This window comes from Hydra viridissima, unplaced genomic scaffold (assembly GCF_058129835.1).
Source record: "Hydra viridissima isolate aposymbiotic clone 2 unplaced genomic scaffold, HvirCarnegie_v1 scaffold_5, whole genome shotgun sequence".
Taxonomy (NCBI): domain Eukaryota; kingdom Metazoa; phylum Cnidaria; class Hydrozoa; order Anthoathecata; family Hydridae; genus Hydra; species Hydra viridissima.
The window spans coordinates 3,681,325-3,742,272 of NW_028324304.1; the positions used below are offsets into that span (position 1 = coordinate 3,681,325).

General features: G+C 29.4%; 5 protein-coding genes and 2 pseudogenes across 9 annotated transcripts in view; 4 read left to right on the forward strand and 3 right to left on the reverse strand.

Moving 5' to 3' along the window:
* Window positions 1-12,183, forward strand: part of LOC145189598 (2-oxoglutarate dehydrogenase complex component E1-like) — a 12,772-nt gene extending 589 nt beyond the window's left edge. Inside the window, exons 1-24 of the mRNA XM_090087379.1 lie at window positions 1-473; window positions 715-921; window positions 1,336-1,438; window positions 2,539-2,639; window positions 2,819-2,876; window positions 3,039-3,135; window positions 3,824-3,887; window positions 5,485-5,567; window positions 5,677-5,876; window positions 6,189-6,388; window positions 6,754-6,933; window positions 7,868-8,020; window positions 8,119-8,221; window positions 8,648-8,767; window positions 8,967-9,117; window positions 9,955-10,082; window positions 10,219-10,304; window positions 10,505-10,597; window positions 10,745-10,816; window positions 10,935-10,988; window positions 11,116-11,190; window positions 11,320-11,556; window positions 11,708-11,862; window positions 12,010-12,183. The exon at window positions 1-473 is cut by the window's left edge and continues 589 nt beyond it. Coding sequence (XP_089943505.1) covers window positions 249-473; window positions 715-921; window positions 1,336-1,438; window positions 2,539-2,639; window positions 2,819-2,876; window positions 3,039-3,135; window positions 3,824-3,887; window positions 5,485-5,567; window positions 5,677-5,876; window positions 6,189-6,388; window positions 6,754-6,933; window positions 7,868-8,020; window positions 8,119-8,221; window positions 8,648-8,767; window positions 8,967-9,117; window positions 9,955-10,082; window positions 10,219-10,304; window positions 10,505-10,597; window positions 10,745-10,816; window positions 10,935-10,988; window positions 11,116-11,190; window positions 11,320-11,556; window positions 11,708-11,862; window positions 12,010-12,127 — 3,063 coding nt within the window. The 5' untranslated portion in view covers window positions 1-248 and the 3' untranslated portion in view covers window positions 12,128-12,183. The remainder of the gene's footprint in view (window positions 474-714; window positions 922-1,335; window positions 1,439-2,538; window positions 2,640-2,818; window positions 2,877-3,038; window positions 3,136-3,823; window positions 3,888-5,484; window positions 5,568-5,676; window positions 5,877-6,188; window positions 6,389-6,753; window positions 6,934-7,867; window positions 8,021-8,118; window positions 8,222-8,647; window positions 8,768-8,966; window positions 9,118-9,954; window positions 10,083-10,218; window positions 10,305-10,504; window positions 10,598-10,744; window positions 10,817-10,934; window positions 10,989-11,115; window positions 11,191-11,319; window positions 11,557-11,707; window positions 11,863-12,009) is intronic.
* Window positions 12,184-23,334: 11,151 nt separating this feature from the next.
* On the reverse strand, window positions 23,335-28,660 carry LOC149888032 (uncharacterized; annotated as a pseudogene). The gene is made up of 9 exons (XR_016452387.1): window positions 28,510-28,660; window positions 28,094-28,312; window positions 27,529-27,699; window positions 27,286-27,348; window positions 26,866-27,141; window positions 26,543-26,736; window positions 26,300-26,365; window positions 26,190-26,223; window positions 23,335-25,873 (listed from the first exon to the last, which is right to left on the reverse strand). The product of XR_016452387.1 is annotated as an uncharacterized LOC149888032 (transcript).
* A 1,279-nt stretch (window positions 28,661-29,939) lies between these two features.
* LOC149888033 (uncharacterized) lies at window positions 29,940-32,360 on the forward strand. 2 transcript variants are annotated; one of them, XM_090086960.1, is made up of 2 exons: window positions 29,940-30,163; window positions 31,501-32,360. In XM_090086960.1, exon 2 carries the CDS (start codon window positions 31,526-31,528, stop codon window positions 32,273-32,275), a length of 750 nt encoding a protein of 249 aa, XP_089943086.1. In that variant the 5' UTR covers window positions 29,940-30,163; window positions 31,501-31,525; the 3' UTR covers window positions 32,276-32,360. The 2 variants fall into 2 exon arrangements, with proteins under 2 accessions (XP_089943086.1, XP_089943085.1); XM_090086959.1 differs by having other exon boundaries at window positions 29,946-30,163; window positions 31,511-32,355.
* A 2,646-nt stretch (window positions 32,361-35,006) lies between these two features.
* On the forward strand, window positions 35,007-43,132 carry LOC149888034 (uncharacterized). Of its 2 annotated transcripts, none has more exons than XM_090086961.1 (3): window positions 35,007-35,114; window positions 40,408-40,556; window positions 42,255-43,131. In XM_090086961.1, the coding sequence occupies exon 3, from the start codon at window positions 42,270-42,272 to the stop codon at window positions 43,017-43,019; it is 750 nt and encodes a 249-aa protein (XP_089943087.1). In that variant the 5' UTR covers window positions 35,007-35,114; window positions 40,408-40,556; window positions 42,255-42,269; the 3' UTR covers window positions 43,020-43,131. The 2 variants fall into 2 exon arrangements, with proteins under 2 accessions (XP_089943087.1, XP_089943088.1); XM_090086962.1 differs by lacking the exon at window positions 35,007-35,114 and adding an exon at window positions 41,685-41,819 and having other exon boundaries at window positions 40,347-40,556; window positions 42,255-43,132.
* LOC149888035 (uncharacterized) lies at window positions 37,513-39,836 on the reverse strand (annotated as a pseudogene).
* A 998-nt stretch (window positions 43,133-44,130) lies between the features above and the next one.
* On the reverse strand, window positions 44,131-50,251 carry LOC145188778 (uncharacterized). Its single transcript, XM_080065259.2, has 5 exons — window positions 48,844-50,251; window positions 46,963-47,156; window positions 46,314-46,474; window positions 44,770-45,263; window positions 44,131-44,525 (listed from the first exon to the last, which is right to left on the reverse strand). Exons 1-5 carry the CDS (start codon window positions 50,002-50,004, stop codon window positions 44,391-44,393), a joined length of 2,145 nt encoding a protein of 714 aa, XP_079921385.2. The 5' UTR covers window positions 50,005-50,251; the 3' UTR covers window positions 44,131-44,390.
* Window positions 50,252-56,188: 5,937 nt separating this feature from the next.
* On the forward strand, window positions 56,189-58,857 carry LOC149888036 (aquaporin AQPAn.G-like). Of its 2 annotated transcripts, none has more exons than XR_016452391.1 (5): window positions 56,189-56,708; window positions 56,960-57,195; window positions 57,287-57,404; window positions 57,531-57,653; window positions 57,873-58,857. XR_016452391.1 is itself a non-coding variant. In XM_090086963.1 (5 exons), the coding sequence occupies exons 1-5, from the start codon at window positions 56,390-56,392 to the stop codon at window positions 57,963-57,965; spliced, it is 852 nt and encodes a 283-aa protein (XP_089943089.1). In that variant the 5' UTR covers window positions 56,190-56,389; the 3' UTR covers window positions 57,966-58,265. The 2 variants fall into 2 exon arrangements, 1 of the variants encoding a protein (XP_089943089.1); XM_090086963.1 differs by having other exon boundaries at window positions 56,190-56,708; window positions 57,287-57,367; window positions 57,873-58,265.
* Window positions 58,858-60,948: the final 2,091 nt, after the last annotated feature.

The following is a 60,948-nucleotide window of genomic DNA, read 5'->3' on the forward strand; positions in this document are numbered from 1 at the left end:
GTTCACAAAATATGCACTAATCAATAAAGGTAAATTAAAACTGTATTTCTCTGAGAAAAAATGCATGTAAGAAGTTAGAAGTAAGAAAGAGACTAAGTTTAGTTTATGTCCATATACGCTCTTCTCCTTTAAGGTTTTTAATATTAAGTTTGCTGAGTAAAAAAACTATTTGCTTTAATGTTTGTTCTGCAATTTTTGGCTAGCTATAGCATTATATAAAACACAGGCTTCAACTTGCAGAGTTAGCAATGTATTTGGTACGCAGTAAAATGATACCTGCTGTTGTTAAGGGGTGCTTTCTTAATCCTGTTAAGAACTTCAGCAGTCTAAGGAAGTTGCCTCCATGTACAAATACTGCTGCACGATACTATGTTTCAAGTGTAAGTGCTGAGCCTTTTATAAATGGAACAAGTGGTACTTATGTTGAGGAAATGTATGAATCATGGCAAGCTGATCCCAAATCTGTTCACAAGGTTATTAATTTTAATTTTATGAAATGTTTTACTAGCTTATATATATATATATATATATATATATATATATATATATATATATATATATATATATATATATATATATATATATATATATATATATATATATATATATATATGTATATATGTATATATATATATATATATGTATATATATATATATGCATATATGCACACACATTCACACATTTATATTAAATCATAAATTATCTTGTTAAAGTCATGGGATGTCTTTTTCCGAAATACACAAAAAGGCGCACTTCCTGGACAAGCTTACCAATCACCTCCAGAAATTTATGGTCATCCTGTGCGTTATACTACTGAAGTAACTTTACAGCAATCCTCACTGGCTGCTCCAACTTCTGAACAAGTACAAAACTTAATTCAAGACCATCTTGCTGTTTATTCTCTCATTCGTTCATACCAGGTAAAAGTTTGTAATGTTATATAATCTCTAAAGGATGAAAATTATTCTAGTTAATGTTTACAAGATAAGTAAAGTTTTAATGGGGTCTACTTTTGTTGATAATAAAGTCCAGAAAGTTAGTAAAACCTCTAAGAAACACTTAGAAGTAATATTTCGAATCAAAAATTGTTTACTTGTCACATAATGTTAAACTGGTATTTCAAATTTTACTTTTAAATAATTAGTTTTCATGTTATTCTAGTTTTTGTAATATACAACATATGTAAAATATAATATATTTTTGTTAATATATATATATATATATATATATATATATATATATATATATATATATATATATATATATATATATATATATATATGTTTAATACATATTTTTAACTTCTGTTTGTGTACATATTAAATGCTTTTTAGATTCGTGGGCATAATTTAGCTAACCTTGATCCCCTTGGGATTCTTCATGCAGATTTAGACTCAAAAGTCCCTGAAGAACTTATTCTGGAAAATTCTGGCCTCTGTGTGTATTTGATTTTTTTTTTTTTTTTTTTTTGCTATCTGTATTTTAATTTTTTTTGTCCCATACACATCTTTCTTACCCATTTTTGTATAATTTGACTTTTATTGTCCCATACACATGTTTGTACACATGTTTTCTGTGTATTTGATTTCTTTTTGCTATCTTTATTTTGATTTTTTTTGTCCCATACACGTTTCTTGAATGGAACACTACATTAAAAAATGTTACAAAATGTAATGTTCATAATAAATCTTTCTATTTGTTGTCAAAAGTATATTCTAAAAAAAAAGAAAAAAAGTTTTTAAGCAAATGATAATTTTTAATTTTGATTTAAGTTTTATGCAAAGTAACTTTTTAATTTTTATTTCTATTTATATCATTTAGAACAAGAAAGATAAAATTTTTGTATTCTTACTCATACTTAAAAATTTAAGTAGGAGTAAGAATAAAAGAAATAATGTTGACAATGAGTTGTTTCCACTATTTTTATTTATTCAGTTTAAAAATAATCATAAGTTACATATGCCTTGCATTATAAGTGATAAAGAATTGTTTAAATTGAAGAAAATAATTTTTTTTAGAATTTCTGTATTTTTCTAGTTGTGAATTGATAATTTTTTAATAAATTTTCACCTTCTGAAGTGTTTCAAACTTTTTATTAAATATCTCAAATCTGAAACTTTGTGTCAACCATTTTGTTTATGTAAACAATGGAGTAAAATTACTTTATAAAAAATTTTAAATGAATTTTCAATAACATTACAAGAATATTCCATTCTTCTTACATCACCCATTTTCTATTAAAAAAGACTTTTAATTGTTTTTTAATGTTTGTGGACTAAGAGTGTAAAGTACATTAGCGTTTTTACTGTTAAGAGTATAATTACTTGTTTTTTCTTCATTTAGTTTATATGCATTGTAATCAATATTTGTGGCCTAATATACATATTTTTTTCTTTAATTACAATAATAGTTTATTTCTATGTTACATTTTTTAATATATTTTCAAATGCTAGTTCTAGCATTAAATGTAATTTTCTCATAGTTTTACTTGGTCATTGTATTGTTTATGTGCTTTAATAGATTTTTCTTAACTTTAGCGGAAAAGGATCTGGACAAAGAGTTTCAGCTACCAAAAACTACATTCATTGGTCGCCCTGGCCAAACGATGAAGTTAAGGGACATAATTGCATCGCTTGAGGTAGTAAATAGAAGTTTTTTTTAAACTCATGCAATTTTTATATTGTTAAATCAAAAATGATTGAATTTAAATACAAAGAAATTAAATATTAAAAATGCACTTGTCTTTTTTTTGTGATTAAATAAAACCATCATTATTTTTTACTAAGAATTGTGTTTTTATATTGTTACTTGTTACAGAAAGTTTACTGCGGGAGTATTGGTTTGGAGTTTATGTTTCTAACAAGTCAAAGCAAAAGTATTTCACCTTCTTTTGTTTTCTATCTTGTTATTTAATGATGTGGAAAAATTTTGCAATTACTACAGTAACAGAATATTAGCTGAACCTCTAACGTTTCTTCCCTTTATCATTTGAAATGGTTGATTAATCCTCTTTTTCTAATATTTATCATATTTTTAGACTCTTGGATACGCAAGCATTTTGAAACACCTGGTGTAATGAGCTTGACACCTGAAGAAAAACGACGTCTCCTTGCACGGCTGGTACGTTCAACAGAGTAAGTTATTTTATATTTTTTAACTCTTATCCTGATTAGGTGTTTTTTTAAGGTTAGAATCAAAATAAGAAAAAAGTCAATCAAAAATTGATCAATTATTAATTGATTATAACTTAATTAGAATTTGTTGTCTGGGTTATCCTAAAGGTTTTAAAACTAGGGTCAATACTAGTTAATAACAAGTGTTATGTCTAGTCTTTTTATTAGAATAAAGAATTAAAATTTAACATTATGCATTTAAGTTATTGTTGTGTTAAAAGAATTTTTAAGTTTAGAAACAATTTTCCAGATTTAATATTTATTTGATGATAAAAACTTTATTGTATAATGGCAATAATGTCAAATATTCAAATTAGGGCATTATGCTGCATCAGAAGTCAACTCTTTGAGTTAAAGTTAATAGAGAGTTATGGAGGTCATAGTTTGCATAATCATAAGGACACTAAATGAATCAAGTTATATGATTTTTATAAATCACGTAATTAAATCATCAAAATAAAATGCAGCCCAAATTGAATTTAATGTTGATGCATAGATCATTGTATTTATAGAATGGTGTTCTTTGATTAACATTCATAAGGACAATGTGTTTATGTTAAAGATCTTACTCACTACTGTCTGAGACATGTGGTTAGGATCTTTTAATAACCATTAAAGTTCTTGACTCATGAAGTATTAATTGTTATAGGTTTGAGAACTTTTTAGCAAAGAAATGGACATCAGAAAAACGATTTGGATTAGAAGGTTGTGAGGTAAAGCTAATATTTTTTTTTTAATGGGAGTTTTTTTAAAGAGGTATTATAAACTATACAAGAAAAAAAACTAAACTTTTTCAAGCAAATTAATATTATAAATGTAAATCAATGTTTAATGTAAGTATTATATATAGCAGTATGAAGTAAAAATTTAACTGTCTTGTTTATTTACTAAAAATTTCTTATACTTTAAACCCTAACAAACTTTCTCCAAAAAAAAACTTATTTATAGAAAAACATCTGTTGAATTTTATCAGCCAAATTTTGATAGTTATGGAAAAAAGCTCAAAATTGACATAAAATGTTTTTGAAGTGAAGGCCAATTAAATTCCTTCATTAGATTTCCTTCAAAAAAAAAATATCTTAAATGTTCTGCTTACTAGTCCATTTTTCTCATCTGCTGCAACCACTTGATTAGGAGTCAAAACTTTTTTATATTTTTATCCTTCACAAAAAGTTTAATGATCTAAAAATTATTTAACCTTTTCGATACCAGTCACACTTTAAAGTGTCTTCGAAATTTCATATGATCTGACACAAGTGACTATGAATTATTTTTCTCAAAATTCAGATTGTGATATTCCACTGTCTAATACTGTTTCGAACAATATCGCACTTTGAAAGCTTTCTGATGTTCACTTTTTAATATATCTGAGACAAATTCATTTTTAAAAAACTTGTAATTTTTGCTCAAAAACAGTCAGTTATAAAAGGGTTAATCCCAACTCATTTGATGAAATGGTTTATCCATTTAATCTGTCTGCAATAGCAATTGACAACATGACCATAAAATTTTGTACAATCAATCACTCTGTTAAAAAATCCATCAACAGATCTCTTCAAATATAACTGTTCTTAGTTGGAATAGAAATGCTATTGCTATCTCTACCTCAAGGTGTTGTAAACACCTAATAACAACAAAAGCAAAAATACAAATTCAACAAATTTACCTTCAAAAAGGTCAATGGCTATAATATCATAAGATGTTGTTGAAAGGTTAATATTGAAAAGAAAGTAGATTTTAATTCTAATTCAAAGAAGCAGTAGTTAAAAATAGAGTCTTAGCAAAAAAAAACTATACCCTCCATGTCAGTGGTAGTAGCAGTTAACTGGGAGCCTAAAATAGCACTTAAGCTCCCAGTGTGGAGCCAAAATGCACAAAATAAACATGTTTTTGTAAAAGAAAAATTTTAGTAAAGTTCATTAGACTTAATGCTATATTGTAATAATATTACATTCAAGCTTTATTTTGATCAAAGTATTAAATAAACCTCAAAAGTTTTTTTTTTATTATTTATTTACCTGGCTTTACACTGTTTTACCTTTTAATTTACACTATAAAAAAGTTTTCTCCTTCAACAATTATTTGAAGTTAATTGATAACTGTTTAATCGAATTGTTCAAGAAATTATTTTAAAAGAAGAATTTCAAAATTCTACATTTATGAGTCTGCATAGAAAGGAATCTTTTTGTGTATCCTGATTTTAACAATTTATCAACTGTTTAGTTAGTTATATTTTTTACTTAAATATCTCAAAAATACTATTACATGAAATACTATTAATTAAGCTATTCTAATTATTTTTTAATTTAGGTTTTGATTCCTGCACTAAAACATATAATTGACATATCTAATGATAAAGGTGTTGAAAGCATTATTATGGGGATGCCACACAGGTACTATATTTTTAAAAATGCTCCTGTAATAATATTTATGATCATTTTCTATTTTTCAAATTCCGAATTTTAACATTAATTAAAAGTTTGATATATTTTTTTGCTGTAGAGGTCGTTTAAATGTATTAGCTAATGTATGTCGCAAGCCTTTAGAACAAATATTTACTCAATTTAACACTACTCTGGAGCAACAAGATGAAGGATCTGGTGATGTCAAGTATCATCTTGGTATGACTCATGAGCGACTAAATCGCACCACAAACAAAATCATTCAACTTTCGGTTTGTGCAAATCCATCCCATTTAGAAGGTGTTTTATTTTTATTATTATTATTTTTTTGTTTTTATTATTTTAATTCTTTTTATTAAGTTTTAATTCCAAGGACAAATATGTTTTTTTTACCCAAAAGGAAATATACTAGTTTGTTGTAACTACAACAATTCAGACCCAGCAGTTTGAACTTATACACAGTATTATGCATTTTAAACCCTTCTTTTGCAAGTTTACATAGTTTTACACAAATTTTCATAAATATTATGATTTTAAAGGAAAGATAGACAAACTAATATCTTGATTAATGTTGCGTTGTTGTTAAACATATTACAATCCTCATAATTTCAGCGGTTGATCCAGTAGTTCAAGGTAAGACACGAGCAGAGCAATTTTACCGTGGAAGTGTTGATGGAAAACAAGTTATGAGTATTCTTTTGCACGGAGATGCAGCTTTTGCTGGACAAGGTGTAGTCTATGAAACGATGCATTTAAGTGATCTCCCAAACTACACCACGCATGGAACAATTCATGTTGTTGTAAATAATCAGGTAAAATGTTTTCTCTTTTATTCAGAAAAAAAAAGTTGTTTTAGTTTTTTAATCTAAGTCTTAGGCTCCTCCATCTTAATTCAGTGATTAAAATGGTTTTTCAGTTTTCAACCTTTCTTGAGAATATTTCGTAAGATAAATTTTTTTTTGCAAATTATATTCTTCTTTTTAAGTCACTATTAGTTTATCATGTCATTCCAGATACTAATTTTCCAGCATTAAAATTAGTGGTCATTTTCAATTAAAAAATAGAAATTTTAACTTTTTTTTTTTTAATTTTTGTTGGCAGATTTGCATTGAAGAAAGGATTGGTTAATAACTTTATTCCTAATTTAATTTTTAAATTCAATTTTTTTTCTGTTTAGATTGGATTTACAACAGATCCACGTATGTCGCGTTCATCTCCTTACTGTACTGATGTTGCCAAGGTAGTGCAGTGTCCAATATTTCATGTCAATGCAGATGACCCTGAAGCAGTCATGCATGTTTGTAAAGTTGCTGCAGAATATCGTGCAGAATTTCATAAAGATGTTGTTATAGATCTTGTAAGTTTAAAAATGTTTTAGTAAAAGTCTGACTTTTTCAAATCTAAACACTTTGTTTTGTTTTTTTAAAAAAAAAACATGCTTTTTTGTCAAAAAACTAACTTTCATAGCTTTAAAAAGTCAAAAAAATTTTTAAAAGTCAAATTCTCCTCTTTTGAAAAAGTTTGACTAATAGTAGTCAAACTTTTTCACTCACTATTAAAAAAAACTACATTTTTAAAGTGTTCAATGAAATTTTTTTTTCTCAAAAGTCTTATAGTTTTTTGTTTGAATTAAATTTTAACTGTTTTATTACTTATAAACAAAAAAAAAAACATTTAAAATTATATAAAATAAGTAGGGGCTTTTCGATTATCAGTTTTCAACCAATAATAACCAACTTCTATAACAATTATATCTTATAAAAGTTGGTTATTTTTATGTTATTTTATACATTTATAGATTTATATTAAACATGTGTTTTAAAAGATATAAGGAAATGTTTTTAGTGATGAAGTTATAAATAATCATACTTTTTCATCAAGTTACAGTTAGGCTTTTTTAAAAAGATGACTTTTCATCAACAATCAACATATTGAAAAAAACAAAACTTTAAAAAAGTCCAACTTTTGGAAAGTTAAAACTATGAAAAAAATTCAAATTTTTCAAAAAATCCAAAGTCACATTTAGGAAAAACTCGAGCTTTTTCATAGCAATACTTCTCAAAAAAGAAAATAGGTTTTAGAACTTTTCCAACTCTGGAATCCATTAACAGTATTTATTTGATAAGTTCAAGTATTGAAAATTATTTTCTTAAAGCTTTTTTTTACTTTTTTCACTTTGAAGTATTATTTAGCTTTAAGTATTTTAAATGAAAAATAAGTTATATAGTTATGTTTTATGCTATGTAGTCATATCAAATCTTTTATTTATATTATTACAATAATTTTCATAGGTATGTTATCGGAAAAATGGACACAATGAAAGCGATAATCCAGACTTCACACAACCACTTATGTACCAGAAAATTCGCCAACAAGAACCTTGTGTTTTAAAATATGCCAGGAAACTTATCAGTGAAAATGTAGTAACCGAAGAAGAATATCAGGTAGTAATGATTGTATTCAATAAATGTTTTAAAACTTTATTTTTTCCTTTTCAAGTTATTAATTGGTTTTTGTTATAACCATTTTTTTTTTTTTGCAGAGTGAGACACTGAAGTATGGAGTAATTTTGGAAGAAACATTTGAAAATGCAAAACTGAGGCCTCAAATGAAAATTGCAGATTGGCTTGATTCCAAATGGGGAGGTATATATAGAGTATTCAGTTTAGGATAATATGAATTTGCAATAATCAAATTTAGGAAAATTATAAAAAAACAATCTTAAAATAAAAAAAATTAGTTTTTTAACGTTTTTAATATTAATAGCATATTAGCTGGATCAACCAGAAAGGTGGTTAATAACTATTTTGTTGTCAAAGAAAATATCAATAGAAAAAAATGTTTAAAGATACTTATTCAAATATATGGATAAATATACTTTTTTATGAATTTGAAATTTGAAATTGTTTCCTAAGTCAATTCTTTGGCAATCAGAACTTCAACATATAGTTAAAATTTAACTTCAGTTAAAATTTCTCTGAATAATCTTACAAGAAAGTTTCTTCAATATTCCCCAAAATGTTCAAAATGAATTCCTACCATTCTAATATTTAAAAAAAAAATTTAATTAGGATTTTTCAAACCACACAACCTTCTTGGTGAGTTACGATCAACTGGTGCTAGCATGAATACTTTGATGGAAATTGGTTCAAAGTTTTCCACCCCTCCTGATGACTTTAACATTCATCCAGGTTTAACTCTTTTTATCCATTTTTCTATTATTTTTTGTTTGTTTCTTTTTACCAGTTCATAACTGTTTAAAATTGAATCAAATCTTGTTTTTTTAATTAAGTTTAAACTTAAGTTTATTACAATTATGGCAACTAGACATCTATAATAAATAGTTCTCAAAATTTCATGTTTTGTTGGAAGTTTTTGAACTTGTCATAGGTTTAAAGAGAGTATTAAAAAGTCGTGCTGAAATGTTACAAGAAGGTATAGCAGATTGGGCTATTGGAGAAGCACTTGCTATAGGGTCATTACTAAAAGAAAAAATTCATGTTCGCTTAAGTGGACAGGATGTAGAAAGGGGTACTTTTAGGTAATAATCTTTTCAAAATTATCGATTGAATATGTTAGAATAGTTAACTCTTATGAATTTTAATCTAGTATATAAAGCCCAAATCTTGTATGCATTTATATGTGCATGTATGTGGGTGTTTTCTTCATACAAATCCACAGTTTTGTTCCGATCCTCACTAAGTTTTGCAAACAAGTCTAATTTTTCTCAGGAAGGTATTAGGCCAGGTTTGGACCAACCTCGAACTCCATGTTCAGAGTGCTTATGGCTGGAATCAAGTCCCAGCTTCCTCCAACCATTCCTTGCCCCTGGCGAGGAGGTGAAGATGGAGTGTGGCAACTCTGTAGGGATTGGTCAATTGTGCTGAAATTTTCCACCTAGGGGTAATTTCACTTGCTGAATTCAATGATGACATCCCCTCCCTGACCAAGGATATCTCTAAGTGAGTGCACCACTCCTGTAGGACCTAAAATCTTTGAACAGAAAGGAAACATTTAAATAAAAAACTTGCATATCTTCAAAACAAAAAAAGATAAATTTTCTATTAAATAAACCCCCATTAAATGTCCCATTTTACTATTTATAGTTGTATTTTTAAATATTTATCAACTTTTTTAAAGATTGAAAGTTTTTAAAAATTTCCTGCCGAAACTGTTGAATTTGAGTTTGAATCATTGAGTTTCCCACCAAAATACTCATACAAAATTTTTTGACTTTTAATTGTTTTACTATTGTATAGATTTCAATAGACTCAATCATTAATAGCCATATATAACTTTCCCTTTAAGTCTTTTTTTTTTTACTTTTATTTTTCATTACATGTTATATTGGTTAAAGTTAATGTTTTTTTGTTACAAGTCATCGTCATCATGTTTTGCATGATCAAAAGATAGACAAAAAGTGTATTAATGTGCTTGACACCATATCAGATGATTATGCTAAATATATTTGCTGCAACAGCTCTTTATCTGAGTATGCTGTATTGGGTGAGTTTTTAGTTTTAAAGTGCTTGAATATGACAGGATATTAGGATATGTATTTAGGTATTTCTATATGTGTTTTTAGTATACTACAAATTTTTATAGATAGTATAGTCTATTTTAAGTCATTTATCATTCTTAGGATTTGAACTTGGATATAGCATGACTAATCCTTACTCATTAGTAATCTGGGAAGCTCAGTTTGGTGATTTCATGAACACTGCTCAGGTTGTTTTTTTTTTTATTTAAAAAGATAGATCTTAGTAATCTTAAAAGGTATTGCAACTCCCTTCTGATGAATATTGTTAAATTTTGCTGGTATATATATATATATATATATATATATATATATATATATATATATATATATATATATATATATATATATATATATATATATATATATATATATATATATATATATTTAGTGCATTATTGATCAATTTATAAGTAGTGGTCAAGATAAATGGGTGAGACAAAGTGGTTTAGTTATGCTTTTGCCTCATGGTATGGAAGGAATGGTACGTTTTATTTTCTAATACATAACATTTCCAGTGATAAAAAAAAGTTTAAAATAATGTAAACTATTATTGCTTTTTCCATAATGTTCAATTATATATATATATATATTATTTTAGTTGTATATAATATCATATGTTTCTTTCTAGGGTCCTGAGCATTCAAGTGGAAGAGTTGAACGTTTTCTTCAAATGACTAAAGAAGACCCTGATACTTTCCCTGTAAACTTTCATATTTTTCATTTTCCCTGTAAACTTTCATCTTATTCCATTTCATATTACATTGCACTAATCAAAGTTAAATTTTTTTTGTTTCGCATATTTAAAATCTTTATTGCAGGACTATCCTGAAGACAATTTTGAGCTTTGCCAAAACTATCATACCAATTGGTTTGTAAGTATAGCCATGTTTTTGAAAAGGCAGCAGTTTTTTTTTTTTTTTTTTTACATTTACTAGTAGAATAAATTTTAAAAAATTGCGAAACCTTCAAAAATTATTTCTTGTCTGTTTCTGGTTTCAGATTTGTAACGTAACAACTCCTGCTAACTTTTTCCACGTTCTTAGAAGACAAGTCTACCTTAACTTCCGTAAACCTGTAAGTAGTTACTTTTTGGCTGAGAAGTTACTTTCATTTATAAAAACTTGCATGACTGTAAGTGAAGCATTTTGAGTTTATCGCTAAAAATTGTTTAAAGATGATAAAAAATTCGTTTTTTTTTCACAGTTAGTGGTGATGACACCGAAGAGCTTACTCCGTCTAGAAGCAGCTCGATCAAACTTGTCGGAGATGGTTGAAGGAACATTTTTTAAACGTTTGATTCCTGATGATGGACCCTGCATAAATAATCCAAAGAATGTGAAAAAGTTGGTATTTTGTTCAGGTAAAATCTACTACGAGTTAGTTAAAGAACGAAAACAGCGCGGGTTGGATAATGACATCGCTATCACTAGAATCGAACAGGTAATACTTTTTTACAGACTATTCAAAAAGTTTTGTAAAGAAATGTTTCGGATTAATTTTGACTTTTTGTAATGTTTTCGATTCGAATTTTGAATTTGGCGTAATGTTTCGTAATCATTGATTATTTAATTTTGAAATTGTCTTTTCTAAGCTTTCACCGTTCCCATTTGATTTGGTGCGTACCGAGTGTGCTAAATACCCTAACGCCTCTTTACAATGGGTACAAGAAGAGCATAAAAACCATGGAGCATGGCAACATGTGCAACCTCGAATTGAAACATCAACTAGAAATACAAGACGTGCTACGTAAGCTTTTAATAAATTGTAATAATTTAAATAAAGTTTGCGAGGTTCTTCTTTGATATTTAAAGCCCACATTTCATGTTATCTATTAACCCGTCATATTAATGGTATCTACTCAAATCAATTTTTTTTTTTTTTTTCATTGGATAGATATGCTGGTCGATCAACGGCTTCGGCCCCAGCTACTGGCAATAAAAAGCAACACATGGGAGAACAACAGTTTGTAGTGGACAGCGCGCTTAGTCTAAATAATCTAAAAATTTATTAGTGGCTGAAGTAATCAAACTCATTTTCGTTGTTTTGTAAACATAGTAAATGCGAGCCAACTATATACACTCTTTCAATCGGTCAAAAAAAACTTAACTGAAGATGTTATATATATATATATATATATATATATATATATATATATATATATATATATATATATATATATATATATATATATATATATATATATATATATATATATATATATATATATATATATATACATATATGATATTCAAGCTGTAATCAAGCTCTGTATAAATTCTGTTGTTATTATCTTCATTTGGTTTTATATTTATAGCAATTATTCAAGATAAAATCAACATTGTTTTTATTGCCTAATAGGTTTCCAATAAACATAAGTGATGCTTTCATATAATTACAGTTTCATGTAGATATAAACCTTTTTTAATTACTTATAAGCAAGTCAGAACCGAAAAATCATTTACTAAAATCCTCTTCGCAATGTAAATGAGCATCTAGAAATTTATGAAAAAGAAAATTGGGTTTAGAGTTATCTCATAAGGATGGAGATCTCTTAGAGTTAAAATTATACTAAATTAATCTTTGTGCTAATTGTTTTCGACAGAAAAGATGCTAACTTCATTCAGCATTTTCTATAAATTTATTTCAGAAAACAATAGCATGAGGGGTTCACTTGGAATCAAAAAAATTGCTGTAGCAAACGATCAACAGCATAATAAGTGTCTTATGTAATCTTATTTTAAAATGAGAAATGGAAGACCTGATATTGTTTTATTTTGCTTTGGGAGTTTACATTTAAAAATAATGTATGACATTTTATGCCTTAGAGGGCATCTTTTTTTTTGTTTCTTTCTTTTCGAAATACAATTTATACTACTAAAAATAACAACTTTATAACATAACCAGGTTTTCAAAACCAATATAAAGATACAAAAATATACCTTATGTTGTTTTGCTGTTTCTAAAAAAATATTGTAAATTCTATGAACTACATCATCTGAATATCTCCTTTTTCTGATTATAGGAAAATGGAAACAATTATGCCTAATAAAAATTTAACACCAAAAGTTTATGTCATAAAGTCAGTAAAATTTTTAAAAGAAATAAAACTGAAGAGATAAATTGTCCAAATTATGAAAACTATCATAGTGAGCATCAGTTATAAAACTCTTAGGTGCTCATTTCTATACACACTTTTTAACAGAAAATTATTGTGCGCCTTCCTCAGATAACCATGTCATCTAAAACTCCTCCACTTAAATTTTGAATTAAAAAATAAATGTTGGGATGTGGCGAAAATTGTCCTCATGAATGGTGAATCAAGTAAGCGAATTAAACTTCATTTGGAAAATTTAAAATTGTTCAAATGAACTTGATTGTATCCACAAGAACTCAACGAATAAACCTCATTGAGGTGTATAAAACTTTAACAAACTGCGTTGATTAAACATTCATAAAAACTTAAAACAATAAAACAGAAGTCTTGTTTTTAACACATTCTTATTAAATTTCAGCATATATTTGAATTGGTTTTGTTACTTAACTTTGATAAAGGAATTATTTTCCCACAAAAAACAGTTCATATCGAGGCTAAAATAATGAAAACGCTAATATTGATTGAACTATGAGGATAACTTATGTCACGTAACTTCAATTTTTTTAACTTTTCTCAAGCTTACGTTCGTTTTATCCTTCATATACTAATTGAAAAAAAATCCGTGGTATGGTTAGATTAGATACGAGCATAATCTTAAGCTCAAGCCAACAAATTATTTATTTGTTTATTAGCACCTTGGGGATTGTTAAAACATTGACTTCAAAACAATTCTAAAAGATGACAAATTTGATATTAAGACTGTTTGGGTGTGACTTAGCATAATATTTGATTTCTTTTTTTTTTTTTTTTAAATAAGTTGAAATTCAAAGTTCAAATCAAGCTTCAAATCAAAGTTCAATATCAATTGTTCAATCTTCAGCTTAGTTATTGAAGTTTTTTTCTAGTTTGTATTCGCACCGGCCTAACTAGATGTTCAATATAAGATTCCATGAGTTGAGTGGAAAAAACAGCAAAGGCATGACGGCTGATTTGTTGTGATTATCAACGATTCTTAATTTTTATCGATGCTAAATTTTTTGTAATCCATTTTGCATCACAAATTTTTGGTGGCAGTGTAAAAAGCTTCATTTTTTTTTTTTTTTTTTTTTATCATACCAGTGATTCTTTAGTGAACGGAAACTTTCGGCTTCTGCCGAAACCGACACCGATTTCTGCTTCAGTAACTCTTTACTTTTCCGGTTTCGGCCGAAATTTCAGTTCAAACCACGACCGAAAGGAAACGGAACTTTTATAAGATTTTTTTAACTTCAGATCCCTTTTTTTTAAATTTAGAGTGGGATCGCGACGATTTCCTAATTGTAATCATTATTTAGTAAATCAATTTTTAATTAAATAACAATTGTAGAAATTTTAATCGAAATCACGTTATATAATTTAAGTTACTATTCTCGAATCATTCTTTAAGTAAAACAACATTAAAGTGAACCAAAATCAATAATTTCATCAAAAGTTTCTCAGTGCTAAATTTTACAATGGAAAATAATCGAAAGAAAGGCTATTTGTAGAATCATTTTACCGTAACAGACAGTGATTCCATATACGCAACTTGCAATATTTGCAATTTGAAAATATCTCGTGGAACTTTTATTACATTTAAGAAGTCGGCACCCTCAGCTTACTCTAAAAATTTCCTAACTGAAAAAGCAACTCAGTGGGCACCAAGACGTGTATTAGACATCTCAAAAATGTCTCAAACTGGTGTCTAAATATCTAAAAGACATCTCAATATTAACAACTTTTAGACGTCTGAATTCAGATGTTTTTGAGACGTCTCACATCAATAATCTGTGAGACATCTGCATATTAGATGTCTTCGAGAAGCCTCAAGTTAGTATTCATAAAGACAGCTTCTACGTTAACACCTTTTAAACGTCTGAACTAAGATGTATTTGAGGCATCTCAAATTAGTGTGAGACTACTACCTATCAGATGTCTTCGAGACACCTCATACCAGTAATTTTGAAGACGGCAAATTTGCTGTAAAAAGGTTATAAAAATATTAAAATATTTGGACTAAATTAGTGTTATGTAAAATAAATATCAGATGATTACTTTATGTTGTAAAGATGAAGAGTAAATATTTCAAAAGGATGAAATACACATATGTTTGAAGGTACAATACAATAAAAAACTAATTAAAACTTAAATATTTACTTCAATATATTTTTTTTTTTTAGTTAAGCATTCTTGCGTGCTGGAGTATGTTCTGAGTTTCCTTGTAAAACTCAGTTTCCGTTGTTTTCGGAAATTTATGGAGTACAGCGTTATATATAAGGCGGTAGATTTTCGTATTCGCAAACTTAGTTTTTCTACTAATTCTTTTACCAAGGCCCTGCATGTTCAAGTTAGCTACAATAGCTTTCAACACATATGCAGTAGCGGATAAAACAAAAAAAAATACTGATATCACTGATATGCTTAATTCTTTAGAGTTTTTTGGTAATACAAAAATGTTTTCACATTTTGCCAATTTAAAGTTATCACACTGGAAATGATCATCGTCGATCTTTCGTCAAACAATTGCATATTCTCCTTTCTTTCTCAAAAAAAAAAGGGATCTCGTTTTCTTGCTGAAATTTCAGGTCCAGCAATGCGAACCTGATCCGGTTTCTGAAAATCATTTCGCTACTTTTGCAATTTTTACCATTTTTTTTTTTTTTACTGATTTCATAAAGTTTTCAAATGGGAAAAATTTAATTTAGCGGCTAAAAATTTCATTTAGCAACTTTGCTGAAAATTTATCATCTTTATGGAAGTGTACTAGGCCATGTACTAATGTACAATAAAAATGACCTAAACTCAGTTGCTTTTCAACAATCTAAATCAGCTAATGTACGTGGTTGTTGTACAAAATCGGATGGTAAATTCCCATTGAGCTCTATTAATTTACAGTTAATTGTTTGAATTTGCACACTTAACAACCGGACCTTGTTTTAGAAATGTCAACAACCTTTTTACAGCGCTAAGATAAATTGATATTGTAATAGCAATTAATGGAAAGCGACCAGTTTGATGAACACCTACATATGCAAATTGGTTAAAGTCTGCTGTTGTTCGAAGATCTCTTAAATGTGCACAGTTAAAAACAACTCTATATTGAACATATGTGCCAACAATCTTACACCATTCACAAGAATTATAACCTGTGACTTACCATGCACTTCAAGAATGAACGAGCAGGTGCATCAGAAACAAAATTCTTCAAAGAAAGAAAAAAACGTTCTTCATTTATAATAACTCTTCCTGCTGAATTTTGAAATTCCGTAATGAATTCATTTAGAAATTCATGCACGCTATCTGGCTCACTCTTAACAGAAAACAAAGAAATTATAAAAACGTGAAGACAACCATAATATCCCAAAATCGTCCAAAACTGAATTCCAGTGGATTTGAAGCGTAGTTAACCATCTACATTTATGTGTAAATCAATGCTATCGTTATTATTAAAATACTCTGCATTTTCTAGCACACACTTTTCAATATCTCCCTCTTGTATACCAAAATGTATAAAGGTACCTCCATATTTTTCTATTTCATGGATTGTTCTGGGAGTTTTTAGCAAAGTTCTTGAATGTTTAGGCAATGATTGGTATCCATTCTTTCTTAATATACTTAGCAAACCATTTACAAATACACGAGAGCAGTTATTTCCACTGATGAGTAAACTTAATTCCATTTGAAAAGCATGTGCATCCCGCTAAACCGGAACTTGGGAAAATTAGCAAAGTGTAATTGGATGATATTAATAGCAGAGTGAGAAAAGCCACCCTCGTGCACCAATGGCATAACACAAGCGAAGTAATAGAGAGTCCATATCTGGCAAAAAGTTATGTACTTTCTTCAATACCATATTAACGAGTTTTCCCCTTCCATTTCAAAATAACTACTTCAAGATTCTTTAATTCACGCTAAGAAGTTCACCGAAATTCCTGAAGAATCAGTTGAAATCATCTACTATACTAGAAAAACTTTACTTTTTACAAGAAATAATATGTGGATTAAAAAATCAGGCGACCCTGATTTTGATGTCACTATGGGAAGTTTTGACGGACTGCGAGTTAGTAGGCCTATTCATGTTATATACTATTGCCAGAGAATATGGGTTCAACACCACAAGATTATATAAAAAAGATGGCCTCTGTTGCTTCTATAATATTGGCGGCCCTCAATCAGAAAAAATCAAGAAAATTTTTTTTTACATTTTTAAAGATAATTCAACCTTACCATTACTATTAAATCTATTTTAAAAATTGTAAATTTCCTCGATGTCACACTTGATCTTCCTGACAGCGCTTTTCAACCAGGAGATAACCTATGTATAGGTTATCTATCCTACCAACGTCAATTCCAATCACCCACCAAATATCATCAAATAGATACCGAAAATGATTTCTAACCGCATCAGTAATATATCTTCAAACAAAGAAGTTTTTGATTGAGCCGCACCGGCTTATATCAACGCTCTCAATTCTTACTGATTTAAGGCAAACTTTTTTCAATCAAAACACGTCAAAACGTGGTGCAAGATCTCGAAAACGAAACGTTATTTGGTTTAATCCTCCGTTTTCACTGAACGTTAGAACAAACGTAGCAAAGATATTTTTGGGTTCAATTGATAAATGCATTCCTAAAGGCCATTAATTTCACAAGCTTTTTAACCGGAATAACGTAAAAGTTAGTTATAGCTGCCTTCCAAGCATTAAGAAAATTATCATTGCTCATAACAAAAGAATACAATCTAATTATACTCACAATAATAGCCAATCATGGAATTGCCGACAAACCGCTGCATACCCACTAAATGGAAAATGCCTCAAGAAAAAACCTTACATTTGCAATGTAAAACCTCAGCAGCAAGGAAAGGAGCATTATTATATTGGGTTTACTGAGAAAACCTTCAAAGATAGGAATTCTTTTCGTTATGAAAGTAAGGCAAACTCCATTGACCTTTCTAAATTTGTATGGGAGTGTAAAAGTAAAGGTTTAGAACCATTTAAACCTGGTGGCAAACACTGTAACTTGTGCATGACCGAAAAGAACTACATAATCACGTCGAAAGCGAGCTAACTTTAATGCCATCATAGCAGACACTCCATAGCACTTTTTTCTTATTTTTTGTCGTTAATGTGTGGAGAGAGAACTAGATTAAAAAAAAAAAAAAACGATCGGAAAAGACGCACACAAGAAGACTCGTCCACTCTTTATATAAATAAATGATAAAGCAAAAATAATTAAGTTAAAAACAACAACTGAGCAAAGACGTAAACACGAAGACTCACAAACCTGGAGGCGCGGATCTAAGGGGTGGCCATTGTGGCAATGGCCATTCAGTTTAAATTTTAACGGCAGCCACGTTAGTTTTGGGTTTTTTCGCTTAAGGAATATCCCAAAAAATTTAAATTTGTCTGCCGTAATTTACAAATTTTGGCTATAGAGATTCCTGTCATGGCCACAACGGTTCTTATTACACGTTACCGACGTTTTATTCAATCAATAAATGCTGTGAAAAAATATTAAAATATCAATCTTTTATCGAAATTTAAACCGTCAAAATAAAAGTTGGCCACACAGTTACAAATTCCTTGATTCGCGCCTGACCTGCCATATAAATAAATGAAAAGATATAGCAACTGGAAAACAAGCAAAAACAATAAAAGTTCAAAAAAAAAAAAGAATCTAACAGTTAAAAGAGGAGTTTTTAAAAGGAGAAGGAAGACGTAATTTTAAAGAGAAAGTTTTAAGAAGAGTTTTAAAAAGAGAGAGAATTTTGTGATAAGAAGAGTACCTTGATGAACAAGCAGTTTTATAAGCAGTTTTATAAGCAGTTGAATAAAAGAAGAAAAGAAGAAGATTTTAATATTGATTGCTGGAGAATAACCAAAAGATTTAATTAAAGAAGAGATATTTGTAATAAAAAAAGATATAAAAGAAAGAGTAGTAATTGATATAAGCAGTATTGAAGACTGCAAGAAGCGTAAGCTAATATTATTTGTATTATATAAAAGTTAAAAATATAAGAGTGCCAACCATTACACATTAATAGAACATTTGTTGAGTTTTATTATATTATAGAATATACTGAGGATGGCGAATGTAAGTTTTGCCCTTTTAGATTAAACCTTGCCCATTCCTAACCAAACTATCCCCAAACCTCTCTCTTACCTAACCAAGTACTTCCCAGTCCCTCAACTTCGATCCCAACCTCCATATACCTAATCCACACAACCCTAAACCCAAACCTTCCCCTATCCTTTCCTTAAAACACGACGTAAACAAATATTAATTAAAGTAATTAAATATTTAATCATTAAAAAAACGCCACCGTCACATTAGGTTTTTTTTTACAGTTTATAACATCTGGGGCCAATGCTATAAACAATTCGAAATTTTTTTTGAGAAAAAAAATCTTTCGCAAAAACGCAATCTTTTAAGTGAATTATTTTTACGTAAAAAAAGGCGTAAACTCAAAGAATTTATCGCTGTTTGTATTTTTTTCGGCGATTGCTGTCAAGCATAAAACGTATGTCGCTAAAATTTACGCACTTTTTTTTTATCCGTAATCCATTATTGATAACAACAATTTTTTTTTAATTTTTATTAAGTAGGCCTACTTAAAAAATTTTATTAGTTATTAAGTAGGCTGTGCTGTCTAAATATTTTACTAAATATTCTATAATAATAGTATATTACTTTATAATTAGAACCATACCTAAAAAATCTTACCTAGATTTTATATATAAATATATATGTATATATATATATATATGACATATATATAAAATTGATATATACCATACATTACATCATGTTATCATTGTTAATTTTATATATTGTAATATATCTCTGCTGTTGCTACTGTTTTTGAATATAATGATTAAATTGCCATTATTATTACCCTTGCTATATATCATTAGCACTATTAGTAGTTTACTTCACATTAGTTTATAACTATTTGTATATAATTTGAATGTAAAATCTTTATTTAGAAATATATGATTGATTGATTACATACTTATATTATGTTAACATATACTATATATTACATACTTATACTATAACATTTGTAAATACATATATATATATATATATATATATATATATATATATATATATATATATATATATATATATATATATATATATATATATTTATGTATATAAAATGTAATTATACATATTTATATTTAAATAGTTTTGCTAATTAAAACATACTAAGCTTCCCAAGAAGAACCTCTTTGTTTTCTCTGATCTTTATTGCTAATAACATTTTAAGTTCTTTAGACAGCATTTTATTTTGTTGCGTATTTGTGTATTATATGGCATATTTTATTTTGTTGTGTATTTGTGTACTATATGGCATATTTGTCGACTATTTATACTTTTCTTTAGTCAAACATAATGAAAAATTATTTAACCAAAAATACTATCGAAAACCTACATAAATAAGCATGGAGTGTTAAGTACATGCATGCATTATTAACGAAACACAACAAGGAACTGAAAAAACTGAATAAATGCAGATTTTAAGTAATTAGTTTATTACGGAGTTACCAAAATCCTTTTCAGTTTTATCTATAAAATAAATACATAAAAACACAAACAAAGAATGTTCAATGATTTTGAAGCGCTAACGTTGTTCCAAGAATGGCCGCTAAAAATCACGAAGAAATTACCTGAAAAAGAGATCAAAAATCTTTCTGAAGTTTTTTTTTCGAAAAAACGCATTTTTTATCTGAAATAGCGATTTCCTCGTTCGTTTATAGAATTGGATTTAATAACGAAGTTTTTATCTTAAAAACGGAATTTTTTGAATGTTTATAGCGATGGAATTTTTGTTTCTGCGCATTTTACGGTAAAAACTTCGTGTTTTACGGAAAAATCTTCGTTTTTTATGTTTATAGCATTGGCCCCTGATGATCGCTAATGCGTGAAGCTTTGAGTAATATAATATAAACCAAACTAATTATTTAGTTTGTATATATATATATATATATATATATATATATATATATATATATATATATATATATATATATATATATATATATATATATATATATATACATATATATATATATAAACAGATTAGGAAAAAAACTTAACTTAGAACTTAGTATTTTTGTTTTTAAATAATTTTAAATATTTAAGCAATAGTAAAAAAATAAAAAGATAAAAAATTATTCCCTGAATAATTTTTGAAAATGATGTGAAGTTTTTTCTTCTTTTACGTAAATTTCTCTTGTTCAACATCCTCCTATATTTTTCCTTCATAGTTTTTTTATGTAAAAAATGTTAAAAATATATGTAAAACAAAACATATCTTATAATAAAAGTCAAACAACAGTTATAATTGGGTTTTTAAAGAAGATTAATGAGTAACCTTTTGTTAGGAAAAGCTTTTATAGTTGACTTGCGCGGAAGAAATTTCGCAAAGTGGACATAGTTTCCTTGAAATATTGTAAATATAGTTTGAACGGTATTTTTTATGAGCGCTTTTGAGGTAATTTGTAAGTATAAATTGAACGCGAAACTTATGTAAAGGGGAGTTTTTTAGTAGAAGAGAAAATGTAGAGTTTCAACGTTGTGTTCGCTGCGAGAAAGCTTCAGTTTTAAAACGCTTTTTTCATATCTTGAAGTATAATTATGTATAATCCGATGGTCATATGTTCACGACCAAAGAGCTACTTGACTATAATAGTATTTTTATTAAGTTCAATGGTGGAATAAGGTTGAGCTGCCAAAGAGAAGCAAAATATTAATCAAGAAAAATCAGATTTCACTCAGCTTGAGTTTTAATGAAGTTTAATAAACACTTTATTTTTAATAAAAATTTGAAAACACAAGTTTCTTACCATCAAGTGTAATGTAAAATCCGATGGTCACACACACAACACACAAAACCTGCATTAAAACTATTAGCATTAAGTAAAATCAGATCATACACTAATGTTTTATGTAAATGTTTTAAACTATTATCATGAAAAATAATTTAAACGATGTAAAGCGATCCAAATCACAACACTAGTATCGTTGAAAAATGTCGAAAACATAGCATTCAATACTTCCGTAAGAAATCTGGGACGGAAAAATTCCCCATACCTAATATGCGATCGTCTTTAAGGCGTCGTTTAGATGTCTTAATTTTATCTCAGATGTCTCAAGACATCTGAGACAATAAATAGACGTCTCATGGACGTCTTGGTGTTTACTGTTTAATACTCACAACTACCGGCAGTCCAGAAAATATACCAACTTCACATTAACTTGAGCCTATTACAACTAAAAAAAGAACAGTACTCTTATTTGACATCAGATCAAAACGGCAGAGGACTGAAATGTTGCAATTTACAATGCCTGGCTTGGTTGACAATATCTCAAAAAATGATTCAAACTCTGAAGAAGGTCTGAAGTTTCATAGATCTATATTTGAAATGATTATCCTCGACTTACAGCCTTAGTCAATTGTGAATAATCCAGATTTTTGAGTCATCATGCAGTTTTTACGTCACACTTGGACATTGAAAGTGAGAAGTACTACCGTAGCATGCTAAATCCAGCCTATGAAAAGATTAAGCTTGCAACAAAAATTATGCTTAACGAAATAAATGCTGAAACTGTTTCCATCTCTCTAGACGCTTGGTTGTTCTTTCATCATGAGTACATGAGAATGATGGCACACTTCATTTCAGACAAATTGGAGGGGTTCAAACTCTGCATGTGATCTTCTAAGTTTGATGAGAAGCATACTGCTTCAAACATTTTTCAAAGACTTGAGAATGTTGTGAAAGAGTGGGAGCTAAAATACAAGATCACAGTCTGCTTAAGAGACAATGCGGAAAATATAGAAGCAGCTTTCAAAGAACCAAAATGTCCCAGCCAGCATTTCAACGTTGATTTAACGTTGATTCAACGTTGATTTAACGTTGATTCAACGTTGATTCAACGTTGATTTAACGTTGATTCAACGTTGATTTACGGACGTTGATTTAAGCGTTATTTGGAAACAAAATATCGACGTTGAAATATCAACGTTGATTCAACGTTAAAAAATCAACGTTGAACTGACGTTACGTTTTATGAACTTTCGAAAAATAACACTTTAAAACATTTACTAAAATGTATTTGTATTTAAAAATTTACAAGTGGGGGTAATTTTTTTTCTTTTTCACCACTTCGCTTTCGTTTGACTCAACGTCACCCTCTACTTCACAGTCATCGCCATCTTGATTTTCTTTATCACATTCTTCAAGAACTTCTTCATCTTCTACTTTGTGGTTGCAGGATTTCCGTTTACCTCCATTTAAACGATAAGGAGCATATTTCAAGCAGAAGGCTATAAACGTCCGAGTTTCTTTGTCTGTAGCTTTTGCATCACAGCGCTTAAGGTGGTAGTATGGTCAAAAATATCAAAATTTTTCATTTTTTGAAAATAACTTTTCTTGGAACTTTCATTCATGCTGAAAATGATTGAATTATCTATTTTCCAGTATAAATTATATAAAGCCTTCTGTTTTTCATTTTAAAAAAAGTACTATGAAGTATTGCTCCTTAGCAACGGCATAGCAACAAGGTAAACATCATGTATTGATTCTTATTGAACTGCCTTAAGCAAGTACTTTCTATTGTAAGTTTTTAGAAAATACTAAGTAATATTTGGCTTCTTTTTTGCCTTAAAAATTACAAAACCAGCATTTATATATGCTGATATCACTATATTTTTTGTCATGTTTGTAAAGTGACCTTTTACTCTGTTTCAGTTATTGATGTTGAATATCGAGTATAATCATTTATTATTGTTTTTTAGATTATTTAATTTAGATTAATATAGCTATATTATTTCTAATTGTTCAATGTGAAAACATGTTTTGAGGAGAAGAAAAATTGGTGCCTCCAGAGTGTTTAAAAAAAGAAAAAGCACTTCTAGAAAATCAAGTTTACCAATTTTTTCCCAAAATGAAGATACTTTTGTGAGTAAATAATTGCCATAAATTGAGAGAAATGCTTTAAGCATTTAACCTAACTTTACAATACCAACCAGCAATGTTATTGCCAATAATGAACCTAGTCCACAGCCTCAATGTAATAATGAGTCTAGCTATGTTTTAGTTGATCTTGATAATATTGTACAAATTCTTACCTTAGTTGGAACATGATCTGACTATGAGAGCAAGTCTATCAATATGAAAATATTAGGGTTTAAGTTCTTTATTGCTGTTGAGTTGCATTGAGTGTTTATTGAGTACAAAGTTCTATACCAGTAAAAAAGTTTCAAGTAAAATTTCTGAAAAATTTTTTGATATAAATCTACATTCAGTAATTGCAATGCCTGAAATTGGAAAAGGACAGTGCATTAGAAAAACTATATGGTTTTTTAAACTTACCACCTCCACTTCAAAAGTCACATTTAATGATGTTTAAAATAAAATATAGCTGTCATACAAATATATTGCAACAAAATCGATGATCAATGCAGCTCTTGAGTTTAAAGTAAGAGATGATACTGGAATTTAAGATATTACTGTTTCTTGTGATACATGGCAGAAACGAGGAAATAACTCTTTAAATGGTATAGTAACTGTTATTGTAGTCGATACAAGAAGTTTCAATGAAGGATTAGCTGGTATGCTAAACGTTTATTTAGAGCTTGGTATTAATCCTGGTAAAAATTGTTGTACATTTTGCAATCAAAGAGGTCAAAAAGTTAAAAATATAGCATAAAAATCTACTGATGAAGTAAAGCAATGTCGAAAATAAATTAGGACAAAACAAAAAAGTTATAGTGATCAAGATGAAGAAAGAGAAGGAATAGCTTATGGTTCTTAAAGTTTTTAGAGTTTTATTTTATTTCAATCTCCCAGTTGATATACAGCTACTTAATTTTAAAAGTTGAATTTGGTAATCAAAATTTTTGCTTTTAAAAATACTTTTTTTTAATTTAAAATTTTTCTATTTTTCTTAACAAGGATATCAACTTCTGTAAGGTACTTAAAAAAATAAAATAAAACTCATGAAAAACTTAGTTTGCTACTGCTAATACATTGGGGAGTGATTAAAAATCTTTAGAAATTAAATGAGAGCTTATTTGATCTTTTAATTTGTTTTTTTAATGTTAATTGTATTAAATTGCTGATTTCTCAGAATGGGATTTTTTAGCACGGTGCGATAAATAACTTGAGAACTACTTGTTATGATGCTTTAAAATTTTGTACAGTTATAATAACATATATGATGAACTCACTGAAGCAGTATATTTTTTTAACATTGCTTTTTTGCAGAGTTATGGACTCCAAAAGGGGGCTGTTTTAGGGTAAATTTTGACCCATTAGTTGTATATGCTGTATCTCCTTGGTGCTTTAAGCTAACTTTACAATTTTGCTTCCATGAGTTCTTTGATATATTATAAGTAAACAGTAAAAGTTTGAGTTTTATAGCATCTACCTTTGTCTCAATATTTATCGCAGCGCTTTTTGACTTTTTTTAGGTTTTGGGACCCAAAAAATGGGTCCAAATGTGAAATTTTGATTTTTTTTTTTTTTTTTTAAATGTGTTATGCAGTTTTTTAATATTATCTCAAAAAATCAATATTTTTTGGTTGAAATAAACGATTTTAGAATTTTGACCATACTACCACCTTAATCGATTCTAGAAAATAAATGCAAAAATATTCAAATTTGGTGAAGTGAATAAAAATGCAGTGAAAGGAGGAAAGAAAATCTTCCAGTATCATTATTTTTATACAAATACATGAAGTTTTCAATTTTTAGTCGTTTAAACAGATTTTTTTTTTGATGAACTTGTGCATAAAAAGTTTGACATCTAATTTTTGTGAAATCAACTAAATTTATTTATTTTCAACAGGCAGCCAATAAAAAGTAGCATACAAAAAAGTTTTTAATAAAACAATATAGATCTGCGTCTTACCTAATTTTTAACATTTAAAATCTAAATAATATCCTACCAATTACAGAAAGTTTCAACATTTTAAAATCTTTCTAAAAATAAAATATCGGTGCAACTATTTTTCTTTACAAAACTAGTAAGTATTATTGATTAAAGAAATGTTTTAACCTGTTTTACATGTTTTATAATACTTTTCCTTTGATTGTTACCACCAATGGAAGATAGCTGCCTCACCTGATGTAAAAATAGAATACAAAATAATAATTCTATGAACAATGTGGCGATCTTGCACAATAGAAGATCTATATTCTCAATGGACATTTTTGGGAACATCCACCCAATACCCAAGATATAGATAATGTCCACCCAATGACATTAATCAATCGTACATTTTAATGAAAAATAACTTACAAACTTTTTAAGAACTCTTTTGTCAGCTCCCATTTTTCAATCAAATTCATATAGAACATTAACATCATCAAATTGTATTAGTATCTCTCTTTTAGCATCTTTCATCCTGGTGTCATTAATTGCTAACCTTTTAGAAATTTCACTCATTTCCAAGGTTATTTGGGCCAACTTCCATAATATTATATGTTGAAATCCTAAGTTGAAAACAAATAGTACTTATAAATTAGTTAATGTGTTAAATTTTCAAGTATGTCAACCTGGGTCTCAAAAGAAGTGAGATTATATAAAAATTTACAAAAAATAATCATTTTAAATAAACCTACCATTACCTTTAAGATTTTTTGAGCTAATTAACTCGTCCCAAGCACATGCAGAATCTCTTCTATTGTAATTCATGTAGGTTTGAGGAATACCAGCAGAAACATTGGTGATTGAGCTTTCTGATATACTTATAGTGGAATAGTTGTTTAATGTTGGTTTGAGTCCAGAAAAACCTCCACATATAGAAGAGGTAGTAGTTGACTTAAAAGGCATTGGTATGTTGGCTAATAAAGCAGTGAGTCCAAAATAGCCTGGTATAGAAAAGGTTTCAGCATAACCTTTAAAAACCAACTTAACATTAAAAAAGTTTAACAAAAAACTTACTACAGTAAATACCATTAATATGTTATTTTGAAGGTCTAAAAATTAATTTAAATGATTTAAAATAAAAAGTAAAACAATAACATGAAGGGAAAAGGTACCAGATAATATTTTTTGACTTGAATTATTCCTCGTTGCTTTTTATGGAATATCATAAAAGGCTCCTAAGAAAGAAGGAAGGAAAATAACTAATTAGCGTTTCTTTCTTTTCTTTCTTTTTTTTTTTTTTTTTTTTATTGAAAAAGAATAACTTTGGTTATTTTATTTATTGTAAAAGAGAAAAAAATAAATAAAAAAACTTAATTAACAGCAAGAATATTGTTATCAATAATATATTCTTTTACTTGTTTTCATTTTAGGTAGAACTGGCATTGGAATAGACTTTTCTGCTAACTTAATAATTGCATGTCTTTTTTCAGATGAGCTGGTACAAGTCTTAATTGTCATTTGATTGTTATCCAATTCTCCAGCTGTCACATTGTCTCCATACTCCTCACATACTTCTTTGTCATCATCTAGGATGGAAATAATTTACGTTCACAATATGAAAGAGTTATTTTAAGAAACAAAAATAAGGATGACCTCTTAATCTTAAGTAATTTTAACGAGCACTCATTAAATGTATGAAAAGACCTAGAAAAAATTTTAACACAAATCTTTAAGGAATTTATTTTAGAAAGAGATATAGGTGAAGGGCCTTATGAGTATAGTGGACATTTGAGTCATTGCAAATATGAAAATAATTTAGTAGAACTAAAAGAACCCTTAGAAAATAATACTTTTGAGTAAATATTTTGAATGTAAATAAATAGATAGATGTTAAAGTCATTATGTTAAAAGAGTGCATCATTTAATAATAATAAATCCTTAATTACCAGTTATGTTATGTATTTCAGTTTGAATTAATACCAATCATCAGTTGGATTAGACATTTTTTTCAGCGATGACTCCACATTCCTATTAGCCCAAAATACTTTGTCAATTTACCCAGTTTGATGGAAGAATCTGCTTAAATTCCTCTTAGGAACTATCCTTTGCATATTCGAAGCAAACTGCTCTGGCCCAAGACAATTTGTTTGTCACACTCACATAATTTTTCAATATTTAAATTATTGTACATCTGTTTATCTAATTCAAAAGAAAAAATTAATCTATAAAAAATATTTTAGGAAAATATAATAGTAAAATGAATAAATAAAAATATCAAAATAAATGTGTAAAAAATCCATTATTATAGGGCGCTACTGCAGTTTCTCCCCCTTTTTTTTATGATTGATTATGATAGAGAATTTTATGCTGATTCAGAAAAATATAAAAACATAGACCTGAAAATCAACGGAAAGTGCTCTAATTCGAAGTCAAAGTTGTAAAAAACCCCACTAAAAACCCTAATATTCGCCATATTGAGAAAACAAGTTAATGATCTTTTAGCTTACAAAAGCAACACATTATTAGTATGGCTTTTACGTTAGGAAAGTCGTTAAAGTATGTTTATCTAGCGCAATTTTTTGTGGCAATGAAAATAGCCGTTTCTTGATTTATTAGAGAATAAACTATATTGCAAGTAATGTACTTTTGTAATAAATTTTAAAAAAGGTAAATATTTTAGCTGGTAAACATTTTAGCGATTTTCGAAGAAGCCACCAAATTACTCTCTGAAAAGGATGCTTGCATCAGTGCATGCATTCAAATTGTGACAACTATCATAAAGTCATTTGAAGTTCCCTCTGATGACGAAGAAGTAATGGGCATGACAAATGCTATAAAGAAAGCAATTAAGGCACATTTTTTTGACTTAGAAACTATTAATCATTTTGCAATAGCAACGCTTCTTGATCGCAGATTCAAACAACACTTTTTTAGATCCCAAGAAGCCTTTCATACTGCTAAAAAACAAATTTTTTTGGAATTAGACAGTTCCAATTTGAGCCAAAATGGAACTATTCATATGATGAAAACTACGTCGATTGAAAACACTGGAATTTCTTCAATGATGCGAAATATTATTACATAGTCACAAAGTACAAGGTCCAAAAATCCAACTTCCAAATTGGCAAAGGAAGTTTTAAACGAGTACTTTGAAAGTCCAACATCTTCATGCTGCTTAGAGTTTAGGAAAGAATTTGAAGAGAAAACAACATTAAAAGAAAAGTTTGGTTTGGTAAAAGTAACGAAGAGATTCCTTGCACCTCCACCAACATCTACCAAAGTCGAAAGGTTGTTTTCAACTGCTAGAGACATTTTTCAAATGAAAGAAACAGACATCGGCCAGAAAACATGAAAAAGATTTTGTTCTGCAGAGAAAATATTTCGATAATTAACTTTAATTATTAAAAATAATTAAAGTTAATAATCGAAAAATAATTAAAGTTCTCATCTCAGTTGGCGTTTCGATTTTGTAAAGTCGGTATTTTTGAAGCGAGACAATTTGCCTCAAGTTGTCTAAAAATATTCATTTCAGCTCAATCAAAATTTTAAAATCAAAATCTATTTCAGAGCCATATTTCATTGTTACAAAGTTGATTAAAAATTGATTTCATCAAAACAAAAGTTAATTTTACAGACTGTTTAAAAAAAAATAAAAAGGTTTGTTTTTGTTTCATATTCATTTTAAAACAGACTACATTAAACAAAATTGCTCAATAACAAATAATATTTCAACAATTTTTAATAACTTTAAACACCATAGTGTGGTGATTGTTTTGTTTGCGATTTTTTTAGCTTAATGTTGTTTAGGACAGGATTAAATGTTGTTTTAAGTTAATCAAGGGCCTTCAATCATAATTTCGCAATGCCACAGCTAGCAATATACTGCTACTTAGCTAAAAGCAGAAATGATAAACCAGAAATTGTTTTTTTGTAGTTTGATGGTGTTAATCTTTGGTAATCAGAAAAGTTAGTGCTCTTGCGCCATCAACAAAAAGTATCTTTACTATTTTAAAGCAGAGTTTTATTTTTGCTACTGGCCTTAGATCAAAGGTGAGTCTAAATGTAATATCAGTAAATATCATTATTATCAAATACTTATAAATACGCTACCATATACATTTATATGCATATATATATATATATATATATATATATATATATATATATATATATATATATATATATATAAATTTTTGTTTTCATAAATTTGCCACTAATATAGCTGAATACTGGTTTTACAAAATTGTGTTTACAAAGTCTTAATCCAACTTTTGGTCTTACAGTCGCTGCGGAGAGTATTTTGTTTTTATGAGCAAGTTTAAACTGAGCCTTATTCATAATATGTTATATGCTATAGACCAAACTGAATTCCAGTTCCAGTATAGTTTTTTAAACATAATTACAAAATATACATAAAAATGGTCGTTTTGCTATCAACATTTATCACTTTTGATGAAGTCATTCAAAACATTATTTAGCATTAGTGTTTAAACAACTTTAAACCCCAATGCTGTATGATGTTTTTGAACAATTTTTTTTTTTGTTCCTTTTTTCTAAATTCCAGTTTGATGCTGCACGGCTTCCACCGACAATTAGTGCTCTAAAGTACCACATTCCGTAGTTACTTAGTATGTTTAGTGCTTAAACGCTTTGACATGCTCGTACAGTGCCTGACATCGCCTGTAGACTATTAAACAACAGGTCTCTTAACCCCATTATGACTGATAACCTGCCAGTAACAGTAGCACTTAGATATTGAGCGTTTGTCGCTATTAAGAAGACTCTAGCGATGAAACATGCAAATCTTAAAAAAATGAATATTTCTGTACTGATATGTAAAAGTGTATATATTTAGTTGATCAAGTCAACTAAATATTTCCCAAGGGGTTGTATAATTGTCACTCTATGTTTGGAAATATCATTTAATTTACATATACAACTGTTTAAATGTTTGTAAAAAAAAGATTTAATGTATATATACCAGTAAAACTATTTATTTACTTTATTAAAAAAAAAATGTTTTATACAGTTTTAATTTATTTATTTGACCCCCGTTTGAGTAGATCAATAACGCGGAATATCCTTTGAAGTACAAGTTTTTAAAATGTTTTTTTTATGATTTTAAAAGTTTAAGTTATTCACTTTCAATTTAAAAAAAAAAAAAAAAAAAAAAAGACAATTTTAAACAAAATATATTGTTGTTACGGACTAACCAAGTCATATCACAAAAATTGTAACCCATGAGACACTTATTATTTTTGAAATCCTTGTCATTCGAAGGTGATTTATGCTCTTGTTTTAATAAACATAAATAAATTATTATAAACAGATATACAAATGTCTCTCTTATTACAAATGTCTCTCTTATTGTCTCTAAAATTTTTCAGTTTGTTTTAGAGCATAATCAAAATTATGAGCGCCCAAAATTTGTTTAACCATTACAGCAATGTTGGACAATCGTATAATCAATTATTGTTCTCTGATGACGACTATCAGAAATACTTTTACGAATGTCTTTCGAAGTTTCTTTCAGCTGAACCGAATCATAAAGTTGTTGATCTTGGAGCGGGAACTTGTTTCGTGGCATTAGAAATTTCAAAGTTGTGCGGGTTGAAGCATCCTGTAATATGTGTCGAACCCTGTGATAGTATGTTAACTGAAGCCAAAGGAAACCCTCTTCTTGAAGTTTTGAATACAGACGCGATGAGCTTTTCGTCTCTTCATATCAAATATGACCGGATTTTCTGCAGAGAAGCAATACATCACATTCCAGAAAACCAACTTCCTGAGCTTTTTCAAAATCTATCAAATCAGTTGGAATCTGCTGGATTACTAATAATTGAGCGCATGAAAAGACCCGACAACTTCCCTTGGTTTCAGAAGGTAAAGGAAAAGTTTAATCAAAAGTCTACTGATTTTCTCACTACGACGCTATTAAACAACGGCTTTAATGACGTAAAAAGTCACGATGTTATCTTTCCCGTTCGCATGAAGAAATCGAACCTTTACGAAAAGCTCAAGTCTCGTTACATTTCCACACTGAGCGAGTTTTCCGATGAAGAAATTTTGGAAGGAATTAAGGAGTTAGAAAACTTGTATGGCGATGTTGATGAAATTGAATATAACTACGAACGGGAATATATCGTTGCAAAAGTAGTTTGAAAAAACTATTGAGAATAGATTAATACTTAAATATTTTACAAAATAGGTTTTTGTTTAACGTACGTTTTTTAATTAAATAAAAGTGTTTTGTAATAAATACGGATTTTTTCTTTAGCAATAATAGACAGAAGACTATATGAATATAAAACTGCATTTAAATAAAACAAAAAAAAAAAAACAAAAAAAAAAAATCATGGTGAAGGCCATTTAAAAAAAAATTGTAGCCATTTAAAAAAAACAGTGAAAACGCAGTGCGTATAAAAACCACATTAAGTTTACAGCATATCGCAAATATTTGCTAAGTATAAACAAAGTAAATAAAAGACTAGTAACATTATTAATAACAGTTCATATTTATGATTAACATTCGGCAGCGAATAACAAATGAGAAAGCTCAACCCAAATTTCAACTCTCCATCCTTTATCGAGTTTGTACTGTTGAGGGTTTTTGTCCTTTTCAAAAATAAATGCAGCCTATAAATAGTTTTAGGAAAAAATTCAACTAAGCTTTATTTAACACTTAGATGCAAGAATTAAACACAAAAAATATGATACAACTTTGCAAACAACGTAAAACTTCAACTTTTATTTAGATAGTAAATAACTCATTCAGTAGGTGAATGAACAACAATTCAGTAAGTAAACCTTGCTAAAACCGAGAAAAAAAAATATTAAAAAAAAAAATTTTTAAATAACATTTATGAAGAACTTTAAAACCGAAAATGACATTTAGCCTCACTTATTCCACACTTATTACTAATACAAAGGCAAAGTTAGAAGTATTGGCTGATTTTCAGTTGTTGGATTAAAAACCTTAGATAGAATTCTGTTCCTAAGTCTGGGGTTCACATGCATGGAAGAACGACGGTCTGCCGTTACCATGATATTTGTACACAACCACCTCGAAATTCTAAATTGTGATGTTGCAAACATCACTGAATGCGAATGAAGACAATCCAGAAAATTAGGAAGGTATTTTTAGAAACCAAAAAACCAAGAGCTATAATCACTCGCAAAAACATGAAGGAAGGTAAGGTAGTAAAAAATTTATTTGAAAACTTGCAACAAATGATGGACGAAAACCAGGCAAGTTTGTTTGTATCGATAGCTAATGAGTTGAGGTGCAGTGCCAATAGAAACAGATGGTGCATTTCGGAAAACTTGAGGTGTCGATCTTATTAAATGCGGACCGGCCAAATGCTCAATGAGAAGGTCAAAGATCGGAGGCTGCTGAGATGGGTTGGGCCCCTCAACAAACTAAAGCATCCGAAGGAGCCCAACATAATCTGATTTTTCTCTGATGAGAATAATTTTTGTGAATAAAAATTGCTGGATTGCCATGAATCTTCAGGACGTGCCTCGCATAATAAAAAGAAAGTTTCCAGGACCGTCAAGGTGTTTATGTGGTTTCAAGTGTGGATAACGTCATGCCGCCAAACATTTTCGAAAAAAGGCCCATAGGATGAATACCAACGTCTAACTGAAGTTCATGGAGGAAACAGTTCCGCCCTAGATCTAAAAAATTACTGGTAATAAAGCCATGTGTGTGTCAGCAAAACTCTGTCCCCTGCCATATGCCTGACAGATCTTTAAATTGGCAGTCTATGCATTACTACGACTTTGTCAGCAAGGACACCTGACCTCCAAGTAACACTGGCTTAAACCCCATCAACTACTTTGTGTGGGGTTTATCGATCTTGAGGTACAAACAAACCAACGTGCTCATAACGCCAAGTCATCTCTAGTGAACGCCATCAAGGAAAACATAGCCTCAATGCCCAAGGAGTTCATCGTGAAGGCTTGCACCTCCTTCAGGTCTATGGTTGAAGCTGTCATTAAAGCTGAGGAACGCTACAATTAGTAGTTTATTTGTGCATACGATTATGTGTATGGACTAAAAAACCTCAAGAGAGTTGATAAAAAAAACAAGCATGCAAATGTAACTTTCAATTTTGACGTAATGCGCGCCAATTTGGTTTGCAAGCCCTGTATGTCTTCCCTAGACCTAAAAGTAAAACAAAACAGCAATAAAAGCAAATACAAAAATAGCAAAAACTAGAAAATTATTATCGACTTACAAAGTCATTTGTGTTCTTGGTAGAGAATGTCCAGGTCCCGTTCGGGTATAACCCGATAACGTCGATAAAATCGAGTAGTCGAAATTTTTCAAACACGACCCGACTCAATCTTTCGGGTAATTTAAATAATCGGTACCCGAAAGTTATTGATCCTATCGGTTCCCGATTCGGATTACCCGAACCAAACCCGATTAACGGTAAGAACGGTTTTGTCGGAAATTCTGTGATTCTGTCGGGTATTGTGCAATTCTCATAAAAAATAATTGATATTTCTAAAAAAAGTTACCCAAGTGGAATGTAACCATAATAATCGTAATAATTACATTTTCACTTGGCAGTTAAACAAAATTGAATATATTTCCTTATGCTTTTTCACGCCATCCGTTTGGCAAAATTACTTTATCTCAACCTTTATTTAAAATGCTCGATTCTGATGGGTTGTTATAAAAAACCCAAAGTAAGCCAAAACCAGTAAAAGCAATTGTATACATCGTTGTGTGTCAGAGTTGTTTCCTTTTCCATTTCTTGAAATGATGTTAGAAAGATTGTAATTCTAAAATTTTGAATTTAAAATTGAAAGTGCGTAATAGGGAAAAACATTTTGAAACTGTTTGCTAGCCAGTCAAGTGGTCTGTCATCACAAAATCTAGACGATATTGATACTGAAAACGAAGAAGGAAGTGAATGTGAAAAAGAAAATCCAACACTATCTTCAGATACAGATGACCTGCCTCCCTATGAAAGCGAAGCCGAAAAAACGGGTAATACATTGTTTAATATAATTAGTTTAATTTCTTTGCTTAATGGACCCATGTTACACATGTGAGTGAAAAACTATTTTAAAATGTTTTTGGTCATAAGTTGCAATGTAACTGGCTGTAGTCTACTTTTGTGCAAGTTCCCAATCCACCATTAAAGATGCCAATTGTCAAAAGAAACGTTTAAAGTTGCTAATAATAATAAGTGCTGCTAATGATATAAAGTAATGCAATCTAAAGTTGCAAATAGTTAAAAGAAATGAGAAGGAATAGTTTCAAATAATTCCAAAAATGCAAATAGATGCAAATATTTTGATACAGCCTCAGTAAAAATTGGTTAAAGTATGAAAAATTCTGACTATCTACCCTTAAAGTCAGTCTTTTTGCCCATGAAAGTCTAACTTTTTAAATTCTCTTTTATATTTTTCAGAACAATATATCAATAAATTTTGTTTCTTTGAGCTTGGCTTTTACGAACTTGATATATTGGTCTGAAAAATATAAAAAAGAAATTTCAAAGAGTTGTTGTCAAGTTTGTTCAGCAAAAAAGGGGAAGAAGACTCCGAGATTGAAACATTCCTCGTCGACGACAGCCTTCGGCAATCACAATTTGGAAGCTTCTCTTTGAGGTTTACCAAGCCAAAGAAGCAGAAGAGCGCAACTGGATTGAAAGGAGAACTTTTTGCCTATAAAAATGATGTTGAGGCAGTTTTTGCATGGATGGGAAAGCCAATGCAGTTCTGGGTGACAAAACGGAACGTATATACAATACTTTCCAAGTGTGGCTTTGCTATCCTGAGCATTCCTGCAAGTTCAGCATCCTCAGATGATCTTCTAGAATAGAATTTGTTAATTAAATGAAAATGTTAATCTATGAAAATATTAATCTATAATACTAACATAATATAAAAAAAGTTCTTAAATAAACACATTGATAAAATCTGATGTTGCTCCTCGGCAAGCAGGACAATGGTTTCTTGTACTACTTTGACTGGCATCAGCACATTGCTAGCATAGGCATAGGTTGCGGCAAGGGAAAACAACAACCTGAAGACAAACTTTGATCAGGCAAACTTTGGTTGATCAGGCAAACTTTGCTGAGATTTTCGAATGGTCTTTCCACCAAGTCAACTTGTTCGTTTGATTAGAGCTTTTCATAGACAGTTTGTTCCTGAAAAATGAATAAATTTATAAAATATCTTTAGAAGTAGAAGTTTTTTTTAAAAAGTCATTCGTAAGATAATGGACCTCGGCAGGGTATGATAGGTATAAAAAAGTTAAATTTTGGAAAAAGACAGAAGTAACCTATGAATGGGTCCCAACAGGGGATGTCACCACCTTTCAACAGCAGCAACAAGTCCCCCTGCCTGCCACGAATACTAGGTGTATAATTTACTTTTCTTGTTTTAAATTTCTTATATTGTTTTTTTGCAATCTTGACGCAGTTCCCTTCAAGGTTGGAAGCCATTTCGAGTTTAGTACAACTCAACTTCAGTTGGATAGGTGACTTAACAAAAATTTATATTGGGAGTACAAAGTTTGAAGGATTTTTGTTTTTGTAACTTTGAAGTTTTATTTAAAAAAAAAATTGATGCAACACATTTTATTCAAAGTGTTGTACATTTTTAGGATTTTTTCATCTTTCAGCTTCATACAGATTCTTTTTTGAAAAAGTTTTTCAACTTTTGAGGCAATCCAAGAATCAACCGAACCTTTGGCTTCTTTGTAAGAAGTGAAGGGTTGGTCGGCCTGGCCATGAGTCATCTACCGGAACAATGGTAGTCGGAAGGATCAATATCTGTTGAATACGCCGGGTAGGTAGGACATCCGATTGAAGCGCTTCCAAAGTCTCCTTGAAGATTTTTGCAACATGTGGCCGAGCGTTGTCCTGGTGTCAAAACTGCTACTTTTAACTCCGAAGCTAGTTTTATTGATGGAACTTGTTCTCCATTGCTTCACACAGCAATCGATGTCAATCAGCTTCAATTTTCTTCAAATTTAAACAAAAATGCAGCGCATACTGTAAATTGTGTTCTGTTTGCGCAAAGTTGATGTGTTTAGCGTACAAAAGTTTGTTGCTTAGACTTCAGCGACATGATGCTATAATTCGTAGTTACAAGAATGATGGTATTTGGGCTGACCACATGGGAGCTAGGCCGTACTTTTCATTACGTAATAATTTTTCCGTGCTACAAACGTGGTGTGTTAGTAACACATGCGGGTGGCTTTAGGTAATCAACATGCAAAAGATAAAGTTCCTCCTTTAAAATTGGACATAAGAAGATCTAAACTGCTGCTTTTTCAATCAGAACAAAAAAGTAATATTATGTAATGAATTTATATTTCGTTGAAGCTCGTCCAAAAAAATGCCAAATCCCAGAATTTTCTGTCATAGAGCTATTCATTTTTGAGTGTAATGATTCGGGCACATAGTTAGAACGATGACGAAGGCTATGAGCAGAAAACATCTCCGGAGATTTTTGGAGCATCTTAATATCTTTCAACATAATGAATAAACTTTTTCATTTTTTCTTTAACAACAACATTATTCTAGTGGTTAACTTCGGCTTTAAATTTTTCAACTTCAGGTTTTATTAATTGGCTGACAGTAAGCACATTGAAAAAAACTTACAAGACTATTTTCTTACAACTAAAATGCATCCTACCTGTAGACCAATCGTATTAATCTTTTTGAGAACCCCCCCCCCGGGCATAACGAAATCTGCAACCCGTTACTATTACATTAGGAAAAACAGCTTTGATAGAGTTTCCAATTGCAATTTCATAGCCTGCCGTCTCAATCTCTGGCAATAAAGTAGGAAAAGGTTCGAGAAATTTTTCAAAAATACGTCGGTAGAGGCCTTTTCACCCCGTCACTAAGAAATATAGAACAGGCAGGATTATCATTCCAAACTCAACTGAAATATTAAAAAACTAACCACCATGGATGATTGCTTAAATCGCACGAAATTTAGCACCAACAAAAAGAGTAGTGGTTTTTGAAAAAACAAGAACAAAATATTAATATTAAAAAATGGCCAAATATGATGTTGTCATATCTGGGATTTAAACTGATGAAAAATAACGGTTGGCATTTAATGGCCCAGTGAAAGTTAAAAAGTGCATTATTATCGATAGTTAGCACCAACATTTTATAAAGTAGATCATTTTAGTTTTGACATGAACTCAACTCATTAAAATTGAATAAATTTTTCACAATTTCATTTTTTATATCTCCACTCATTTGATAAATATAACTTCAGTGGTTGTTCTACGGTATTCTTAACATTGTAGAGGATTATAAAAAACTTGTTTTACGCTGTATAGATATATTTTCTATAATGCGTGGAACATGTTTGTTTTGATACATATGGGTGCCTTTAGGTAATCCCTATGCATTCTTTTATTTCCTATTTTGATATTGAAATGAATTATAGCTTAAAAAAGACTTACCTGACAAATATGTCAGCAGTGTTGAAAAGCAATAGAGCAAAGCTATTAATCCTCAAACTCTACGAGGCTTTTGTATGTTAGAAAATGGATTGGATTTTGTATATGTTAGAAAATGGATTGACACCTACATTAGAGGACTGGATGACGTTGTTGTAGATTTGACGCAAAGGTAACTGTGTAGTTAATACCACGTCTCGTATTTTCTCAAGAGCTAGAAAGGTGATCAAAATTTTGGGACCTAGTGGCGCATGTGTGACCATGTATTGTCTCAAGTAAATTAGTTGACATCACTATTTTAGCACTTCGGTCTCAAAGCTGATGATGCTTACACTTAAGATACACAAAACCATTGTTTTCTTTATTTTTGATGTAGCCAAAGTTCCCTGCAACATCAATGATATACTAAGAATAACAAGATGTCTAACTGCCGTAAATCGGCATAAGAAAAAGTGAAGCAAAAATCGGCCATTATGGAGGGGGCAAAATCTTTACGCTATTTATCAAAACAAAACAAATACGAAGCTTTTGATTTGTTAAACTTGCCCCCCATAATGGCCGAGTTTTGCTTCAAAAAATACGCGGAAGTTAGACATCTAGTTATTTTTAATATATCATTGTGCAACATACGCAATTTTTTTACGTTTTTCACCTTCCATTTTTCTATATTCATTTTTTTTTTTTTTAGTTTAATTTTTTAAATTCAATTTTAAAAAAATTATTCTATTTTAACAGGGAATGTTAAGATTCGATAATAAATAGTTTCGATCGATAAAAAGTTCGATTCTCTCATTCTATTTTTATTCGGTTATTCTCTCATTCTATTTCAATTCTAAACAACTCTTCTCTATAAGTATTTGATGCTGAGTTATTCGGTTATGAGAATTTTTTTTTTTTTGATTAAATCTTTTTTGAAATTTGACCGTTTCATTCCTTCCTAAATGCGTTCGATTCTAAAAAATAATAAGTATTTTATCGATTATAAGCAGTTTTTTGACAATTCGGTTCCAGAACATTTTAACGAACTCGATTCTAGAATTGGACATCGGGAATGATACTTTAAGAAAAAAAAATTTTTTTTATAAAAAATGCTTATTAATAAACTTATTTATCCTCAAGATGTGAGAACAAGGCAACAACCAAAAACTTTTTTTGGGAAGCCGAATCAAAGTGTGGAAAAAGTTGCTTTAAAGGTATCACTAGTTTCATTGGAGATTTATGCTCAAGAAATGTTACAATACCAGCTAAGGATATATCATATTTTGGTGCATCCATGTGAACAGGAATGTTGAAAATGTAGAATTGCAATCTTGTATTCGCTACGAGAAAGTTACAATTAAGAAGAAAAAGACTTTCTTTTAATGAGCATTATGTATAAAAGCATGATCAAGCTCATACTTGACTTAATTAGGCTTAGATTGGGCAAAATATTTTTGTTATACAACCAACATTGGAACCTCTTCACTTCAATCTTATGTTGTGAAGCTTTTTTCCTAAATCGCCGAGTAAAATTTGTAAAAATATAATGGGTTTAAATACTTTGTTCTCCATAATGTTAAAAAACATTCTTTTCTGAACATAAAAGTAACTGGAGCTGAAATTTTACAAGTTTTAAAAAAAATTTTTTTTCTACTATTCAAAAAACGTTTATTACCAACTATCAGCTGTATTTACATGAAACGCTCCATCGAAATAATATTATTAAAAATTTATTTCTTAAAAGAACGCGATTAACACCTGACTTAGTTTTAAGTATTAATTAACACTTGACTTAGCTTTAGGTGTTAATTGAATTTGTTTTCATCAATTAAAATGATCTCGCTTAAATGTTTTTGTTATGTTTTAGGTTTTTTACTTCGAAGTGTTAAAGTTGCAGAGCGGTGGCAATTGTAGTACTTTTAGATTAGAAAGACAAATTAACGACGATTATAACAGTCAGAGAAGAGAGATCGCACTCAAGGTTTTTCTCTAACTTTTATGAAGGTATGAACAGAGGTAAGTATCATAAATAAAAATAGAAATTAAATGAAAAACAAAAGTGTGCCTGGGAGATTAAAAACAATAGGGGGGCCTTGAGTCGAGAGGAACTCCTGAAGAGTAAGAACTGTGTTTAAGAGTTCTATTACCTTTTTTAAAAATAGGTCTTGATTACTTTTATTCTTTCATTAAAAATTCTAATGGTAAGTAATTAAGTACTAAAAAATGTGCACACAAGAACGTATATAATATGCTCCAAAGAAAAATGAGTGGATGCTTTAAACATTTATGGTTTTTCAAAATATCCGCCTTTAGGCTATATAACAGCAGCGCATATTTTGTGCATTCCTGCATGAGTTTATCCAATTATTCCGTTGTAATTTTACTCCAACAAGTTTTTAGAAACGTGCCAAGTTGTTTGCGTCCAACTCCTCTCACGTTTTTGCCCAACTCTTCCCACAACAGCTAGATCGGGTTACAATCTGGAGATTGAGGAGGCCATTCCGTATATTTTAGTTATTTTTGTTTCACTTTAGCTGAAATGTAATTCCGGCCTCATTTAGACCAAGTTTGTTCATTATTTATATATTCAAATTTTAATTAATAGATTATGAATTTTTTTAAAGGTGTTTTTACATGCATTTAGATCTTAAACTAGGAATGATTATCGCAAAACGTTGAGGAATAGTTAAAATTTAAAGATATAAATTTATATGTATCATACATTTTTTAATAACATACATTATGTTAATATATAACATAATAATATATATAATATATATAATATATATAATATATATAATATATATAATATATATAATATATATAATATATATAATATATATAATATATATAATATATATAATATATATAATATATATAATATATATAATATATATAATATATAATATTATAATATATAATATATAATGATAATGTGTGATAACATATGTAATGTAGGTTATCAAAAAATTCCCTTAATTCTTAAAGTCAAAAATAATTGACTCAACTATTGAGAGCCTGAATATTACAAAGAATAATGCGTAAGTAAAATAATATATAATATCAAAAAAATTATATTTTGTATTTAATATTCTTATTAAACATTATATTTATAAATTACATTCCTGTATTAAATGATCCTAGAAGGGTCCCCTGAATTGCGTGTACTCACAATGCTCAACTCAACAATGCAGCATGTACATATCTTGCCACAAAAATTGAAAATATGAAATTTGTCAAAATTGTAGGTAGACACCACTGCCAATTAAGAGCTAAAAGGTACATAAATTATGCATACATTATATTTAATTTAATCGTTTATTGCACTTAAAAAGTACATCGAATACTTTGCACTTTAAATGAATAATTTTTTTAACTTTTTTAAAAATCATTTCATTTCTTTAACCTTTTTAAAAATTTATTTCATAGTTTTTCTTTCAAAACAGTTTAATTATTTTCGTTCATATTTCTGTAAAGCCTTAAAAAAATGTACTTCGGTCACCGCTAAGAGCTCCGATCAACGTTATCTTGGGAGGCCATTTTTGGCTTCTACTTTAGTTGAAAAAAATAAATAAATAAATAAAACAATAGAATACGCTACCCAGTTATATATTTTGAGATCAGCGGTTTTAAATAACATAAATTATAATGGACAGATATGCAAATATGTCACTCAAATTATTCAGTCAGTTATAAAATTTCAGTTTTTTTTAGAGCATAATCAAAATTATGAGCGCCCAAAATTTGTTTAACCATTACAGCAATGTTGGACAATCGTATAATCAATTATTGTTCTCTGATGACGACTATCAGAAATACTTTTACGAATGTCTTTCGAAGTTTCTTTCAGCTGAACCAAATCATAGAGTTGTTGATCTTGGAGCGGGAACTTGTGTTGTGGCATTAGAAATTTCAAAGCAGAACGGGTTGAAACATCCTGTCATATGCGTTGAACCCTGTGAAAGTATGTTGGCTGAAGCCAAAGGAAACCCTCTTCTTGAAGTTTTGAATACAGACGCGATGAGCTTTTCGTCTCTTCATATCAAATATGACCGGATTTTCTGCAGAGAAGCAATACATCACATTCCAGAAAACCAACTTCCCGATCTTTTTCAAAATCTATCAAATCAGTTGGAATCTGCTGGATTACTAATAATTGAGCGCATGAAAAGACCCGACAACTTCCCTTGGTTTCAGAAGGTAAAGGAAAAGTTTTATCAAAAGTCTACTGATTTTCTCACTACGACGCTATTAAACAACGGCTTTAATGACGTAAAAAGTCACGATGTTATCTTTCCCGTTCGCATGAAGAAATCGAACCTTTACGAAAAGCTCAAGTCTCGCTACATTTCCACACTGAGCGAGTTTTCCGATGAAGAAATTTTGGAAGGAATTGAGGAGTTAGAAAACTTGTATGGCGATGTTGATGAAATTGAATATAACTACGAACGGGAATATATCGTTGCAAAAGTAGTTTGACAAAATTATTGAGAATAGATTATTACTTAAATATTTTATAAAATAGATTTTTGTTTAACGTACGTTTTATAACTTGGCAAAATAAAAGTGTTTTGTAATAAATACGGATTTTTTCTTTCGCAATAACAGACAGAAGACTCGTAGGTAGGCTTTAGGAAAATTAGTCAAAGTAGATTTTATATTGCCTGGTACCAGTTACATTAACTTTTTTGGTGAAAATCTCAATGGTAGCGTTGCTTAAATTGGTTTGGGGTTGTCTATCTTTCAACGAAGACAATGAGCCCAAACATTTATCATGCAGAGTTTCTCCGAACATTGAAACAAATTCCATTAAGAAAGTATTCACAATCGCCAGATATAAGCCCTCATTGAGTACCTTGCAGTGGTTTAAATCTCTTATATAAAATGCATCTTTTGTAAGGAGATCCACTCCAAAACATTAGGCCAAATCTAAATGAACGAATCCCAGTGGAAGATTTATAGTGCTAAACAAGATGAAGCTTCATTCGTAAGAAAACATCAAGAACAAAGGTTTCATCAGGCACTAATTCGGATGCTTTGCCACAAGATACAACAGAAAACTTTTCAAAGTCATCAAACCAAATTTTATTATCACAATTATATCACAAGTTGTTTTATACCACGTACTTGTTTTATATCACAATTGCTCTTTTATAGATTTCTAAAATGACAACTAACAATTGTTGTTTCACACCAGGAACTTTGGTGACAAGATCTGAAAGAAGCCATTTTAAAGAAAATGGGAAATGAAAAGTACTTCCTTTAGAAAAAATACCGAGAATGTGTTTCTAAAATCCTTCTCCAATGTCAACTCCCAGTTCGCAGTTATTTTTAAAAAAATTTTTCCTTGATCCAAAATGTTAAAACTATTAAAATTTCTTTTTCGCAATAAGTTGATCGACAACCGTGAAAAATAATGTAATCAATTAAAAATGCAACCAAATAATATTGTAACAAACAGTCTTAAAAACGCAAAACCCACTTGGTGGGCGATGTAACATTTGGATGACTCCAGAGATCAAAAGTTTTTTATTTCTTATCTTTAACAGTTTAAATAAGTAATACATTCCATATTAAAACTTCATGAAACTCTTAACTTATACGAATAAACGTGCTATAAAACTACTAATTACAAGCTACCATTAAATAAAGTTAAAAGGGTGAAAGCTATTTTTTAAAAAAAACTGTAACCATTTAAAAAAACAGTAAAAAATGCAGTGCGTGTTAAAACCACATTAAGTTTACAACATATCGCAGAAATTTGCTAAGTATAAAAAAAAACAAAAAAAAACACTAAAATTGTATTAATTAAAAACTAGTAAAAATGTTAAAAACGGACCGTAATTATCATCATTTTTCGGCAGCGTCTCGAATAACATACCACGTGATTTCTAAGGGAGGAAGCTCAACCCAAATTTCAACATTCCATCCCTTATCCAGTGTGTATTGTTGAGGATTTTCATCCTTTTCAGAAATAACTGCGGCCTATAAATAGTTTAGGAAGGAATGCAACTGAGATTTTTTAACACTTTGATGAGAGAATTTAACACAAAAAATTTGGTGCGAAAATTCAAACTATGTAAATAAAACTTGAATTTATATTTATATTAAAAGCCATTAAACTCATTTAGTAGGTAAATGAAACTTATTAAAATGGAGAAAAAAAAAGATTTAAAACAAAAATAAATAACATTTATGCAGAACTTTAAAACTGAAAATGACATTTAACCTCGCTTATTCCGGTGTAATACAATGGCAAAGTTAGAAGTATTGACTGATTTTCAGTTGTTGGATTAAAAACCATAGCTAGACCTCTGTTCCTAAGCCTAGGGTTCACATGCATATATGAATCAATTGATTGCATGTCAGGGCGTCGTACACGGACAATATCACTTGTAATAATGTCACGATACTTCTTGTAAAAAGAAACCCATTTTGTAACCATAGCTTTAGTTTCATTAGTATCATATATTCTGTAACCACGGTAACAAGCAGCAACACCAGCGCCAAGATACTGAGCTAAACCAAACTGGTAGGGTTTTAAATGTTGAGATAAAGGCTCAAAAGCAGCATCATCTCCACCACCATGGTAGTCAACAAGTGGGAGGAACATCCACCCTGCAGTTGGAATATAGTTGTATATTCTATCAAACAAACTTTGCCTGCTGATACTTATGTCTTCCCAACGTGGGAGAGAGTACTGGTTTTCATTATAGCCAAGACCTTAAAGTAAACAAAAAATAAATAACAATTAAAGCAAATACAAAAATAGCAGATAATAAAGATAACTAAACCATAAATATTTTTGATAATGTGTTAGCTTATGAACTTTTGAAAGTCATTTGTGTTTTTGGTCCTAAAGTCGTAAGTGTTTTCCAAGCTCTTGAGAAAAATATTAGAACTTGCTTCAAAGTTCACTTTAGAATGTTTAAGATTATCATGGTTTTACAAACCTAACAGTGCATTACTGGAAGGTTTGACTTAACAAAAATGTTAAAAATGTCTATGATATGAAAAAGATCATAAAACAATAAAAAGACAATATGCTGACCCTACTAATTGCCATTATTTGTTGTCACAGATACTAATTAAAAATCTCACTACTCTCTGTCAAATTATTTTCAAACATACACAAATTAATGAAATAAAATAAAATTAAACAGTTTAAAAACAATGAGGTTATTTGTGGAGCACATTGAAAACACTATTTTGACCAAATTATGTTTTATTAGGCTGAAAAAAAAAAAAAAAAAAAGATTTTTATGTTCCAAAACTGAAGACTGGAGCGTTTATAGTGTTTATTAAAGGAAAGAAAAATTCAGTGAAAATGTTTTTTTGCCACAATTAAAAGCCAAACCACTATAGCAAAACTGCAAACATTCAGAAGGTTCATCATTTTACATATCCTTATGTTTGTTCTTGTTTAATTGCAGTTGTTCAAAAATGAAGTTTGTAAAATATCATGCAGTGATTATTTGCTTTTTGTGTGAAAGCTAACTTTAAATTCCATTTAAACATTGTTTAAAAGTGTTTTAAAAGTGCCAAATTTTTTCAGTAAAAAGCTGTGTGCATGTGGGCAGTTGCATAGTTGTGATAGAAATCTAAACTGTAAACAAAATTCATTCTTCAAATAAACTAGTGCAACAAAAAAAACTATTTTCTAAAAGGCAAAACAAAAATACTTCATAATACTATTACAATAAGATTATGTAATGATAAGTTGTTATGATGATAAGCTATTGTAATTACAAGATACTATAATGGAGTTAATACCTGTTCTGCTACCACCTTGAAACCAATAATCATCAGGCTGATTTATATATATGTTCCTTCTTCGTAGCTCTTTATAAAACTCACCTTGCAGCAATGTCTGCTTATACACTGAGTCGCCATAACCTATATGATGTTCATGATTTTTAGATGCACATGCTGAACTAAAAAAGTCAATTTCATTTTTGCATACAAATTTTACTTCAAAATCATTGTAGATATTGCAAAATGGAAAAACAGTAGCATAGCAGATATGAGTAAAAATCAGAGTGTATAAATTAACTCAAACTTTTAATAATTAATTTTTGTTAACAACACTCAATTTCTGATGTTTGCCAATGTCAGAAGTTGAGAAAAAAAAAAAAAAAAAAAAAAGGCAAATTAAAATTGCGTTTGAAGCTTTTAAAATTGAAATTAGTGTTCAAGTGTCCACCAGTTCAAAAAGATGTAACAGAGATGTGTTACTATAGGCATATAATCAAACCTTCTTCAAAAACTACAATTATATATAAAAGAAGTATTCAGCAAATAGTTTTCAAATCTTACAAATACCAAAAAATGAATGTTTCCTTATATATGTTAAACAAATAAATGTTTCCTTATTTTATACTAAAAACTTAATGGAACTAAATTAAGGTTTTCTTATCATTACCCGCCATAAGGACCATCTGTTTCAACCATAGTCATTCCAGTTTTATCAAGAAATTCAATGAAAGTACTGTATATTTGATCATACCACTTTGATGCAAGACATGCATTACCTAAAGTTTGATTATCTAAGTCAACAATTCTATACTCCGGTTTTAGATCACCACGATCCAATACAATCAAGTCATAACCTCCAACCTATAACATAAAAGTTATACTAATTGATACAAATATACATAGATACATACATAGATACATACATAGATACATACATAGGTACATAGATACATACATACATACATATTTTTGTATGTATGGTATGTATGCATGCATGCATGTATGTATGTATGTATGTATGTATGTATGTATGTATGTATGTATGTATGTATGTATGTATGTATGTATGTATGTATGTATGTATGTATGCATGTATGTATGTATGTATGTATGTATGTATGTATGTATGTATGTATGTATGTATGTATGTATGTATGTATGTATGTATGTATGTATGTATGTATGTATGTATGTATGTATGTATGTATGTATGTATGTATGTACGTACGTAGGTATGTATGTATGTAATGTATGTATGTATGTATGTATGTATGTATGTATGTATGTATGTATGTATGTATGTATGTATGTATGTATGTATGTATGTATGTATGTATGTATGTATGTATGTATGTATGTATGTATGTATGTATGTATCTGTGTGTATAAGTTTTTAAATAGATGTTGCAAAGCATAAATGACTACAAAATAATAAGCAGACAGTTTGATGTTTTATTACAAAATCTTCACCACAAATATCTATGTCAAGGTTATGCTCAAGGCAAACTCAGTCCTTTATAACAAAATTTAAACATAAACCCAAAAGGTAAAATATTGAAGCTTAATATATAAAAAATAAAAGATAAAAAAATACTGTATTTAGTTTAATCTCTGATATTTTAACACCATAGCAAATTCAGCAAAAACAGATCCACAAAAGAAAACTTCTATTCCATAACACAGCTGGGGAAGGAATAAAAAATCTCAAATTTTTTGAAGAATATTACTCCAACTATTATGAAAAATTACAAAGCTACTTGAAACATATTTAACAGAAAACCAAGTGCTTTTCCAAAAGTTCTAGGTAACCAAGATACTTGTGTTTAACTCAAAAAAGTGAAGACATCAATCTAAATGTTCCTAATTTAATGGAATACTTTGTAACCGATAATAACTTTTGTAATGATTTTGTGAAAAAGAATTTAAAGAATTTTTAGAAATGAAAGATTTCATGGTAGAGTATCAAGTAGAGAACTTCTAACATCAGAAAAAAATCATTAAAATCTGAAGAGATCAGAAAAAATTGACTGCACTTTGCCACAAAATTAATTACTCACGGAAGTAAATAAAATATGTTTGAAAGTAACAGCCATGGGAATGTTTGGCAAAGAAAAGATGGAAATGAATCCAAAAAAATTTATTCCTACAGTTAAACACAGAAGTGGCATTGTAGTGGTTTTAGAATCAATTGGAGAAGCTGGAATTAGAAAACTGATCCTTAAAGGTATACTGGACCATTGCAATACCTGTAGATTTTGCAATATAATTTACAGGTATCTATTGACAGATTATCCCTTAAACTGCCTTGGATCTTCTAGCAGAGTAATGTTTGTATGCATACAGCCAAGCTAGTAAAATGGACGCTCCTGTATAAAAAAAAGGTGCTAAAACTACTAATTTTGCAGTTAAATGAGTCTAAATGAATTTCAAAATGAAGTGCACCATTAGTTTAACATTTCTGTAAATACCATTAAAGCCATGAACATGCTTGAACAATGCAAAATTTCTTAGAAAAACCACTGTACTTCATAAAACTTAAATAAATTACCTCAATTCCTTTACTGTTTGCATATTGAACTTGTTCCTTGATTTTCTGAATGTATGACTCATCGGTTGTTTCAAGGTTGAAGCCAGAACCAAAGCTGTATATTAACATTTCAAAGCCAACTTCTGATAGCTGATCTACTGCATTTCGAAATGAACTTTCATCTGTTCTAGTTAAATGAAAAAATATAGGATTTTCTTGAGCTTGAGGAGCTAAAAGTCTAAACATTCTATGTCTAGATAATGCTCTTCTTGTTTCATCACTTGATCCAATTGCTAACTCATGAACATGAAAAGATTCAAATCCATCTGCTGTAAGTGTAATGCATGGAACAGGCAAAGACCTAGATACTTCATAAGTAACATTAACCATAGGCTCAAAAGATCCTGGAAGTCTGTCTTCATGAGGATCAGTTGTCCATTGAATATTTGTACCATGTGGTAGATCAGTTTCAATATAAAACCAATTATATGTATTAAAAGGTCCATCCCAAAATGACTGTTGAGTCCACTGCTGATTTACTGAAAGAATTTCAACTGAATATACAGAAACCTTCACATTTCCATGAGCAACTGGTTCTCCATATATTGATATCCACTTTGACATCAGAGGTATTCCATCATACATTTCATAATGAATGCATATAGACACAAACTGATGATAATAAGGTGCAAACACTGGAGCACGAAAGTAAACATCCAATCTCAACCCTTTTGGAGGCCATGAGATATCTTTTGGGGCTCCCCGCATAGGAGTGTAAGGAAACGGTGCAACAGGATCAGATAATTTATATCCTACATATTGAAAGCTTTCGGTCGCAGCACGTAAACTTTCCTTTAATGCTGTACGATTCAAATAACCTCTAGGGATATTAGTTTTTACTTTCCCAACTGTGTAGACCTTTCCATCTAACCCAACTATAGCCTCAGCATTTAAGGCACGTAAAATAGAAGATTGTTTCTCATGAGAAAAATAATCCACAGTGGTGAATCCCGGACTTGTCAAGAATGTTCTTGTTATTAAGCCATTACTAAGACTCAAAGTGCCATCCTCACCCTCGGTCAGTGTTGTTTTAATTTTTACATCTGCTACTAGCCAATCTGAAAATTTTGCACAAGTAACAACAATCAAATGTAAAGCAATAAAAAAATTGATTTTATTCATATCCGACTCGACTAAAGGTGCTCTAGGTTCATGCCTCCTTCAATCTAATTACTCATAAAAATGTAATTACCTACGATGCATTTATTTCGTTTAAAGTGACGTCCGAAGAGTGACGTAAAAATTGCTGATTCCGAGCTTTGTTTTCCAAACGAAAGTTTTAATACAAATCCAATTAAAAATGTAAAATATTAAGGCCGATAGGAAATGGAGGAAAGTTATCATAAGCCGCCATTCATTGAATTGTACAAACAACCGTTTTAGCACATCTGTACTTCGCTGAATACAGCTGTCACTTTTTAAAGCTGCCTCGATAAAGACACGCCTATCTTGAGTGGAATTTTTTTACCCTATTTTTTAAAAAGAGACACTCTAAAGAAACGGAAGAAAATTAAAACCTCAATAAATATCAAACAGTAATCAAAACTGGTTATACAAAATGAAACTAAACATTTATTGGGTAAAAGATTATTTTTTTGCTACAAGTTGTTTTTTTGCGGTATTTTTTTGAGAAAAATACTTTAGAATACCTTACAAGTTCTGACGCGTTCGTAAAACATGTAAAAAAAAAAGTACGTAAAACCGTTCTGGATAAAGATTTTATATTTGTCATTTAACTATAACTAAATTTTAGTGCTAGAAATTTCCCTTCGATGAAACGAAAATCATTTTTATTCCTATTTATGGAATTAAATTAGCTTATTATGTGTTTTTAATATTAGAAAATAAATTATCTTTTACATTTTTGATTCATTAACGGTAATATATTAGTAATTCAAGTAATAAACGACTTTTAAGTTTTGCCAACATTGAATCTCGGTTTTTTTGCAGTAAAAAATACTGTTTTTTTGCAGCATTTTAACCGGAATACATAAAATTTGCATAATAGGTTTTTTTGAAGACATTTTTTGATTAATAAAGTAATTTAAGTAAAATTTACACTGCAATCAATTTGCGCTGGAAAATTATAGGCGATTTAAAGTAGAAGCAATAACTGTAGCTTTATTAGGTAAAATCATTTCTTAAAAGAAATCGTAGTATATTTCTTTGTATTCCTAAGTCTGTAAGCAGAGCAGCAGCATTAATTCCAGCGAGAATTTTAATGTAGTCATTTTTTAGATTTCTGCAAAAAACATTTTTTTTTTTTTACCGCGAAAAGCAGATTTCATACCGCAATAAATAGATTTATCAGTTTACTTCGTCATTTCTTAAGACTGTGAAAGTCCAATTAAAATGGGGTGAGAACATAATTAATATTTTCTTTATCGCACTATTTTGTACATGCTTCATTTAAAAAGAGCATATGACTCAAGAGTTATGAGTGCTCAAAGTTTTTAAGAACAGAAATTTATTCATGAGAACTAACCCTTGTAGGTCCGTATAACAATTTTACATAATGGAAATGAATATCAATTTGCAATTAATAGAATCTGTAAAATTAGAAATATTAAATATTTTTTGTTCCGAAGCTTCTGTTATTAAAAATTTTTCCACGACTTTCTTTCTAAAATTTAGTTTCAAATTTTTGCAAAGTTGCGGCAAAAGGTGGCTTAGAAAGAAGAGAGGTAGGTAAATTTTAGGGCTTTTTGTTTTTAAGATCTAACATATAATTCAAGAATGGCAAAAAATATTCGAGAATAATCCGAAAAATGAAAATAACCTCTTGCTATATTTTAAATTTTAAAAATGTCGATGAGAAAAAAAAATAGAAACAGTTTTCAAACTATTAATTTTTAAACTTCATCAGATTGAATGTCAATATTGGATCACAGATTTTACACCGGTTGATCAGTTTTAAAGCAAATCTACTTTTGCAAAATTTACCTTTTTTTCTTAAAGAAAATTTATGACAAAAGAAAATTTAGTTCAATTCAACCTTTATTCTAATGACGCCTTGTGAAAGCAGCCTTTTTATATAAAAATCTTCACATATTGATTTATATTATTAGGAATGAAAATACCACTTATGCTTCACTTATGCAGTTCTGTTATTCCAATGACGCACGCACGTCAGAATCACAAAAAAAAACCCAAAAAAAAACGAATTTTTACAAAAATGCAGCCAATCTGATAAAAGGTGAATTTTTTAAAAATCTTACTCGATCATGCTTAATCTTTGTGAATTAACCTTATTATGATTAAATTTTTAAGGAAACAAACATATTTGCAAGGGCCAAATATTTTTAATATCAAGATTATTTGTGAAATTGTAAAACTCAAATTTTCACTAAATTTTCGTCTATTTTCTTAACATTACGCATGATGATTGATAACAAAATTTGCTCAGTATAGTTGGAAAATGATTGCAGTATATAACAGTTTTTGAGTTTTTGATAACTAAATTTATGTGCTGACAAAAAACGTTACTTCAAATAGGCACATTTTTATCATTAAAGTAGGCGGCTTTTAGCAACTTATCTAATGATATACAGCTGTGTCAAACCTAATTTTATGAAAACGTCATAATATAATCCATTTTCAGTTATTTAAAAGTAAAAACCGGTGTAGCGTTTTTAATTTACTGCCATTAAAATTTTACTGCGCAGCAAAATTCCAACGTAAAAATTTTACTGCGCAGTAAAATTTCAACGTTGGAATTTTACTGCTATCGTTATTTTTTTACTGACTTTTTTAATATACAGTTTCTGGCGTTTATTTTTTTGGCGTTTTCAAGATGTACAAAAATATTAACTTTCATAATATCAGGAAATACTTGAATGACAAAAAGTTTCCTGAAGGTGTAAATGAGAGAGGAAAAAAGGCAAACTTTAAAAGGCAATGTAAAAACTTTGCAATTATAGACAACAAATTGATGTATTGCAAAAAAAATAAGGGAAAGTGCATAGCTTTACATAAAAAAGTGAATCAAAATCTGGTCTGGAAAGTAAACTATCATTTAATATATGCATTAAATAATTAAAGTTTCATTAAAAGAAAAATTGAAGTACCTTAGTTTTATAAAACATGTATATTTTTACCCGCCCCTCCCAAAAACTTTAACATCTCTTCTTTTCTTGATGACAGTAAAAAAATAACGAGCGCAGTAAATTTTTAACATTAACATTTTACTGCGCAGTAAAATTATAGCGTTAAAAATTTACTGCGCAGTAAAATTTCAACGGAGTAAAATATTAACATGACACCGGACCGTAAATGATTGTCCTAGAGAAAATGCTATCAAAAACTTTTTTGCTTCAATTATAAAATCTTCATTAATAAATGCAAGTTTTGACAGCCAAAAATTTTGGCTGTCAAAATTTGCATTTGTTAATGAAGAAGTTTAGGGGCAAACAACAAGAATTTAAAAAGCATCAGATTGAACCATACCAGGAAAACGTCCCTAAATGATGGAATGATGATCTATTTTTTAGACTGCTTGATATAAGTAATATACAGAAACATCATCTTATACAGGAAACATCAGCCATAAAGAGAAAAAGAAACCAGAGAAAAACTTGCCTTTCCCCTGAAATTCTTGAACTTCTGAAAAAACCAGAAGTGCCTCAGAAAGACACTGAAAGTGAAATTGAAAGCATTCATTTTATTTTTTTCAAGGTTTAATATCAAATTTTCAAATTATCTATAAATGCACTCACAAATTTAATAATTTTGTTCAAAGAACTAGTTGAAACAAAATGTAATGTGTTTAACAATGGACCTAATATCAACCAAAGTGAGTAAATGAAAGAAATTATCTCAATTTGAAATGATTTTAGTGCATTGTTGATAGCCATATCAATGTAATATGTAAAGATCATAAAATTTACTTTTGTATTTGTTTTTTATGCAATATTAGTGATAATTTTGTTAAACTTGTGAAGAAATAATGCTCGGTGTGAAAATAAATCAATTTTACTTTTTAACATGTTTTGCATATTTAAGTTGATTAAATAACGAATAAAATGAAAAATGAATATAAAGCGTTTCTTGATAATAGGAATACAATCAGCTAGAAATTCATAAAGTTATTAAAAAATGGTCAATGATAGCAAGAAACGCTTAACACAATTAGAAATTATATTTATATTTTTATTAGTTTAAAATAGATACTTCTTACTTATTATTGACAAATATATATTTAACATAATATATTTAAGATAATGGTGAATTAAATATTATTAAAGACAACAACTTTTATTTAATTTTTGAATATAAGTACAAACAACTAACAATTACTTCTTTAATACTTATCTCCCGTAAAAAAAATATTTTAGGGTTTAAATAAGACAATATTTGCAAAGAGTTTGCGTAGAATGTCTCCGTCTTTATCTATTTTTGGTTTCATTCAACTTTTACGTCATTTCTAATGCATTTTTATTTTACTCTAGCTATCTCTTAAAAAACTTTGGTAACTTTTTTTTATTTAAAATACACCATTTTATTCTTTCCCTAAACTCTTCATGCAGTAACCCTGGGTCGCAATCAACATTTCTCATTTTTCATCGTTCCATTTTTTATTCTAAACATTTTTATCTACTCTACGGGTGTCTTTCCCATATTAGTAATGATTTAACAAGTTTTGCATTTTAACTTCTACATTTGAATCATAATTATTTAGTGAAGTTAAACCTATTAATTTCGCTGGATTTAGTCAGATGCGCATGCATTCTGTTTTGGTAAACTAGCAATATTTGATGAGTTTATTAATCTCTAAAATTTCCTCTACTTGCCGGTGCACAATAGGGTGTCCACAATAAAAAACGCCCACCATCCAAACCTTGTGATTGCCTAGATTTTGAAAAATTCCTAATCAATGGTCTATCCTGCCTACATATCTAAAAGATGAAAGTCAAAATAAGCTGAATTTTCTGTTTTGAAGTTTTAATTTTTTTTACTGTGATGTGAAACATCATGCGTATATGATTTCAAGTAGTCAGACAATTAAAAGGTAACTGGTAAAATATTAAAGTATGCCGACCAGGTCATGCCAACTATATTTTTCTTTTTTTTTTTTTTGGGGGGGGGGGGGGAGGGGGGAATGATAGTTTTATTAGCATAGTACATTCCATTATATGCACGTTTTATGGTAGATGCACTTTTCCTGCTCAAGTTAGAAACAATAAATAATAATACTAATATCATTTTAAACTACAGAGTAGATTCCTTGTTTTTGTGCTTAACATAAAGAGTAAAATGAAAAAAAGCTAACGCAGAGCTTAGTTCAATGTAATACTTGTCTTAGTGTAAACCAAACTACGCTGCTTTTAGTGTTTAGCGGTAAAAGACTACATTGTAGAGGTACAAAAATACTAAAAACATCTTTCAAGCATATACACAAGTTTAACATAACATCTTCAAATGAAGACAATTGAGAAAAATATTATGCTGGTTTTAGTAAATAACAGCAAGAAGGTTTTGATACCTAAAGAGCAAAAGAAGACGCATTGGTTTTGGCTAAAAACCTTGTATTCAGTGGTGTAGTGAGATGTAAGGGAAGAAAAATTTGCCTAACAAAAGGACTTATAACATTTAAAAAATATTTTTTAAATGTTAAAAGTCCTTTTGTTAGGTAAATTTTTTTATTTTTTTTTTTGTTAGGTAATTTTTTTAAAAATATTTTTTAAATGTTATTTTTTTTAACATTTAAAAAATATTTTTTTACTTGATCGTCTTTTAGAAGAAAAATCTTCATTTTAGAGCCGTTCAAACAAGTGTCACTGCTTGCTCCTCATAAAATATTTGATAAACTTTTAAAAGAACAAAAAACATGTTTTAAATAAATTTATTTAAAGCGTCCGGCGTCATAGAAACCCGTTCAAGTTCTGGATTTCTTAAGATTAATAATGTCGTTCTTACATAATTGCCAAAATAATTTTCGGACGGGTTCAAACACCAACCTTCCGCCCCATAAAAGAATTTTGTCAAGCAGCGCCCCCTGTGAGTGGAATGTGGAATATTCACGTGAGCGAGTTCAAGGAATCAAGCTCAGGTAAACAAATAAGAATTAGAATAAAGAATAATTCAATCGATTTAGATTACGTCATCAAATTCTATCATAGGCATTAATAAGTTGACGGCTTCGAGAAGTTATTATGGATGAGTTATAAAAAGCGTCCCTGTAAAAACAAGTGAAAAGAGATAAACGTAGATAAGATGATTTATTATGTAAAACTCACGAAAGATCTATAGACCCTATTACTAATTAAATATTACATTAAAGCGTCTAAAGCATCTGAAGCGTAAATTTAATTCAAAAAAAAAGATTGCTAACAAATTGAATGAGTGCGCTGTGAAATAAAATGCACATTACAGAATTGGTTATTTTTACTAATTTTAAAAAAGAAAAACAAGTTTGACTTTTATGAATCTTTCCTTTATTTTCATATAACTTTTAGACAATTCAAAATTTTATTGCAAAGAAATTTATTGGCGGATTCATTAGAACAAAATGTTGAATTGTTGCGAAGAACTTTATCACCAGAACTTCTACGTTTCGCTTTTTTTAGAGGGGATTGCGACCGCCTTACTTGTCTTTATTGGGGGAGCAACTTTTATAAAAGTTGACTTTCAATTAATGAACTACGTTCCAAACGATCATATCATCGAAACAGCTGCTGTGTTTGGAATAGCCTTAGCAGGCCTGTCATTATGTCTAAAAAACGTTTCCGGCGCCCATATTAACCCGGCTATAAGCATAGCTGCAGTATTGACAAGAAGAGTCTCCATACTTCGCGGTTTTTTTTACATCATTTTTCAAAGTGCTGGAGGTAATATTGTCAAGATAAATTATTATTGATAAATTTTATAAATTATTATTTATATAAACTACTATTTATCAAACTATTCCAGTTGTCAGCAAAACGAAGAAAAAGAGACGTTTTTTGATATTTGTTATCATTTTTTTTTTTATCGTAATAAAGCTATTTCTAAACATTGAAACAGTATATTGCGAACTTATAATAAAAACATGCGAAAAACATTGGCGCTATGACTTTTTTAAAGAAAAATTATTTTAAAGGTATTTTAGGGGCGCTGACTTTACGCGAAATGATCCCTTTCTCACGAGAGAAGCACTTGGCTTTAACACTTCTATCACGTGATATAACTTTAGCAAAAGGCATTGGGTTGGAGGCTATTTTTACGTTCGTTTATTCTTGGATACATTTTGCATCCAAAGGCAAAACTGAAATTTTCAAAGGTTTCGGAGGACCGTTAGCTCTCGGTTTTTTTTATGGAGTCAGCCATATTGTGATCGTAAGTTCGCGTTGGTGAAATGCTTAATTTTTTTTCTTTTGTTAAAAATCTACCCCCCCTACCATTCTGTATGTTTGTTAAATTTCTTTAGATCCAACATACGGGCTGCAGTTTAAATCCGGCAAGATCTTTTGGGCCAGCGGTACTGACAAGAAACTTTGAAGATCACTGGGTGCGTGAATTAATTTGTGACCTGAAAAAAATAATAAGTAATTAAAGCATATTTTAAACTATTTCTTTATACTTTTTAAAATCTAAAATGCAAACCCTAAAAACAAAGCAATAATGTAAATTATGTTACAAGCAACATTCTCATACTGTTTTTGATGCCATAGATTTACTGGGCTGGTCCAATTCTTTCGGCTTGTTTAGCTGGACTACTCAATGACTTAGTTTTCAAAAAAGCGAAAATTGTTATATACCCACGCTTAAGATCTTGCAGTTTAACAATCTGTAAGGTATAACCAAGAGAGTCTTCTTTTATTTTTCCTTATTCTAAATTGTTTTCATAAGATTATACATGCATATATATATATATATATATATATATATATATACATATATATATATATATATATATATATATATATATATATATATATATATATATATATATATATATATATATATATATATATATATATATATATATATATATATACATATATTATATTTAGCCTAGCAGAGAAGAAGCTACATTGGTTGAGTACAGCCGCCATCATGACTTTTATCCTGAGAAATCTGTTAAAAACTCTGAATATTGTGCCTAAAAATTATTTTTAACAGCGTTAGGCAGAGTTAATTTTTTCAACTAACATCTTGTTCTTAAAAATAACGAAACTGAAATTCAAAGTTAAATGACCAGGGGAAATGGTTTAGAAAAAGAAGGGCGTTCCTTAACGAAAAAAAATCCATCACTAAAACGAAATTTTGTACCGAAAACGTTATCTTTAGGGACAGGCGAAAAACACGGCGTAGGGGAGAATCTTAATGAATGGGATACTTTTAGCAAAATGCTTTTTAAATGTAGATAAAATTGTTTAATATATATATTTTAAAATATTTCGCAACCATCTAATCTTGCTTGATGATACAAAAAAAATATACATATGAATTTGCATTTGGCTATTTCTAAAAATAGAGTTTTATTGCAGCTGGACTTTTGTCCCATTCATTGGGTATGACTCAATGAATGGGACAAAAAAAGTATTGAATGGGAGAAATATAAAAAGAGTTAAAAATGAACAGTGTTCAACTTAATAATTTTTAAGATTAGCTTATTAGTTGTAAATATAGTTAAATTTGAATATATAGAGACATACATAGAGACCACACAAAAAATATTTTTAACTTAAAAAAGCAAAATTTCTCTTATTAAGTTTCAATCCAAGTAGAACTTTCTCGTTTAAGAATACTATGTTTAGTAATTTTTATTTAAATAAAATAGTGTAGAATAAAAGTGTGTATATAATACCCATTACCCATGGGGGTAAAAGTAAGGGACTGCAGCATCCCCCTGCTAAGCTGGAAATAATACATTATCAACTATCTAATTTACTTAAGATAAAACTCAACATAACACATTTAACAACTAAATGTATAAACTTAAATGTATGTTCAATTAAAAAACAAATGTTCAGCAATTATAGCTTCTCATAAAAACACGGAAAATTAAATAAAAGAGGAAGTGTTCAAAATATTAACAGTCAACTTCGCATAGTTTGCACTCATAATAGCGCTTCTTGCTGTTATTATTACAATTACCACATACCCACCATTGACAAGTGAAAAAAATTTTTTGTAGTTGCATTGGCATATTTTGCAAGTGTTTTTTTGTCTTTGGTTTATGGAAGAGTTTTTTAAAGATGATGATACAATTGAAAAATCTGCAGAAGATCTCTGATATGTTTACCTTTTTGAACTTAATTTTTTCCTGCTGTTTTTCTTCACTCTTTATACAAATATCAACATTTTTGTGCTCAATTGCTGTCTTTTCTGGAGTATTAGTTAATATGGTACTTTTACCCAACTCTCTTGCTCTCCTAGAAGATTTTCTGAGTGGTGCTTTGGGATAGGGGCGAATCATTTCTGGACTAATTACTTTAATCAAGGTTTCTGAAGAAGTTGATTGCTATTTGGTTGTTGAATTGCTAAATCCACTGCAAATATTTTTTATTGTAAAAGATAAACTATATGCTGTGCATGCTAGCTGAGGCAAATTATATATATTTATGATCCTCCATGGATTGGAAGCCAAACATTCTTTTTTAGCCACCCTAAAATAAGATTTAAATGGCCCAAACACTGAAACATCTAAAGGCTGCAATCTATGACAACAGTGTGGTGGAAATATTAACAAAATCAAAGATTTTTTTTTGCATATCTTATTATTTCAAAAGAAATTTGGCTTTCATGATTATCCAATAAGAGCACAGGATTATTTAAAGATGGTTTAGTATGAGAAACAAAGTGCTTCATTGCAAATAAAAAGTTTTCACCATCCAACCACTTTTGTTACACAAACCTAAGCTGCCTGTTGGTTGGCCATTTATCATAAAATCCTTATATTTTTTTCTTGTAAATATAAATACAGGTGGAACTGTATTACCCAAAGACTTACATTCTGAAATTTCCACAAGTAAAAGTGTTTTAAATTTACTTTATAACATTGTTTTGGAACCCTTTATCTTACGTGAAAGCGTAGATGGATTGGGAGGTTTATAATTTTTATTAGTAAGAGTCAAACACAATTTTATAAAACACTTACCAGCCGGTCTCAAAATCACGCCCATCTGCAACGATAATCTCTTTTCCAGGTGATTCCAGAGAAGTGATGTTGTGCCAGAGTTTTTTTTACACATATATTGTTTTTGCAAGTTTTACATAAATAGAATTGATCATTTACTTCAAAGTATGACTTAATAACTCCCGCCATTGTTTAAATAGAAATATAGGAATTTGAAAGAGTTAGCGAAATCAAAAGTGGAATTTTGAAAAGAACTTTTTCTTATTTAATTGCTCTACAAGCACAACGTACAATGACTGTAAAATGAATCAAAATATTTTTTGAATCCATAGAACTTTTTTTAAGTCAACTGAAATAATATTTTCTAAATTTAATTGCTCTTCGTAAAAAATTGTAAAAAGCATCAAGATAAGTAGTTGTCTATTCCTTTTACAGCTTCAAGATGGAATTTTTAAAATTTAGTTTAATGGAGTTTCGAAAAGATCTCAACAATATTTTAGTTTATAACTAAAACTTTATAATCGCTAAAATATTTTACTTTATACCTAAAAAGTTTAGTTTTTGTTCAAAGAAACAAACAACCAATGCGAATAGTTGTTGTTTTTTTTTTTATAGTAACTCGTTTTAAAACTGGAGCGCTTCGAGAAAATTTGTCCTTGGAGCGATCCTGTGCGCCATTGTCATAAATTTATACGCGCATGCGATTTTTATTTCAAACACTTTTTAAAAACTAAAATTTTTATAACGCTGCAATTATTAGAGTAATCCCGCTCTAGTAGTTCAAAAAGTAAAATTTTAATAAATTTGAAAGTGTTATAAAACAAATTTTAGAAAGTTTGTTTAGAAACCTTGATTCAATATATGAAGATTTTTCGAATCGAATCTCGATTCACTTTTCCGATTCGATTAGAAATTTCCATATATTTGATTTGAAATTTCGATTATAACCAGATATTTCTAACCTCCGTACATTTGGGTAGAATTTTTGAAAATGTGTTTGTTAGATG

Coding starts and splice junctions, on each gene's coding strand:
- LOC149888033 (XM_090086960.1), top strand. CDS start 31,526: ATGAGCGCCCAAAATTTGTTTAACCATTACAGCAATGTTGGACAATCG.
- LOC149888034 (XM_090086961.1), top strand. CDS start 42,270: ATGAGCGCCCAAAATTTGTTTAACCATTACAGCAATGTTGGACAATCG.
- LOC149888036 (XM_090086963.1), top strand. CDS start 56,390: ATGTTGAATTGTTGCGAAGAACTTTATCACCAGAACTTCTACGTTTCG. Junction 56,709..56,959: donor CATTTTTCAAAGTGCTGGAG/GTAATATTGTCA, acceptor ATTATTTTAAAG/GTATTTTAGGGGCGCTGACT. Junction 57,654..57,872: donor GCAGTTTAACAATCTGTAAG/GTATAACCAAGA, acceptor TATTATATTTAG/CCTAGCAGAGAAGAAGCTAC.
- LOC145188778 (XM_080065259.2), bottom strand. CDS start 50,004: ATGAATAAAATCAATTTTTTTATTGCTTTACATTTGATTGTTGTTACT. Junction 46,475..46,962: donor ACAGATGGTCCTTATGGCGG/GTAATGATAAGA, acceptor TGACTTTTTTAG/TTCAGCATGTGCATCTAAAA. Junction 45,264..46,313: donor TCAAGGTGGTAGCAGAACAG/GTATTAACTCCA, acceptor GTTTACTTTAAG/GTCTTGGCTATAATGAAAAC.